Consider the following 72,089-nt stretch of genomic DNA (forward strand, 5'->3'; position numbering starts at 1 on the left):
TCAGAAAACAGAAAACACAAAACCGCCAATAACCATGGAGGTAGGTGGGTCTGGTTCCTACCAGCATATAGAGCGCTTTCTTGGACTATCTTGGCTTTCATATTAATTCAGTCCACGTAACTATAATGTGCCAAGAGACAACATAGTTGAATTGGCACAAACAAGCAACAAATTAATGGTCAAACTACCAACTACTCCACAAATAACAGAGCAATTGGGAAAAAATGGTACCATTTCTGTCTACATGATTCAGATGTTAGTATCAAAGACAACATATAGGTTGTCATTGAGCATCTCATGAAGTTACCCACTGAAGTAATATCAGAAAGACAGTGGTGGGGTTACCACTTATACTGGGCATTAATTATCTAAAAAATGTTCGGGTGAATTTTATGAGTTTTAAAGCACTTGCATGTATGGGTATAAATAGACTACACTATGGAGGTGGCCTATATTAACCATATGGCAGCATAAAGTCGGTACCATATGACAAGTTGGTCAAAACAATTTGGCAATGGTATATCCATAGGTGTATTTTGACTATCAACAACTTACCTGGCCGGTAAACAAAATACAGTGACAGACACCAGGTCACATAATATTAAGGACAACATCAATTAGATGTTTTCATATAAAGTTTTAACAAAACTATCAAGCTATATGATGCAACAGATATTAATGCATTTCATTGTCTCTGTACTGCACACTGACAATGACAATTAAAATGGAATGTGAATCTGATATCGATTATTTGCATCAACGCTATATCACCAGGTGTTCGGGGATGTCCTATGTATGTCGCGGGGGAAACCAGACCCTGGGGCAGTGGAATCCTCATTAAAAATTTCTCTGGGACAGATAGTTCCAGCAGAAAGCTCGTCAGCTATATATATTAACTTTTCTGACCTATAGGTCATGTTGTCATTCAAGAATGTATTTATAATATTGATAGACAAATGCGTTCACGCTGCATTGGTGAAATTAATTCTATGTATTTTTTTCCCTTCTGCCTCACCAATCGAGAACAACGCACAGTACAAAAGGATTCTGCTTCAGGTATTTGATAGTACCTGACGGACTTACGCAGCCATTGTTTCACTTTACGCCATGACATGGTTGTTGAAACTTGGATGGTATTTCCCAGTACCCAGAATTATTAACAATCGGAGCCGGGCACAAGTCAACTGTGCCATGGGAAAAAATAAGCTCCTGAGCTGCAGATTCTGCGCAAGCCTCTGGGACTGGGATTGTTATACTGAACAATCGACACCATGTCAGCATCCTTTTGAACATCCACTGGACTACAACACTTCTCCAGCATCAAGAGAAGTACTGCAAGGATATAGGGAGAACCTACTCATCCGATACAGTACTACGAACTGGAATTCCTGGAGAACCTTCATCACGATGAAGGATTCGGCTACAGTACCATCAACACAGCTAGAATTGCCCTGCCTGTTGTTTCAAAACAGCTACAGGACAACAGGCCATGGGGTCACTGGCTGGTGGTAAATTTGAAGGGTATTAAAACTCTAAACCCCTAGACCAGGTACACCCATATATGGGATGTCACAGTGGTTAACCACACTTCAGGGGATACCCACCAGCCAGAGCCCTAAACCTGAACCTTCTATGCACTAAACACATTGTTGAAGGCACACGGAGCAGCACAGAGGGTCCAGTCACTACTCCTATTTACTACTGGACACCATGCTCATAGCTTCAGACCAGATCTCTATCATTGTCCAGGGAATGGTCAAACCAAACCAGGAACACCTTATCCAGTCATAAAACCCGGGCTTACCCGCCAAGAAACACGGTAATGTGCCATGACCCTATTACCTTACATAGACACAACCTAATTATTCGAGGGAGATGAAAAGCCTTGTGGGTTGGTCACAAAAAACCTTGTGGTCGGGTAACAAGCCTTTTTTTGAGATGGCTCAAGCAGGTATTAAGCTCCTGGGATAAAACTAACATGTACAAAGTTTTCATTCCAGGACAAGCTTCCACGTCAACGGCAAAATAATGGACGTGCCTGTAAACCACATCCTGACTACAGCAGAATGGTGGGGGTAAACGTTCAGAGAAATAATTTATTATAAACTGTTGACAAAACCTGTTTTTATTTGCAGGGAAGATTCCGATCTGCAAATATTTTAAATTAGCCAAGGGGAGCATTTCAATTTCTTCAGTGTTATTGTAAAAATACCATTGTTTTTCTATAAACAGATTCATTGGTTCATTATGATAACACGCTTCCTCCCTCAAAGGCTTCGGCAGCGAGTGATATAAAGCTGTTACACGGTTTGAAATCACAGAAGCTTTGAAATCTTCACGTAGTCACTCACGTGACTCCGAAGTAAAATAGTAAGATTAAACGAGAACTTAACAGTTTGAAGTTTGATCTGTATTTTATGAGGAGTTACGATGAGGGATTACGTGCCCTCCGCTCCCACCCTTATTACATGGATCAAACTGATAAATTGATGTCTCTTTATTCTTCACTATGTTACTTCAAATCTTGTGTCTTTCTGTGATTCCACACCGCTGCTTTGAAGTATGCCGCAATGCGTGCTGGGGCGGGCTTCTTCACGTAATCCCTCATCGTAACTCCTCATAAAATACAGATCAAACTTCAAACTGGTAAGTTCTCGTTTAATCTTACTATTAAAATATAAGCAAATGCTTGCAAAGAGTGAACAATTAAACAAAGCAGATTAGTAATGTATCAACAAGATAGCATCTTATTCTCTTCTTATCACCTATAATTATAAAACTCTGATCTTGGACGTGTGTGTGTATATAATTACATCTGCTCGAAAAAAACAATGCTCTAACGGTAAAATTTCTACATATTCTTGTGGACTTTTATCCCGTGGATTCAGAAATCGCCTCATCAGAAAAATTCATGCTTTATTTCTTGAGTTATTTATGAAAATGTTCACTAATCTGAAATATCTTTGAAAATAAACGAGCTGATGACATCACAATGGGTCTGTTCCACACTTTTCTATGCGCGGCCTGCTCCGCACTGTTTTCCCCGTGTTGGGAGTGACGTCACCCCCCCCCCCCCGACTCGCAGTCCTTTTATCGCCTCCCCCACCTGCCATGGCCCCGCCCGCTCACCGTGGACCCTCCTGCTCAACCCCCCCCCCCCCCCCCCCCAGTTTTTCGCTGCGTTCCACGCGCTGTGAGTGACGTCACCCCCCCCCGACCACTCTCTTCCCCCTCCGGTTATTCAAAAGACGAGCAAGTCGGGCGAGCTCCCTGGCTCATCTTTCCAGAAAATGCGAATGGTCATTCTCACTTTGTGAACGAAGCTTCATGCTGACTTCCACATCTTTAAAGATAAAAATCCGATCGAATTTCATTTTATTGCTTTAACTTCAAAAGACTTCCAGCTTTAACATTTAACTTTTAACATTTAATTTCAAAGACAGCGGTTTTTTGTCATTACAGTTTCAATAATACTCCTAGAATTTTAATACATTAACATTTGCAATTAAAAATAAATTTCATTGAGATTGATTTTATTCAACAAGAAAGACTCCATTTTGAACACAGATTTTTGACAGCTTTCAAAAGACCGTGATTTTTGACATGTTTTGACAGCTTTCAAAACATAAATTTCATTGTGATTGATTTCATTCGACAAGAAAGACTCCATTTAGAACACTTATTTTTGACAGCTTTCAAATTAACGTGATTTTTGACAGGTTTCTGGCAGCTTTAAAAAAAAAAATTTCATTGTGATTGATTTCATTCGAGAAGAAAGACTCCATTTTGAACAAATTGATCTGTTTTCATTGACAACTGAGATTTTTTTTTTTTATTTCATTGTGATCGATTTCATTCAGCAGGAAAGACTTAAAATATTTTCTTAACTTACTATTCCCCATTTTTTACTTCCCGGTACTAATTTATTTACAATTTTAAAAGTTTGCGGTTATTTACTCAGCGATTTTTGACAAATTTTTTGACCGCTTTCAAAAAAATCCGCTGTTGATTTATTTTTGTCATTACCGTTTCAATAATACTTTGAAAATTTTAATCTATTAACATTGCTTTTAAAGATAACATTTTTTTTAGACTGCAAAATGTTGAAATGCTTGATGTAAACAACCCTTACATTGATTCTCTTGTGATGGCAATGGAGAGCATTAAGAGATTTACCAGAGGCATCAATCGTTATTGACCCAAATTATGGGCCAACTTTGGAACATGAACGGAGGTTTAACACACAAACTGCCAATGAAGTAGTCGTCCACATACCAAACAATAAAATCAGCCTGCGGCAACATCATGCCACATTGTCTTGAGAATAAGAGGAAGAAGAGGAGCAGAAGAAGGTCTGCAAATCATTTCATAGGTATCATACATGACATTTTCATATGATAGTTTTCAATACATCCTTTTCTTTCCTCTTAGAGATAGAAACATAGAAAATAAGCGCAGGAGGCCATTCGGCCCTTCGAGTCAGCACCGCCATTCATTGTGATCATGGCTAATCGTCCCCTATCAATAACCCGTGACTGCCTTCTCCCCATATCCCTGGACTCCACTAGCCCTGAGAGCTCTATCTAACTCTCTCTCTCTCTCTCTTAAATCCATCCAGTGACTTGGCCTCCACTGCCCTCTATGGCAGAGAATTCCATAAATTCACAACTCTCTGGGTGAAAATTTTTTCTCACCTCAGCCTTAAATGACCTCCCCTTTATTCTAAGACTGTGGCCCCTGGTTCTGGACTCGCTCAACATTAGGAACATTTTTCCTGCCTCTAGCTTGCCCAGTCCTTTTATATGTTTCTATAAGGTCCCCCCTCATCCTTCTAAACTCCAGTGAATACAAGCCTAGTCTTTTCAATCTTTCCTCATATGACAGTCCCGTCATCCCAGGGATCAATCTTGTGATCCTACGCTGCACTGCCTCAATCACAAGGATGTCCTTCCTCAAATAAGGAGACCAGAACTGTACACAATACTCCAGATGTGGTCTCACCAGAGCCCTATACAACTGCAGAAGAACCTCTTTACTCCTATACTGAAATCCTCTTGTTATGAAGGCCAACATTCCATTAGCTTTCTTCACTGCCTGCTGTACCTGCACGCCAACATTCAGTGACTGGTGTACAAGGACACCCAGGTCTCGCTGTATCCCCCCCTTACCTAAGCTAACCCCATTTGGATGGGGTTGGATGATGGATGGCATGAACTCCAAATGAGTAACAGCATGAAATTGACACTAATGTGATATTATGCCCATAGGATCATGAAACATGAGAATAAATTAAACCAGCTTTTGAGAGGACAACTCTTTCAACAATATGTGTTTGATATGTGTTTGATAAAATTGAAAGTGATAGGCTCAATTATATTCGCATGAATCAGGTATCGTTGAGATCAACAACTTAAAGGCTTGACGCATGCATTAAATGATAATGATGATTTGAAAAATATCGGATCATCCTCTCCTCAACATTTGTCGGTGGACTGAGATACATGATGGAACAATGCCAGGCCGCCATGATGTACATTCGGAAGTATGGCAATGCTGCATTCTTCATTACATGCTTGCTATCCGAATTGGAGCGATATCCGACAGTGCCTTTTTTCTGATACAGCAGCCATGTGATAGACCCGTCTTGATTGCAAAAGTATTCGATCTGAAAAGAAAAATATTCATCAAGACAGTCACTGGACCAGATGGCCTCTTTAGAAAATGTATAGCTTTCGTCTTGACTGTGGAATATCAGAAGAGAGGCCTGCCTAATTACCACTGTCTGCTTTGGCTTGACGAACCAAGTAAGCCAAGACCACAACATTATGACAGATTTGTGCAAACTGAAATACCAGGCGCGCTAGTACATCCGGAGCTGCATGAATTGGTACTCAAGCATATTATCCATGGACCGTTCTGCAAGCACACCTCTGCATGTTGGAAGATGCAGTAAGAGATTCCCAAAACCATTTATCGAGAGCACAAGGTGTGGAGCGAATTCATATCCTCTGTACAGAAGATCTCCAGCCATGAAAGGATTTCAGGGACATCAAGAAGGACGCCAGTTTCGGACTATTACTTCCAATTGGGTGGTGTCCTATAATGCTGAACTATTGAAGGCTTTCAAATATTTCAACGTTGAAATATACAGTCAATCAAATACGTCATCAAGTACACCTTGAAGGGGAGTGATCAGGCAGCTTTTGGAATTAATGTAAATGACGAGATTACACCGTATTTGACTGGCAGATACATTGGTCCTTCAGAGGCAGTGGCATCAATCCTCGCAGGAGGAGGAGCCATCTTAGGGAACGGCTGCTAACCAGCAGCCGTCCGTTTAATTCACTTATTTTTTGTAGTTCTAGTGAGTCCTGTGTTTAGTTTGTGGGAGAAATAGACTTTTTAATGCAGGGGGGGAAGGTGGTAACTATATTTCTAGGTCCCTACCTGGTCGGTGAGGCAGCTTTTTATCATGGCTTACACTGGCTCCCGGTGCACTTTCGGGTTCATTTTAAGTTACTGTTATTTGTTTTTAAATCTCTGAATGGGCTCGCCCCGCCTTACCTCTCTGAGCTGCTCCACCCATACACTCCTGCCCGGTCCCTCAGGTCAGCTGGTCAGCTGCTCCTGGAGGTACCGAGGTCTAGTCGGAGGCTCAGAGGGGATAGAGCCTTCTCTGTTGCTGCTCCGGCACTCTGGAACACCCTGCCGCTGCACATCAGACAGGCCCCCTCACTGTCCATCTTCAAATCCAGTGTTAAAACGCATTTGTACTCCCTGGCTTTTGACCATGCCTGAGGCTTTGCTTCTGTTTGTGGTGTTTTTGATGTTTCTTTATTTTACATGTCTTTTCCTACTATTTCTTTTGATTGTTATTTTTGGTGTGTATTAACTTTTTTGTCAATGATTAGTGATGTACAGCACTTTGTTGCAGCTATGTTTGTTTTTAAAGTGCTCTATAAATAAAATTATTATTATTATTATTATTATGGCTGCCCCGTAGACCCGTCCTCGTGGCCTACCGGGCGTGGAGCGCCGTTTCCTGGCGGGGACCGCCCAGCACCTCGGCTTCGGTGGCAGCACAGCGCTGGAGCAATATCGCGGAGCGGAGGATGCCTTGCCTGGGTCGCCGCGCTGGAGCTCCGGTGAGCTGTGACCGCCGAGTTCAACACCTCCGGGCTGCGGGTCTGTGGAGTGGAGTGGGCGGCGCTGACTTCAACATCGGGAGCTCCAAACCAGCGCGGCCTTGTCGACTTCGGAAGCCGCGGTCTCCGGTAAGGAAGCGGCCGTTCCAGGTGGCCCAGCCGCTGAGAGGACTCTCCCGACGCCGGGGTAATAGCACCCGGCGAGAACGGACAGGAACATCGGGCCTCCATAGAGGCAATAGCAGAGGCCTCAATAGGCCTGACTTTGGAGAACTGGGGATGGGGACGGGATATTGTGCCTTCCCCCACAGTGGTACCCATTGTGGGTGGAAGATTTTTGTGTGTAAGTGATTATTTTAGTTTGTGTCCAACATGGCTGTCGGAAGGGAGAGTGTACGCTGGCACGGTTTATCTGCCGCTGCTCTCTCTTCACATTGTGTTTTTGATTTTTTTTCTTTGGATCGAATTCTGTCTTTAATCTGTGTATTGGTGATGTCTTTATTATTTACTAGACCAAGTGCAGACACGTTGGGTCTGTTCCCCCAACGTGCAGTTGTGAGGGGGGGGGGGGGGGGGGGAGGCGACATGCAGGGTCACACACTAACTATCCCCGCCCCCGCCCCCCCCCGCACATGCTAATTACCCCCTTGATATTATATTCATATTATTAATTTGCTCCTTTTACCCCCATAAAGGGAGAGGGGAGGGAGGACGGGAGGGGGGGAGAGGGGAGGGAGGGGAGAGGGAGAGGGGGGGAGAGGGAGGGGGAGGGGGGGGGGGAGAGGGGGGGAGAGGGGTGGGGGGGGGGGGAGAGGGGGGGGGGGGGGAGGAGGGGGGGAGGGGGGGGGGGAGGTGGGGTGAAAAGATGGGGGGGGGAGGAGAGGAGTGGAGAGGGGAGCAGAGGGGAGGAGAGGAGAGGGGGGGAGGAGAGGGAGGAGAGGGAGGGGGGGAGGGAGAGGGGGGAGGAAGAGGGGAGGGGGGAGGAGGGGGAGGAGAGAGGAGGGGAGGGAAGAGGAGAGGGGAAGAGGAGGGGGAAAGAGAAGGGGGAAGAGGAGGAGGGGAAGAAGAGGAGGGGAAGAGAGAGAGGGGGGAGAGGAGGAGAGAAGAGAGGAGAGGAGGGGGGAAGGATGGGGGAGAGGGGAGGAGAGGCAGGGGGGGGAGAGAGGGGGGAGGGAGGGGAGAGGAGGGAGGGGGGAGAGGAGAAGAGGGGAGAGGAGAAGGGGAGAGAGGAGAAGGAATGGGGAGAGAGAAGAGGGGGGGAGAGGAGAGGGGGGGAGAGGAGAGGAGGGGAGAGGAGAGGGGGGAGAGGAGGAGGAGAGAAGGAGGGGGGGGAGGAGAGGGGGGGGGGAGAGGGGGGAGGAGGGGAGGGGAGGAGAGGAGAGGGGGGGGGAGGAGGGGGAGGGGGGGGGGGGGGGGGGGGGGGGGGGGGGGGGCGGGGGGGGGGGGGGGAGGGGAGGGGGGGGAGGGGGGGGGGGGGGGGGGGGGGGGAGGAGGGGGAGAGGAGAGGGGAGGAGAGGAGAGGGGGGAGGAGAGGAGAGACGAGAGGGGAGGTGAGGAGAGGAGAGGAGAGGAGAGGGGGAGGAGGGGAGGGTAGAGTTGACGAGAGGAGATAATACAGGGAATATATTCGACGGGAGCGTCGGGAAGGAAGCAGGAAGGGCAACATGTGCCCGGGTATTCAAGGCTGAGGGGAGGCGTGGTGAGGGGGGGGGGGGAGAGGAGAGGAGGGGGGAGAGATGAAGGGGGGAGGGTAAAAGGAGAGTGGAGAGGAAAGGAATGGAGGGGGGGGAGAGGAGAGGAGGGGGGAAGGAAAGAGGAGGGGAAAGAGGAGGGGGGGAAAAGAGGAGGGGGGGGAAAGAGGAGGGGGGCGAAGAGGAGAGGGGGGGAAAGGGAGGGGGGACAAGGGAAGGAGGAGGGGGGGGAAGATCAGGGGGGGAAGGGAGGAGGGGGGACAGAGGAGGGGGGGAAAGAGAGGGAAAGAAGAGGGGGGGAGAGAGGAGGGGGGGGAGAGAGGGAGGGGGAAGAGGAGGGGGGGAAGAGGTGGGGGGAGCAGGGGGGGAAGAGGAGTGGGGGAAGAGGCGGGGGGGAAGGGAGGAGGGGGGGGGAAGAGAGGGGGGGGGAGGAGGAGGAGGACAAGAGGAGGGGGGAAGAGACAGAGGAGGGGGGGGGGGGAGGGGAGGGGGGGAAAAGAGGAGACAAAGGGAGAGGAGGGGGGCAGAGGGGAGGGAGGGGGAGAGGAGGGGGGGGAGAGGGGAAGGGGGGGAGAGGAGGGGGGAGGAGGGGAGGAGAGGAGGGAGGGAGAGGGAGGGGAGGGAGGGGGAGAGAGAGGGGGGGGAAGAGGAGGGGGGGGAGAGGAAGGGTAGAGGGGGGGGGGGGGAAGAGGAGGGGAGAGGAGGAGGGGGGAGAGAGGAGGAGGGGGGGAGAGGAGAGGGGGGGAGGAAGAGAGGAAAGGGGAAGAGAGGAGAGGGGAGTCGAGGAGAGGAGGGGAGAGGGGTTCAGAGGGGAGGGGGGGGGAGGCGAGGGGAGGGGAGAGGAGAGGGGGGGAGAGGGGGAGGGGGGGGGAGGAGGAGGGGGAGGAGGGGAGGGGGGGGAGAGGAGGAGGGGAAGGAGGAGGAGGGGGAAGAAGAGGAGGGGGAAAGAGGAGGGGGGGAGGGGAGGGGGGGGGGAGGAGAGAGGAGGGGGAGGAAGAGGAGGGGAGGAGAGGAGGGGGGGAGGAGGAGGGGGGGAAGAGGAGGGGAGAGGAAAGGGAGGAGAGGAGAGGGGGGAGTGAGAGGGTGTGCTGAGAGGGGGATGAGGTGAGGGGAGGGGAAAGGGAGAGGAGGAGAGGAGAGGAGGGGGGAGAGGAGAGGAGGGGAGTGAAGGGAGGGGGGGGGAGGAGAAGGGGGGAGGAGAGGAGAGGGGGGGAGGAGTGAGGGGGATAGAGAGGAGGGGATGGGGAGAGGAGAGGGGGAGGGAGGAGAGGAGAGGGGGGGGAGGAGAAGGGGGGGGAGAGGAGAGGGGGGAGAGGGAGGGGGGAGAGGAGAGGGGGAAGAGGAGAGGGGGGGAGAGGAGAGGGGGGGGAGGGGAGGAGGGTCTAGAGGAGAGGGGGGAGAGGAGGGAGGGGGGAGAGGAGGGGGGGGAGGAGAGGGGGGGAGGGGAGAGGGGGGAAGAGAGGGGAAAGAGGAGAGGGGGGAGAGAGGAGGGGGGGGGAGAGGAGAGGTGGGGAGAGGAGAAGGGGGGAGAGGAGGGAGGAGGGAAGATGAGGGGAGAGGAGAGGGGGAGGGAGGAGAGGGGGGGAGGGAGAGGAGGGGGAGAGGAGGGGAGGGGGGAGAGGAGGGGGAGATTGAGGCGGGGGGGGAGAGGAAAGAGGGGGGGAGAGGAGAGGGGGGGGAGAGGAGAGGGGGGGAGAGGAGAGGGGGGAGAGGAGGGGGGAAGAGGAGTGGGGAGAGGGGGGGAGGAGATGAGGAGGGCGGGGGGAAGAGGAGGGGAAAGAGGAGGGAGGGGACAAGAGGAGGGGGGGGAAGAGAGGGGGGGATCAGAGAGAGGGGGGGGAAGAGGGAGGGGGGAAAGAGGAGGGGGGGAAAGAGGATGGGGGGGGAAAGAGGAGGGGGGGGAAGAGGAGGAGGGAAGAGGGGGGGAGGAGGAGGGGGAGAGGAGAGGAGGGGGAGGAGGGGAGAGGGGGGCCAAAGAGGAAGAGGAGAGGAGGAGGGGGGGAGGAGAGAGGGGGGGGGGAGAGGGGGGGGGGAACGAGGAGGGGGGGGAGGAGAGAGGGGGGGAGAGGGGAAAGGGCAAGAGGAGGGGGGGAGGAGGAGGGAGGGGGGAAGGGAGAGGAGAGGAGAGGAAGGAAGAGGGGAGGGGGAGAAAGGAGAGGGGGAGAGAAGAATGAAGGCGGGAGGAGAGGAGAGGGAGGGGAGGAGAGGAGAGGAGAAGAGGGAGAAGGGAGGGAGAGAGGGAGAGAGAGGGAGAGAGAGGGGGAGGGGAGGAAGAGGGGGAGGACAGGAAAAGGGGGGGGAGAGAAGGGGAGAGAGGGAGGGGGGGAGAGGAGGAGGGGAGATAGGAGGAGAGGGGAGGAGAGGAGGGAGGGGAGAGAGGAGGAGGGGGGAGAGGAGGAGGGGGGGGGTGAGAGGAGGGGGAGAGAAGGAGGAGTGGGGGAGAGGATGAGGGGAGAGGGAGAGGGAGGGGAGGAGGGGATGCGAGAGGACATGGGGGAGGGAAGGGGGAGGAGATGAAGGAAAGAGGAGAGGAAAAGAGAGAGGCGGAAAGGGGGAGGGGGGGGGAAGGAGGAGAGGGGCGAAAGAGGAGGGGAGAGGGGAAGGAGGGAGGGGGGATAGGAGAGGAGGGGGGATAGGGGAGGGGGGAGAGGAGGGGGGGGGGAGAGGAGGGGGGGGGAGAGGAGGGGGGGGGAAGAAGAGAGATGGGGGGGGGAAGAAGAGGGGGGGGAAGAAGAGAGGGGGGAAGGATGAGGGGGAGATAGAGGGGGGGAAGAAAGAGGAGGGGGGAGGAGAGGGGGGGAGGGAGGAGAGGGGAGTGGAGGGGGAGGAGGGGGGGGGAGAAGAGGGGGGGGGAAGAGGAGGGGGGGGAGGGGGGGGAGAGGAGGGGGGAAGAGCGAGGGGGAGAGAGGGGAGGGAGAGGAGGGGGGAGGAGGAGGGAGGGGGGGAGAGGAGAGAGGGGGGAGGAGGAGGGGGGAAAGGAGGAGGAGGGAGAGGAGGAGGGGGGAGAGGAGGAGGGGGAGGAGAGGGAGGAGGAGAGAGGAGGGGGGAGGGAGAGGGGGAAAGAGAGGAGAGAGGGGAGGAGAGAGGAGAGGGGAAGAGGGGAGAGGGGAGAGGAGAGGAGGAGGGAGAGGAGAGGGGGAGAGGAGGAGGAGAGAGGAGAGGGGAGGGGAGAGGGGAGAGGAGAGGAGAGGGGAGGGGAGGGGAGAGGAAGGGGAACAGAGGAGAGGGGAGGAGAGGGGAGAACGGGGACAGAAAGGGAGCGGGAGGGAGAGATCGATCAGCTATGATTGAATGACAGAATGGACTCGATAGGCCGAATGGCCTCATTCTGGTCCTAGAACCTTGGGAGAGAGAGGGGGGGAGAGGAGGAGAGGGGGGAGGGGAGGAGGAGGGGGGATGGGAGAGGACAGGGGAGGAGAGAGCGAGAGAATGCATTTTTAATTCAACCCAAACAACCATTTGCAGGCAGTGCTTTTTTACTTCAAACTAACTATATTTTCATTTTCAAACCAAGTTAAGGGAACTCAGTGCTGTAGACATTTGTTCAGTGTCGTTCAGAGCTCAGAGTGACAGAGACTAATTGACAGAGCTCCAGCTTGCAGAGACTAATTAAGGCACACCACTTCCTGGTTTTATAGACCCTTCCCCTGCCTCCAGCGGGGCAGCAGAGAGTGAGGAATTTTGTAAAAACATTAATATCCCTGTCATTTTTCATCAACAGCAAAAAAACTCGGCACACATATGGCGGAGGGGGGCTCTGAGCAAGGCAGCCAAAAATGACGGCCATAGGTGGCGGCGTTCTCTCGGAAATCGCAGCACAGATGGCAAAAACTTGTCAAGAACAGACTTTTAATAATATAACTAGACTAAGTGGGACCCGTTGGGTCCCAGCATCACACAGGAGGGCTGGTCATCCAACACAATATTCCACCTCTCCACCAATTGTGGGCAGAAGGGACTGGTTTCCAGAGGGCTAGTATGCAAATTGTGCGCCAGATGGATTCTTGGGCTGGCGTCTCAGTCAATCAAGCCTGTTGTGCTGGCAACTCACTCACTCACGGCTGGTGGGCTGGTAGTTGACACGGCTAATCCTTGAAATTCTATTTCAAGCAGGGTATAAGGCCACCAAATTCAAGTGCAATTTCTTACCACTTCTAGCAGGGTGCAAGGCCACCAAATTCAAGTGCAGTTTCATGCCATTTGAAGTAGGGTGCAAAGCCACTAAAGACGGCGAGTCGTGACCTCTCCCACCTCCATCTTGCAGAGACTGAGCCATACCCACATTTCCGGGTTTTATAACCCCCCCACCGGAAAAGGTGTGGCTTTCATGGAGTGATTGACAGGAGAGAGATTCTCAACATTTAAAAAAAACCTAATAACACTTTTATTTTTCATTGATGGGAAGAATTCTCTGCACCTGCTCAGCGGAGAGGGACTGAATAAGATTGCCAAAAATCACAGCCGTAAGTGGTAGGGTTTTATCTAAAATCATGATACAGTGCAAACAGGAAGTGCATTTACAGTAGTTCCTTTTAACTTCAAGCCAAAGCACCCAAGCCACCATTTGCAGTAAGTAGTGCCTTTCAACCTCAAGCCAAAGCAACCAAGCCACCATTCGCAGTAATAGTGCCTTTCAACTTCAAGCCAATGCTCCCAAGCCTCCACTTGCAGTAAGTAGTGCCTTTCAACTTCAAGCCACACCCAATCCACCATTTGCAGTAATAGTGCCTTTCAACGTCAAAGCTCCCAAGCCACCATTTGCAGTATGGTGTCTTTCAACTTCGTCAAAGCAACCAAGCCACCATTAGCAGTAATAGTGCCTTTTCAACTTCAAACCAAAGCTCCCAAGCCACCATTTGCAATGCCTTTCAACTTCATGCCACCATTTGCAGTATGTGGTGTCTTTCAACTTCAAGCCACACCCAAGCCATCATTTGCAGTAAGTGGTGTCTTTCAACTTCAAGCCACACCCAAGCCACCATTAGCAGTAAGAGGTGCCTTTCAACTTCAAGTCAAAGCTCCCAAGCTGTACAGTGGGTCGAGGATACCAGGCCTTTCAGGACAGTTATTTGTTCAGATTCAAGTTTAGCAATAAAGAGTTTACAGCACAGCCATTCAGACAGTAGTCCAGCCATTTTGATTGAAATACAACAAACACTATTCAGAATTCAAATGATGGGGCTTACAGTCATATTTTTATGGGTACCAGCTCACAATGGCATTAGAGGAAACAAAATGGCAGATAAGGTAGCAAGAGGTAACAAAAAGTAGTAAGATTGATTTAAGTATTAACATAGGTAAAACTGAAATTAAAGACATTATTAAGCAAAGACTGAAGGAAAGATGGCAAAAGCAATGGGAGGAAGAGCGGAAAGGACGGTGGTTCTACAGAGTCCAGAGGAAAGTGGGAGAAATGAGATGTGCAGGGAAAAAACAGAAAAGATGAGACAGTAATTTCAAGAATCAGATTTGGACACACTGGTCTGAACAGTACACTATAGGCAAGCATAATACAGGCAGATGTGAATTCTGTGGGCAAGAAGAGACAATAGAGCATGTCATTATACATTGTGAGATGTATGAGGAAGAAAGAAGACAAATGAGTGAACGATTCAGAAAAGAAAAAGTACAATTTGAATTAATAGATATTTTACAAAAGAATTCATATAAGTGCTATCAAATCCTATTGCTTTTTCTCAGGGTAACCAATTTGTTCGGAAAGATATAGGTTATTAGTATATAAGTTATAATGTTATTTGATCCACACTCCATACCAGTTGGTGGCGGTAATATACTAAATAATATATTAAACAACAAATTTACTCCTTTTCCTTCCCCTCCATACTCTAGAATGTTCTTTTCTGATATATCTGTCATTCCAATTTTCTTCATTTCATTGATCAAAACTCTTCTTTCTGTTGCATATCTTCTACATGCAACTAGAGCATGCTGAACTGTTTCCGGCTGATGACATTCCTCACACATCCCAGTAGGGTGTTTTCCCAACATTTTTAATGTGCTGTTCAGGTGGGTGCACGTCCCCATTTGCAGTAAGTAGTGCCTTTCAACTTCAAGCCACACCCATAGACACTTTTTTTGCAAGATTTAGAACCAATAGACACTTTTTTGCAAGCTTTAGAACGAATAGACATTTTTTGCAAGCTTTAGAACCAATAGAGACACATTTTTCAAGCTTTAGAACCAATAAAGATTTTTTTGCAAGCTTTAGAACCAATAGACATTTTTTGAAAGCTTTAGAACCAATATACGTTTTTTGCAAGCTTTAGAACCAATAGACATTTTTTTGCAAGCTTTAGAAACAATAGGCACATTCTGCAAGCATTTTAGAACCACTAAGGGCACTTACATTTGAGTAGACATGTGTTCAGTGTTATTCACATCTCAGACAAACGTGACCCTCAGCTTTCCTCCATCTTGAAGAGACTGTGGAACACCACTTCCTGGTTTTATAGTCTCTCCCTCCTGCCGCCAGCGGGGGCAGCAGAGAGAATGGGGAATTTTGTAAAAACCTTAATATCTCTGTCATTTTTAATCAACGGGAAAAATCCTCGGCACACATGTGGCGGAGGGGGGCTCTGAGCGAGGTGGCCAAAAATGATGGCCGTAGGTGGCGGCGTTCTCTCGGAAATCGCAGCATAGATGGCCAAAACCGGTCAAGAACAGACTTTTAGTAATATAGATTTTACTCCGATTATATCGGTTTCTACCGCTATATTAATAGCAAAAGGATAACGAGGGATAAAATTGGTCCATTAGACAGTCAGAGTGGACAACTATCTGCAGAGCCAAAAGAGATGGGGGAGATATTGAACAGTTTCCTTTCTTCGGTATTCACCAAGGAGAAGGATATTGAATTATGTGAGGTAAGGGAAACAAGTAGAGTAGCTATGGAAACTATGAGGATCAAAGAAGAGGAAGTACTGACACTTTTGAGAAATATAAAAGTGGATAAGTCTCCAGGTCCGGACAGGATATTCCCTAGGACATTGAGGGAAGTTAGTGTAGAAATAGCAGGGGCTATGGCAGAAATATTTCAAATGTCATTAGAAACCAGAATAGTGCCGGAGGATTGGCGTACTGCGCATGTTGTTCCATTGTTTAAAAAGGGGTCTAAGAGTAAACCTAGCAATTATAGACCTGTTAGTTTGACGTCAGTGGTGGGCAAATAAATGGAAAGAATACTTAGAAATAATATATATAAGCATCTGGATAAATAGGGTCTGATTAGGAACAGTCAACATGGATTTGTGCCTGGAAGGTCATGTTTAATTAATCTTCTTGAATTTTTTGAAGATGTTACTCGGGAAATTGATGAGGGTAAAGCAGTGGATGTTGTGTATATGGACTTCAGTAAGGCCTTTGACAAGGTTCCTCATGGAAGGTTGGTTAAGAAGGTTCAATGGTTGGGTATTAATGGTGGAGTAGCAAGATGGATTCAACAGTGGCTGAATGGGAGATGCTAGAGAGTAATGGTGGATGGTTGTTTGTCAGGTTGGAGGCCAGTGACGAGTGGGGTGCCACAGGGATCTGGGTTGGGTCCACTGTTGTTTGTCATGTACATCAATGATCTGGATGAAGGTGTGGTAAATTGGATTAGTAAGTATGCAGATGATACTAAGATAGGTGGGGTTGCAGGTAATGAAGTGGAGTTTCAAAGTCTACAGAGAGATTTATGCCAGTTGGAAGAGTGGGCTGAAAGATGGCAGATGGAGTTTAATGCTGATAAGTGTGAGGTGCTACATCTTGGCAGGACAAATCAAAATAGGACGTACATGGTAAATGGTAGGGAATTGAAGAATGTAGGTGAACAGAGGGATCTGGGAATAACTGTGCACAGTTCCCTGAAAGTGGAATCTCATGTAGATACGGTGGTAAAGAAAGCTTTTGGTGTGCTGCCCTTTATAAATCAGAGCATTGAGTATAGAAGTTGGGATGTAATGTTAAAATTGTACAAGGCATTGGTGAGGCCAATTCTGGACTATGGTGTACAATTTTGGGCGACTAATTATAGGAAGGATGTCAACAAAATAGAGAGAGTACAGAGGAGATTTACTAGAATGTTGCCTGGGTTTCAGCAACTAAGTTCCAGCGAAAGGTTGAACAAGTTAGGTCTTTATTCTTTGGAGCGCAGAAGGTTAAGGGGGGACGATAGAGGTTTTTAAAATGATGAGAGGGATAGACAGAGTTGATGTGGAAAAGCTTTTCCCACTGAGAGTAGGGAAGATTCAAACAAGGGGACATGACATGAGAATTAAGGGACTGAAGTTTAGGGGGTAACATGAGGGGGAACTTCTTTACTCAGAGAGTGGTAGCTGTGTGGAATGAGCTTCCAGTGAAGGTGGTGGAGGCAGGTTCGTTTTTATCATTTAAAAATAAATTGGATAGTTATATGGATGGGAAGGGAATGGAGGGTTATGGTCTGAGCGCAGGTATATGGGACTAGGGGAGATTATGTGTTCGGCACGGACTAGAAGGGTCGAGATGGCCTGTTTCCGTGCTGTAATTGTTATATGGTTATATGGTTATATGTTTTTTACTCTTGTTAAATTCTGTAATTCTGTCCTTGAGACTTTTGAAAGGTGCCCACAAATAAAAATTATTATTATTATTATTAATCCTTGGATTTCCAACTCATGAGAGAGACCCAGCTGTCATTCAACTCCAGGTACATCTACCACAAGAACAACAAAGCTGCTCAGTGAGGGAGGAATGATGATAATATCAACTTCAGATCTTAAGATGGAAAAAGGGTGAGTAGTTGAAAATATTTGTCACATCGCACAGGGCCGCCTGCTCACAGCAGGGCCACCTGCAAAAGACGGCATAACTCAGAAACCCCAGCTCCAAAAGGCAGCAGACACCCGGAAACCACAGCTCCAAAAGGCAGCTAGCTCCCCTCTCCTCGCCGTGGCCCCGCCCGCTCGCAGTCTTCCCCACTCGGCCGGCCGTCTGCCCTGCCCGTCTCAAAAAGATGCTGCAAATCGGAAACCCCAGCTCCAAAAGGAAGGAGACACCTGGAAACCCCAGCTCCAAAAGGCAGCAAGCTCCCCGCTCCTGGCTCTGCCCTCTCCCTGGAGCCTGCAGCCTGGAGCAATGGAGTATTGCATTCGGGAACCAGCCCTCCCCTTTGACGACCCCTGCCACCCCCCATCCCTTCCCAGCTATGGATTGATCACGCAGTCATTAGTTGACGCCCGCTCCGCTCCCCGACCCCTCCCCTCTCCTCCACTCCTCCCCTCCTCTGCCAATCCTAGTTTCACTCCTCCCTCTCACCTTTTTGAACTCAACAAGAACCTGGATTCAGTACAATTTGTCTGCAGTCACAGCAGGTCAATGGAGGATGTAATCTCACTGATTCTCCACTCTGCAATCGATAACTTGGACAGTAAAAACATATCCATCCGGCTATTGTTCATGGACTACAGCTCGGCATTCAACACCAACATCCCTTCCAAACTGGTTACAATGTTCAGGAAATTGGGTCTCTCTGAAACTGGGTCCTCGGCATCCTCATCAACAACAGTTACAACAACAACAGCAACACCTACTGCTTGATAGTCATCAGCACAGTAGCACCTCAAGGCTGTGAGTTCCATCCCCTGCTCGACTCGCACTGTATTCAGTCAAAGTTTCAATGCCATCTTCTAATTCAACTATGACACCACCATGTTACATTGAATTACGGATGATGTATAGTAGGGAGATTGATCGATTAACCAAATGGTGCCAGGACAACAACCTTGTTCTCAACATAAGGAAAAACAAGGAACTGATTGTTGACTTTAGAAGGGGAAGGCCAAGGTCAATGGGACAGTGGTGGGGAGAGTTAGAAACATCAAATTCCTGGGTGTGAATATCTCTGAACATCTGCGGTGGACCCAGCAAAATTATGTAATCATAAAGAAAGCCCATCAACACGTCTACTTGCTAAGAAGATTAAGGAGATTCAGCATGTTTATGAATATTCTCTTAGAACTTTAAAAATGTACAGTGGAGAGCATATTGACCAGTAGAATCAAGGCCTGGTTCAGTTACTCGAATACCCAGTGTTACGACTCCCGAATGCAGGTACTTCAGAGCCGTGTAACACAAGTCAAAAACCAGGTTCAAGTTCAAAAATAGTTTTAATTATTCAATGGAACACAAAACCCAAACCTGATTTAAATAACCCAGTTGGGGATATGGATGAACTGACAAACAATTTAAACAATGCTCCAGCCAGCCACGTAATGGACCGTCGAACCAGAGACTCTAAAACCTGCCTAAAGAGATATAACCCTGAAACAAAATACACGAAAACACTAAGGTCAGCCCTTATCCATCCCAAATTAATACTTGTTACCAAGGAATGGAGAAAGTACACAAAGTTCTATGCCATGTGGCCAGGCTTCCCTCGGCTCACACCAGCAGTCTGCTCATCAGTCAGGGTCGACGAATAAGAGAGAGAATCCTGGGAAGCTCTGGTATTTAAGTTTCAGATGAGTCACCCATCACCTGATGCAGCTTGGCCAATCGGGTACTTTAACCCCTTGATTCCAGACTCACAGCCACGAGGCCTGTACTCGGGAGAGAAACAGAGAAAGGTAAGTACATAGCATTCACCAGGAGGGGGAAGCGCCTAACACCCAGGAATGAAGAAGATTGCAAAAAGTGGTGAACACGGCCCAATCCATCATGGGTACTAACCTCAACACCATCAAAGGGATCAACAGGGAGCATCATCTGGGACGCCCACCACCCTGGTCAAACTCTCAGTTCACTCCTGCCATCGGGAAGAAAGTAGAGTCTGAAAAGTGCAATATGCAGATTCAGGAGCAGCTTCTTCCCACCAACCATCATGCTATGAAACACTACAACCTCCAACTAATCTCCAAACTATATAGACTTGGAGGGCATTGTTTTTGTTCCGTTTTGGGACATATGTCAATAAAACACTTCTGAGTCTAGGCCCTCTCTATTAAATCCTAATGCAAGACTTCAACCTAAAATCTCTGCCTCCACAATTGCTCCCTGTTCTGTTGAGTTCCTCCAATCGTTTTTATTTTGCTTTAGATTATGGCATCTGCAGTCTCATGTCCCTCTGGTTTCACAAATAATCCAACATATGATGAGGAAGTCATCGAAACCCACAAAATTATAATCTTAGTTCTATTAATAAGGTATCAAAGGATTCTTCATGCTCTGGATGCAAGCAAAGAAATGCTAATAGTCAACAGTGCAATTTTTGGACGGGTGGTAATTTGTCTGTTTTGAATCTAATGAATTGGTCAGGGTCACTTATTGAGTGCTTAATAGTATGGTACAACTCACTCCTTATAATCAATAAAAGACAACATTGTTACTTTCATCTACTGGTATTTGCCAATTCCAAATCAATTGGAACCATAAACTACTTTCACTGTCCAAATCTATGTAATAGCTTTTTGCCGAGAGTTCCAGTGGTTTCAGTAGCTTCCATTGTGTATTATACCAATTGAACTCACAGCTTGCTACCTCTGATCACAAGTGCATGTATTATCCAGACTGAAAGATCCTGGAGATCATTCTGGCCGCGCATAGAAATGATCCCCATGTTGTGGACACTGACAGCTGGGAGCACAGCACGATCATTCAATATAGCAGGTAATAAGTCTTGTTCTACTGGATTGCAGAGATTTGTCACTCCTGAATGGAAGCTTTTAGTGCCACTGCTGTTCCAATATAATCAGAAAATTGAATCTCCATTAGAACACATATGCGTGGGATACAGCCTACTGCAAACTGCTACCTTCTTAATATATCCACAGGTGGCTCAAAAGCAGGCAGCTGCTGATCCCAAGGCTCTGGTGATTCCCCAGCCCATCGTCTTATTGTATTACTGTATAAGCAGCACATACAGATTTTGAAGAAGACTTAATAATTGCAATTAGCAATGAGGAATGCTTGAACGTCCATTTACAGATCAACAATCTGGCACTAATCCTCTCCAGCCAAACTCCAAATGTTGTTATACAAAATAAACAACCCAGCCCCTTTGAAGAAAATCTTTCACAAAGTCACTCAGGAGAGCAGTTGTGATACCTTCACATTTGTAGTAAAATTACATTCTCAGATTGTCAGCCCTTGGCCAATGGCATTCTACACTTGTCAAGACTTTGTTTGCACATTTCAGGAAACATATTTGCCCTTTGTTAAGTACTGAAACGAAAGTGGTTCCAAATAAAGAATTAAGTTACTTAAACTGCTAACCTTCCATTCCATGGATGTTTCCAATGTAAGTATGGCATCCCTAGAGAAATGTATTTCATTAATTAAAATACTGGCAGGGGAAAGTAAACAGTTAATGGAAAGACCCTTAACAGCATTAATCTAATGATGGATCTTGGGGTCCAAGTCCATAGCTCTCTGAAAATAGAAACACAAGTAGATAGAATGGTAAAGGTGTATGGTATGCTTGCCTTCATGGGTCGGGAGATTGGGTATAAGTGTCAGGAAGTCATGATGCAACTTTATAGGACTTTGGTTATACCACATGTGGAGCATTGTGTGCAGTTCTGATCATTCCATTACAGGAAGGGCGAGGAAGACTTGGAGGGGGTGTAGAAGAGAGGATGCTGTTTAGATTAGAGAGTATTAACTGCAAGTAGAGGCATCGAAAAAGTAATTGAAAAAAGCACTGAATGGTAATATCTTGTGCTGATGGATGGTGGACATCACCACACTGGTAGATTGACACCCTCGAATTTGATGGCATTCCTTATTTTATTTATTTTTTTACATTAGTTTAGTTTATTGTCATGTGTACTGAGGTAATAAAAATCTTTTGTTGCGTGCTTATCAGTCACCAGAAAGACAATACTTGATTATAATCGATCCATTTAGTGTATAAATAAATGAATAACGTTTAGTGCAAGGTAAAGCCAGTAAAGTCTGATCAAGGATAGTCGAAGGTCATCGAAAAGGTAGATAGTAGTTCAGCACTGCTCTCTGGTTGTATTTGAGATTCAGTTGCCTGATAATAGCTGGGAAGAAAATGTCCCTGAATCTGGTGGTGTGCATTTTCACACTTCTATACCTTTTGCCTGATGGGAGAGGGAAGAAGAGGGAATGGCCAAATGAACTAATAATAAAGGCCTAGTAATAATAAAATCTAATTATCCCATATTGTGACCAATAACATTTTGGACTTTCGAAAAACTTGAAAATTCAATTGCCAACAACTTCCAGCAGGATTTCCATTGAAAGCTGATGTATGTAAATACCTTAGTAAACAACCATAAGTCACCTGCTTGATTCATCTGTACAATGCAAATAAGTTGACATAAATGGTTTCTTGGGAATTAATGTATAAGGAGAAAAACAGTTAGTAGGTTATCAGTGACACCAGCAATGATTACTTTGTGTTCAGCACTAATTTCACCTCAAGTTCCAAGGGAACCAATGTTCTAGTTATTGCCTTGTTAATTAAATGAATTTTGTAAGAACAACTATCATTGGGCATGAACAAGACTCCTCTTGGCCATGCATGAGACTAGTTAATTACAATTACACTAATCTTCTGCACACAGCTTGCTTTATCCTCTCAGTTTCTAATTTCTCCAACAGAACAATATTCAGAATTTTATCCGGTCACACTTACATTAAATCATGCAATTGAGCATTTTTTAGAATTAAGGCCGCTTGGAAATAATTCTGTATTTCAAGTTGCCCATCATAGACTAGAATGAAAATTAATAAATCAAAATCTATGCAAGTTTTGCTTTTTTGACAATTTTTTAAACATTTGTCATTTCAGCATAAGAAACCAATGTTTAATATAGCCATAACATTGTTAGCAAAGGTAAATTATTAAATTGTGGTCATTCTTTTATGTGTGGCAAAATATCATTCTGTCAGTCAAACCCTTTGGTTTTATTCAGCGTTTCACCAGGAAAAGAATAGAAACTACCCGTAGAAAATTATTGGATACAAGATATATTACTGTATAAGGTATATTAATATACAAGGTATTTGTTAGTCAAACCTCACATACACTGTAAGTCCTTTATCTGTGGCCAGATCATATTATTGTGTGTATATGTCTCCTTACACTCAATAATATATATTATGCAATTATTTTTTTAAGGATAATTTCTAATCTTTTTTCAATGATCATACTATCAATAAAACTGAAAATATTAAAATATGAACATACTTATGGATTTTAGCCATGCTAACAGATGTGGGTATTCCTTTATTTATTGCAATGTTCTAGCTGGTAAGATCTGCTACCAAAATAAATAATAAATACAGGAAAGAGTGGATGTAAACATCAAAGTATCCAATATCATACTATATTCCGCAGGCCTCGATTTGAAATGAAGTCATCTTTATGCTTTTCTAACAAATCTATTGCATATTTCATGAATATGCGAATTGAAATGACATCCATACATTAATCTGCAGCCATCTTTAGCACAATTAATTCTGTTGTTTTCTGCTGTTTGTTATGTTTTATTACAAAATCTGCCATAAACTGACCAGTAGGCTACCGTAAAACAGTATCCCAAAACACCTAATTGTTATTCATGTAAAAGTGATACATTGAAATAGCTTATTTAAATGATGATTGGAGATCCGCTTTAACAAGAACATTGTTAATGACTATAGTAACATCAAAGAACAACCTTTAATGATCAGCACTGCCATGTGCAGCATACATTATAGTGGAAGTAATAATTTACTGTTATTAACTGTCATGTAGAGCAGGAATAAATCATGCAAAGGCAATTTTTTTTTTGCCTTTGCCTAGAATTTAACTTTTTATACCATAAAGTGCATTTCAAATTCACATGGAAGGTTGAATTTCCAGGTTTTTCTGCACACATACTACAATTTTATAAGTTGAGCCGCAGAATATTTCAAAATAGTGTGAGGCAATCTTTCCAAATTTCTTCTACTGAAGTTCTTATGGATTAGCAAGATCCCCAAGGAAACTAAACTCCATAAACATTAAGCAGAGGGAGAACAAACAATAATTTCTACCTGGCAATACTAGGGACTGCATTTGCTGAACTTTCAACTTTTTATTTGACCTCCTCTCACTTTTTTCAAATCAAAGGTGTAGCCATGGGCTCACGCATGGGCCCAAGCAATGTCTATCTTTTATTGGTTACATTGAACACTCCTTATTCCAAACATATCGCTGCACTGTTTCTCAACTCTTTCTCACCTATATCAACGACTACATTGGGGCTCCCTGCTGCACCCATGCAGAACTCGACAATGTCATAAACTTCACCACTAATTTCCACCCTGCCCACAAATTCCATTGGATTATCGGACACCCCTCTCTCCTTACTTAATCACAGGGGACAGACTATCAGCTTATGTTTACGGCAAACCCACTGACTCCATGGCTATCGTGACTACATCTCCTCCCACCATCTCTTACCTTGAGTTTCTCTATCTCCATCTCATCTGCTTCTAATATGAAACTTTCCACTCTAGAATACACGAGATCTCCTTTCTTCAGTAAATGTGGAGTGGTACAATGCAAGCCTCAAAGACTCAGACCAGTGTGACCAACTGAGGGAAAAAACCATCAAAGGCCTTGTAGAAAATCATAGACAATCCTTGTAGCCATCATAGATAAGACCTCACTTCCTGGTAAGCTGAAACTGTGCTGCCTGCAGATTGGATTGCTCCCCCATCTGATGTGGCCTCTGACAGTCTACGAGGTCCCCATCACCAAAGTCGAGAAGCTGGAGAGGACAGTCAGTTCATACATCAAGAAGTGGCTTGGACTCCCACGTTGCCTCAGCAATATTGGCTTGTATGGACACAGCGCTCCGGAACTGCCTGTCTCTAGCCTCACAGCAGAATACAAATGCACCAAAGTGAGGCTGGACATGACCCTGACCGACTCTGAAGATGATGCAGTATGAGAGGCTGCTCCCAGACTGGCAACTGGGAGGAAGTGAACCCCATCGGAGGCTGTACAGCAAGCAAAATCTGCTCGCAGGCATGGAGACATTGTAGGACAGGTGGAGCAGGGAGGAGGTGGGATTGGACTCGGGACAAGCCGACCCACATGACTCAAGGCAACATCCACCCAGAGAAGAAAGTTAGTAGTTGCTCAGGTCCATCAGCAAAAGGAGGCAGAGAGATGCGCAAAGGCAGTCTCACAGTCCAAACAGGCCCAGTGGACTACCTGGGACAACCTGGAGCATCGTAAGCTCACCTGGAAGGATTTGTGGGAGATGGAAGGAAGCCGTCTTGACTTCATCATCAGAGCCACCCATGTTCTTCCCACATCCATGAAACCTAAACTAGTGGCTTGGAGAAGATCCATCATGTTCTCTCTGCCAAACCCCAGCAACATTAAGGCACATCCTCACTGGCTGCAAAACCAGTCTTTCACAAGGCCGCTACACCTGGAGGCACAATCAGGTCCTGCGACAATTGGCGATTAACTTAGAAGGAAGGAGAACTACCACCATGCCCTCCCTCCCGTGGTGGGCCTGATCTCAGACAACGACGAGAAGATCTACCGGGAGGAGGTGGCTGATCTAGCACTCTGGTGCCAGGATAACAGCCTCCTCTTGAACATCAAAAAAACAAAGAAGCTGATCATGGACTTTAGGAGGGCACATCATCCAAGGATTTACACTCCATTGAGGATAAATGGGGATCCTGTGGATAGGGTGAACTGTTTTAAATATCTGGGAGTCCACATTTCCAAGGATATGACATAGGCATCACACGCCTCAGCACTCGTGAGTAAGGCAAGGCAGCGCCTTTACCACCTCAGGCAATTGAGGAAATTCAGAGTGTCTCCGAGGATCCTCCAGTGCTTCTACGCAGCGGCGATGGAAAGCATCTTGTCCGGAAATATTACCATCTGGTTTGGGAATTGCTCTGCCAAGGACAAGACTCTGCAGAGAGTAGTGCGTTCAGCCGAACGCACTATGGGAACTTCACTCGCCCCCCTGCAGGAACTATACAACAGGAGGTGCAACTCCAGAGCAAATAAAATCATTGGAGACTCCTTCCACCCCTGCAACGGACTGTTCCAGCTGCTACGGTCAGGCAAACGCCTCCATTGCCATGCGGTGAGAACGGAGAGTTTGAGAAGGAGTTTCTTCCCAGAGGCTATTCGGACTGTAAATGCCTATCTCACCAGGGACTAACTCTACTGAACGTTTTTCCTTCCATTATTTATTATGTAAAAGAATATGTGTGTTATGATTGTGTTTATAATTTGTCTGGTTGTTTGGTTGTTTGTCTTTTGCACAAAAGTCCGCGAGCATTGCCACTTTCATTTCACTGCACATCTCTTATGTGTATGTGACAAATAAACTTGACTTGACTTGACTTGACTCCCCAACGCCTGGTTTCTCGAACACCAACCCTTTTCTAAAGGCAGGACAACTTCCAGAGAAGCCATTTGCAAGAAAGGAACTGACCCTCCTGGACAATGCCCGGGACTGGAAAATGCAGGCTAATCTAGACCAGACGCTCATCTTTCCACCAGAGATCATCACAACTAATCTCAGGCCCCCTCTGTTTAAAATTCCAGGCACTGTTCAGGCAAACCTCTTCTGCACCCTTTCTAAAGCCTCCCCAACTTTCCTGTAATTTGGCAATCAGAATTGTATGTAATACTCTAAAAGCAGCCTAATCAAAGTTCTATACAGGTTCATCATAAATGAACAAGGTATTTCTGACAGTTCCAGATATCAGCTCGTATACTCAAATATGGTTAGAGTGAGCAATTGGTGAGTCACTGGGTACAAGCAGCCCACAGTCAAGGTAAAATCAAGTCTAAAGGGTATCATCCTGAAACGCCACCCATTCCTTCTCCCAGGAGATGCTACCTGTCACGCTTAGTTCTTAGTTACTCCAGCTTTTTGTGTCTATCTTCAGTTTAAACCAGCATTTGCAATTCCTTCCTACACAAGATTATTCTAAATGCAGGCTTAATGAAAGCTGATGTTGCACAACCGATTTAGCTGAGCAGACATATGGGACAATGTACAGCTGGAAGGCTGATATGTGAACACATCAAAGTATTTGGGACATAGACTGCCCTCTCTGAAAGCTTGAATGACATGTCCAGGTGCAAAGGGGTGTTCAACACTTAACTAACGTAAGGTTTTGGGCTGAAATCTAGGTCCCAATCTTACCATCATGTTGACCAGCTCCATTTCAAAAAGCGGCAAGCTCAAACATAAAGTTGCAGTAGATGATGTCTTATGCTTTACAGCATAAACACATTATCTGATTACTGAAAACAGTTTAAATCAGCTCCTCTTCTCTCAGAATAACAGCTTTTGTAATTCCAGCATTGCTATTCTGCCTGTAGCTTAGACTGCATAGAGAGAGGGCACCATTCAAATCCAAAATAACATACTTCTGTAAGATCTCCCTGAATATTCTAGCTGGATAGGCATTCAGGCTGTAACCCTTCTTCCTACTCACCTCATTATATCACATCTGGCAAGTTGACTGCTATGTGGGTCTTCTTTTCCGCCTTTCTATTATACTGATTATAAATCATTACCCATATGTGCTAACCAAAGGAAATGACTAAAGGGATAAATGGAGGTATCAAACACATCCCAGCCATAGCACATTCCATACCAAAAAACAATTTTGCCTCCACACTCCACTGCATGCATATAATGTCCTCATACAAATTGAACTTTAACTCAATCATCAGCAATAAAAACAAAAACATTTTTTTAAACCACCAGCAGGTCATGCAGCATCAGCAAAAATTGAAATAGCTAACATTCCAGGTCCAAGACGCTTCGTCAGAACTATTTTCAACAAATTACCATTCCACAGATGCTGCCTGGCCTGCTGAGTTCCATAGAGGTCGGTGCTGGGGCCAATAGGCTTCACGTTCATTTAATGATTTGGATGAGGGGATGAAGGCTTTGTGACCAGGTTTGCGGATGATACGAAAATCGGTCAGGTATTGCAGAGGAAGCAGGGACTCTGCAGAAGGACCTGGACAGGTTGGGAGAGTGGCCAGAGAAGTGGCAGATCGAATATAATGTTGCAAAGTTATGCATTTTGGCAATAGGAATAAAGGCGTGGACCTTTCGAAATGTGGAAAAATCCAGAAATTGGAGGTGCAAAGAGACTTGGGAGTGCTGGTGCAGGATTCCCAAAATGTTAGTCTGCAAGGCAAACACAATGCCAGCATTTATTTTCAAGAGGGCTCGAATACAAAAACAGGGATGTAATGCTGAGGCTATATAATCCCTGAGGCGCTGGTCAGGCTGCATTTGGAGTATTGAAAGCAATTTTGGGCACCATATCTGAGGAAGGATGTGCTGGCCCTGGAGAGGGTACAGAGGAGGTTTACAAGAATTATCCCAAGAATGAGTGGGTTAATTTATGATGAACGTTTGATGGCACTTGGCCTGTACTCGCTGGAATTTAGAAGAATGAGGGGGGACCTCATTGAAACGTACCAAATTGCGAAAGGCTTGAATAGAATGTTATGTGGAGAGGATGTTTTCCCTATTGAGAGAGTCTAGGACTAGGCCCTGACATTCCTTCAGGAAGGAGATGAGAAAAATTCCCTTCACCTGATCGTGATGAAACCATGGAATTCTTTGCCACAGAAAGCTGTGGAAGCCAGTCAGTGGATATATTTAAGGCACAGAAAGATAGATTATTGATAGACAAGAGGGCCTGTGCATCTGGCCACCCGCAGCGACAACTGCGGAGATTACGGCCCCGACCACGGGGGAAAAATGAAGGAGGACTGACTGTATTTTGTGCCTTCCACCATAGTGAAGAATGCTGTGGTGGATGTTTTTTTGTGTTGCATTTTTATTGTGTGATTTTTTTTAATTGTACCGCTGCTGGCAAGTTCTGTTCACTGCATTGTATTGTGTACGTGATGAATAACTCTGATTGATTGATTGGTATGGGTTTCAGAGGTTATGGGGAGAAGCCAGGAGAATGGGGTTAGGAGGGAGAGATAGATCAGCCTTGATTGAATGGCAGGGTACACTTGATGTGCCAAATGACCTAATTGTGATCCTATTACATATGACCTTATGACTTGTGTGTTTCCAGCAGTTTCTGTTTCCTTTCAGACCTGCAGCATTAGCATTTAGCAGCAAACCTAAGGTAACTGAGAATCCCTGTTAGTACTACCGATGTGGAAATCATTCCTGCAGCTAGATAACTGTTCTCCATATATGATTAATACATGGTCAGCTAGATCATGTAATTCGGCAGTCAATCCAGTAGTGTGTCAGGATTGACATTACCAAATAACTAGTTATCTCAAGCTTGCAGGTCTGATACACATGCAATTTCTCACTTCAAGTTTTTCACTTTACAGAGCAGAATGTGTTGAACTAAAAATTGATTTTGTCATTTGTTTATTAAAAAAGTCCTTTTTAAAAATCAACCATTGTGCTACAAAAGGCATTTTTCAGTCTAGGTGTAGAGCACTAAAATAGCTCACAGCACAATAGTGCGGTGATAGAGTTGTTGCCTCATAGCACCAGAGATCCGGGTTGAATCCTGACTACAGGTGCTGTGTGTATGGAGTTTGTACGTTCTCCCTGTGACCATGTGGGTTTTCTCTGGATGCTCCGGTTTCTTCCCACACTCCAAAGTGCAGAATAATAGGTTAATTGGCGTCTGTAAATTGTCCCAAGTGTGTACGATGCAAAGCTGGGATAACTTAGATCTGGTGTACGGCTGATCGCTGGTCGGCACGGACTCGGTGGGTCAAAGGGCCTATTTCCAAACTGTATCTCTAAACTAAACTAAAACTACCATTTGTTCCGTGAAAAGTCCACTGCACTTACTTAGCAAAGAGTGCCATCTAATGTTCATTTACAATATGTCTGACATGGGCACAGAAAGAAACAAAGGAAGCTTGTAATAGGAATTGGTAAATTGGCTCCTCAATCTCGTTCTTCCTTTTTCACATCTATTGGCCTATCAATAAACCAATTCTATGTATCTTCATTTATGCTATATCCATTAATATTTCAGATAACTATAAATCCATCTATCTCTGACATTGTATCAATTGCATTTAACATGAGAAATCGGCATCAGAGATTTACTTTATTTTAATAAGGTTACATCATGTTCTTCTAAAATAGAGCACGCAGTCCCTGAAACAATTCCACAATCCTCACTACACTCTCTCTACACCAAGTACACTTCAAGGTAAGAATGTAAAAGGGCATAATATTTCGTGAAACTTTACATTTCTACGACCTTTTGCTTCAGGAAGTGTTTCTTAACATCACTCAAAGGTCTGGGGTGGGAGATTGCAACCTTCACATGGTCCACCCTGTTTTGACTAAAGCAATCAACCCGACGTGCACAAACAATTAGATCAAATGGAACAAGTTGACCTACAACTTTAGGCTGTGCATGCCCTACGCAAGATGAAGACTCAAAGGTCTAGTTCCAATTTGAAGACAATGACCCCCATGTAGATGACACAAAAATTGGTGGCATAGTAGACCGCGAGGATGTCAGTCTCTGACCAGAGACCACGTGCTCCGTGATGTTAAGTCCGCAAGCACCCACGGTTGGAGCTGAGCTCAAGCCCTGGCAAAGGGGTCGTGGGCTCCGTGAAGTTAAAGTTCCGTAGGCACCCGCGGTAGAGCTCTCAAAAATCGGTCTCCAGCAAAGGCAGCCAACTCCTCTATGTTAGGCCGCAATGTGGACGGAGATACCATGCGGAAACAAATTGCATCTCCTTCGAGGTAAGTTTTAGAAAAAGTTTCCCCCAACCCTTCCCACATAAAACAAGCTAAAGAACACTAAAAACATACATTTAACACATTCTATTAAAACACAAAGAAGGAAGGGTTGACAGACTATTGGCGAGGCAGCCATTGCTGACGCCACCCCGGGCAGGACTTACAAAGTGGAGAGTGTTGCGGAACAGAGTCCTAGATGTACACGTGCACATCTTCCTAAAAGGGACAAGCAGCAACAATAAAGTTAATGCTCGGTCTTTTTTTCCAAGGTAGAGGATTCTAAAACTACAAGGCATAGGCTTAAGCTGAGCAGGGAAAGAAGACCTCAGGGGCAATTTTTAAAAACTCAGATGGTAATTCAAATCTGGAGTGAGCTGTCAGAGGAAGCTATAGAAATGGATACAATTGTAACTTTTGAAAGACATCTAGATATAAATGAATAGCATGGTTTTAGAAGGTAACTAGACAAAGTGGGAACCGTTGGGTCCGTCACACCGGAGGCCTGGTCCCCCAACGCAACCCATTCCCCAACGCAATATTCCACCACTCACCCAATGCCCAACGCAATATTCCACCATTCACCCGTTCCCCCAACGCAATATTCCACCACTCACCCATAGCCCCTAACTGCGCAGGCGCGGCTCATTTCCCCGAGCACTCACTCCCCTCCTCTTCATGTCCGGGAGGGGGAGGGAAGTGGGTGTGTGTGGCGGGGGGGGGGGAGGGGGGGGGAGAGAGAAGAGGGGTGTGTGTGGACAGAGAAGTATAGGGGGGGGGGGGGGGGGGGGGGGTGGGGTGGTGTGGGGGAGGAGGGATGTGGCTGGGGTGGGGTGCAGTGCGCTATGGGGGAGAGGTGTGTATGTGGGCGGGAGGGGTTGTCACAGTGCTGTATTCAATCAGTGATAAGGGCTAATTTGATTCACTGGTCATATAAGTCATATGAATTATAAAATATTAATTACCATACATGATATACCTATTTGTGAATAGAACAGTAGTTATTCTGAGCCCATGGTTGGGTAGAACTGTGGATACTGAGATGCTGGGGATTGTTGGTCGGTGCGAACTCGATGGGCTGAAAGGCCTATTTACATGCTGTATATCTAACCTAAACTAAATGCTAAATAAACCTGCAAATTCTATTTTGAATTGAATTCACTTGAAATCGTATATGGCATATACATTGGAAATGGGGAATTAAATAAGTTTGTTTCTGATCAGTCTGATTTAAGTATTTTTCAGCTTGATGTTGGCAATTCTAAGTATGTTTAACGGGATATATAAAGTACATTGCAGCGCATCATGGAATAAGAAAAGCATGCATATATTTGTAATAAATAAGGGAGGGGCGTCAGAGCGAGCAGGGCCTTCGGAGAGCGAGGAGGGCCATCAGGAGCGAGATGGGGTACCTGGCATAGGGCTGCCAAGAATGATGGGGGACCACTGTCCTGGAGACACCATTGATCTACACCTCATTTCTTCCTTTTCCACATCTACCTGCTGCCCTTTGGTAGCATCATGAAGACTGCATATAGAAATTACCAATCCTGATACATTGTGATGAGTATTTGTAACCAATAGAAACTACATACTATTGCATTTAATCTGATTGAAGGGGGCCAACTATACCTTAATTTTAGAAAAGAGAAGCTCCCAAGTTTGTTATTCTGTGCAGTTGCAGCTAGTTGCACACTATCTTAACCCTTGCAATGCTGCAGGCTCCACAATTCCCCCCTTCTGTCCTTGAAAGAACAACATAAATTATTGCCAAAGTTTGATAGCTCAGAGTTTCTACAATTCTGTAGTGATTATGTCAGAGGTGGTTGGTTGTTGGATCACGAAGTGCCTGTTCCTTCATCTATTACTCCACAGAGTGATTTTAAGCATGAGATTAAAACGAATACTACAACCAGCAGAAATAAAGCCCCCAATATCCACTGTGCAATAGAGCGATCCAACCCCAATTAGGCCAACTAAAGGCTCCCCATTGTAAAGAAGGGCTACTGTGCAGTTCCTACCTAATCTTTCTGATCCTTGTCAGCCTCCATTTGAATACGTGTATCCATGTCACTGATGTTTTCGAATGAATCGGGAATGTACACACAGCATTCCAGACCAATAATGGCATAAATACCACCTTCTTTGGCCAACAGGAAGTATAATGCTAACTGGTTCTTAAAGTGCCACTATGCAAATCGCCACCATCTCAGCCATAATGCCCTTATTTACCTGCCTGGCATCCTGTAATTCCTGGCCCATCTCATCAACCAACTTTTCCATTGCTGAGGCTTTATTGATGTTCTCGCGAGCTAGCCTCCCAGGTCCCCAGAAGGGTCTCCAATTATCCAGAAGCATTCAACCTCTGTGACTATGCCTTAATGTCGCACACCTAGTACGTTCCATTGAGGGTTAGGGGCGATACAGTAAACTGTGTGATTAAATCTACACTCATTGCTTCCTCCCCAGGGTTGTGCTTTTCCTCTGGCAGTTACCTTCTTTGTCCTTCCTCTTAGCATTCGATGCATGGACTCATGTTGCCTTTCCTTGGACCTTCACAGCAATATGCACGGTCAGCAACACATGATTTGGGCCTTCCCACCAGTGCTCGAGGCAATTTTTCTATGTTGGATTTCATGAGTTTGTCGTCCTGACCTTCTGAACTTCAATTACATGCTGATGGATGGAAACTTTTAAAAGTTTGATTTAGTGCAACATGCTTTCACTGTTTGACAGAGAGGGGAGGAGTGGCCGATAAGTGCATGGGAAGTCCCAATAGTATCTCATGTGGAGATAGACCCATTATTACACAGTTCAATGTGCAGCGCATTGTCATAAGGGCTAGAGCAGTGGTTCCCAACCTTTTTTTGGCCATGCCCCACCTAATCACCTCTAAAGTCCTGATGCCCCCCCTTAATAGAGAACTGAAATGTTATACAACACAAACTAATTTGAATGGAAGCTTTTTCTGTAATACTTTGATCATTTTAATTACTGTACAATAAAGTAAAGGTACCTATCAAATGCAAAATACCATTTGAGCTCACCTCAAGATAATTAGAATAAAGTTAGTGAGACCCTTGTGCTTCATGCCTGCTGCAAAGAGATTTTATATTAGGCACTAATTTAGTCAGCTTCAGTCTCAAATCTCCTCGTTTAGTGATATCCATTCGATTTCTTTTCTTCAGTAGCAAATCATTTACAGCACTAAAGCCACATTCAGCTAAATATGAAGATGGGAACGGTAACAACAGTTTTCTTGCAAAGCTGGTTGAATTTGGGTATTTAGTTTCTGTCTCATCACAAAGCCATGCCATCGCTCCTTTTATGTTGAATAAAGTTTTAACTGACTCATCATTTTGTATTTCCGAGAGTTCTTCTTGGTACTGCATTGAAACATCAGATAGATCCACTAGCACTGGCTGCATCACCCATGTTGGAAAATCAATCTGTTTTAAATCAGAAAATCTTTCTTTCAAATCAGAGGCCAATATTTTCAGATGATCCACAATGACAAGTACAGCAGCATCAGTCGGCTCACATTTCTTTAGCCAATGAAACTGGTCAAAATTTTTGTCAGAAATATGTTTTTGGCATAACTCGATAAATGAAATAAAGCCAAATATCTTCGCCTTTGCATCAACAAGAGTTTTATTTGTTCCTTGAAGTTGTTTATTCAACACATTCAGTTTTTCAAAAATATCTGCTAAATAACTCACAAACGCTTTTCCATCAACGGTTAGCAGGTGCTTCATTTCAGGCTTGTCACTTAAAAAGTCACTAAGCTCATCAAATAGTTCCATGAATCTTTTCAAACAATTCCCCTTCGAAAGCCACCGTACCTCAGTGTGAAGTAAAAGTCTCACATGGTCTGCATTGTTATCTTCACAAAATTGCTTGAAAAGACGCCCACATTTGGCATTAGCTTTGATAGCATTGATAGATTTTATAACTGATTTCAGTACCTCATTAAGTACAGGAGAAATATTTTTCGACACTAAGTTCTCTCTATGAATAACACAGTGCACAAGAAGCATTTCCGGATTCTCATCTTTCATCAATTTTAAGCAGCCATTTTTCTTGCCCATCATAACAGGAGCACCATCAGCTGCACAAGATGTTATGTTTTCCATTGGTATATTATTGACATCTAAGTAGTGTTTTAGTTTATTATATATATCAGTGGCGGTAGTGGTGGTCTCTAACGATTTGCAGAATAACATTTCTTCAGCAAATTCACCTTTATCAATATATCTTACATAGGTTAGCAATAAGGCCTCACTGTCTCTCACAGTTGATTCATCCATTTGTACTGAGAATTTTCTTGATTTCAGCTTTTCAACAAGTTGTGTTTCAATATCTTCACTCATTTCATCTATTCTTCTCCTAACAGTGTTGTTACTGAGTGGCATGGCTTTAACGTCTTTGTCATCTTTTTCCAGAACTGTTTTAAGAAATGCTGATATTGATGGTTTAATTAAATCCTCCCCTATAGTATGATTTTTTCCAGATTTAGCAATGAGTAAAGAAATTTCATAACTAGCCTCAAGAGTACGACTGACAGTAACAGTTTGTGCAGTGAACAGAGACTTTATTGTTGATCTTTTTTCAAACTTATCCTTTAAAGATTTGAAGTAATTCAAATCTGAATTTACATACGCACTATGTTTCGCCTTCAAATGTGCCTCAAGACGACCTGGTTTCATTGATTCGTTGGTCAAGCATTGTTGGCATAAGAGGCAGAAAGGTGACCGTTCATCATGGACAGCGGGTATGAAACCAAGTTTTAAATATTCCTCTGAATACTGACAAACTTTCTTCTTGCTTGCACTACTCATTTTAGCACGAGCAGACAAAGAAATAATTCTCAGAAAATGGATTGCTTTCCCTTGAGAGAAAACGGAGGAAATAGATATTATAAGGGTAACTTAGCAAAAGCTCTTTGAATCGCATTTCTAAATCCAATTCAATAAATAAGGTTCTCCCATGACCTCGCGCGCTTCGTGCGACGTGCATGAAGAGCGATGGCGCGGTGATTATGTAATAACTACACAATAAAGACCTTTTTTACCCCAAAAAAATTATTTACACAAAATAACATCTGAAACATAAACTACATATGTTTACCTGATGGAAAATCCCAAAAAATAAAAATCGAAAATTTGGACCCAGACCTCCTCAGTCGCGCTCAATTGCCCCCCATAAAAATCAAATTGCCCCCCTGTGGGGCGTACGCCCCACGTTGGGAACCCACCATAGAGGACAGTGAGCAGAGTTGTCTCTTAATTGTGCACTATCCTTGCAGGCTTGAGCATAAATTCACTAGCATACTTTCTTGCACAAAGAGCTTTCCCTTTGAGGAGAATTTGAGTAAGATTAAATTTAAATTAACGGCGATCTCATGCAATGTTTAAAATCCTGAGACTGTTGACAGGGCAGATGCTGAGTGGCTGCTTCCTCAGGCTGAAGAATCAAAACCAGGCCAGTCTCAGTACCCCTCTCCCTCCCTCCCCCCCCGCCCCCCACTCTCCTCCCCCCCTCTCTCCCCCCTCTCTCTTGCCCCTCCTCCCCCCCCCCCCCCCCCCCCCCTCCCCCCCCCTCTCTCTCTCTCCCCCCCCCCTCCCTCCCCACTTCTTCTCTCTGCCCCTCTCTCTCTCCACCCCCCCCCCCCTTTCCACCTTCCCCTTCCTTCCCCCTCCCTCTTCCTTGCCCCCCCCCCCCCCCCCTCTCACCATGCCAACCAAGATATCCCATTTACCCATGTATGGCCCAAATTCATCTAAATGTTTCCCATCCATGTGCATGTCAGCCTCCTGTGCTCCAAGGAATAAAGTCATAGCCTTCCCAATCCCTTGCTATAGCTCAGGCCCTCAAATTCTGCCAACATTGTAAATAGACAGTAAAAAGAGGAAAAAAATTAGTAGACGAAAGTTGGACCCTTTAAGACCGAAAAAAAAGTGGATTTATTATGGAGAACAAGGAAATGGCAGATGAGTTGAACAGGTACTTTGGATCTGTCTTCACTAAGGAGGACACAAACAATCATCCTGATATAGTAGTGGCCAGAGGATCTGGGGTGACCGAGGAACTGAAGGAAATCCACATTAGGCAGGAAATGGTGTTTGATAGACTGATGGGACTGAAGGCTGATAAATCTCCAGGGCCTGATGGTCTGCATCCCAGGTTACTTAAGGAAGTGGCTCTAGAAATCGTGGATGCATTGGTGATAATTTTCAATAGACTCCAGATCAGTTCCTGTGGATTGGAGTGTAGCTAATGTTATCCCACTTTTTAAGAAAGGCGGGAGAGAGAAAACAGGGAATTATAGACCAGTTAGCCTGACATCGGTGGTGGGGAAGATGCTCGAGTCAATTATAAAAGATGAGATAGCCAAACATCTGGATAGCAGTAACAGAATCGGTCCGAGTCAGCATGGATTTACGAAGGGGAAATCAAGCTTGACTAATCTGGAATTTTTTGAAGTTGTAACCAGGAAAATGGACAGGGGAAAATCAGTGGATGTAGTGTACCTGAACTTTCAGAAAACACTTGATAAGGTCCCACATAGGTGGTTAGTGGGCAAAATTAGGGCACATGGTATTGGGGGTAGAGTGCTGACATGGATAGAGAAGTGGTTGGCAGACCGGAAACAAAGAGTAGGGATTAACTGGTCCCTTTCAGAATGGTAGGCAGTGACTAGTGGGGTACCGCAAAGCTCGATGCTGGGAACACAGCTATTTACAATATACATCAATGATTTGGATGAAGGGATTCAAAGCAACATTAGCAAATTTGCAGATGACACAAAGTTGGGTGGCAGTGTGAACTGTGAGGATGCTATGAGAATGCAGGGTGACTTGGACAGGTTGGGGGAGTGGGCAGATGCATGGCAGATGAAGTTTAATGTGGATAAATGTGAGGTTATCCACTTTGGTAACAAAGACAGGAAGGCAGATTACTATCTAAACGGCGTCAATTTGGGAAAAGGGGAAGTACAACGGGATCTGGGGGTCCTTGTACATCAGTCTATGAAAGTAAGCATGCAGGTACAGCAGGCAGTGAAGAAAGTGAATGGCATGTTGACAAGAGGAATCGAATATAGGAGCAAAGAGGTCCTTCTGCAGTGGTACAGAGCCCTAGTGAGACCACACATGGAGTATTGTGTGCAGTTTTGGTCCCCTGATTTGAGGAATTCTTGCTATTGAGGGAGTGCAGCGTAGGTTTACATGGTTAATTCTCGGGATGGCGGGACTGTCATATGCTGAGAGAATGGAGCAGCTGGGCTTGTACACTCTGGATTTTAGAAGGATGAGAGGATATCTCATTGAAACATATAAGATTGTTAAGGGTTTGGACACGCTAGAGGCAGGAAATCATGTTCCCGATGTTGGGGGAGTCCAGAACCAGGGGCCACAGTTTAAGAATACGGAGCAAGCCATTTAGAACGGAGACGAAGAAACTCTTTTTCTCACAGAGAGTGGCAAGTCTGTGGAATTCTCTGCCTCAGAGGGCAGTGGAGGCAGTTCTCTGGATACTTTCAAGAGAGAGCTAGATGGGGCGTTTAAAAATAACGGAGTCAGGGGATATGGGGAGAAGGCAGGAACGGGGTACTGATTGGGGATGATCAGCCATGATCACATTGAATGGCGGTGCTGGCTCGAAGGGCCGAAGGGCTTACTCCTGCTCGCATTGTCTATATTCGGAGCACTCTTTCCAGCTTAATAGCATCTTTCTATTGCACGGTAACCAAAACTGAACACACTACTCTTCAACATTACCCGTCTACCCGTGACTCCAGTTTCAGGGAACTATGTATATCTACTCATTGATCCCTCTGCTCTACAACACTCCCCAGGGCACTACCGTTCAGTGAATGCCCTGGCGTACTTTGATTTCCCAAAATGCAACATTTCACACACCTGAATTAAACTGCATTCCTCAGCCCACTTGCCCAGCTAGATCCCACTATAACAGTTGACAACAATCGTCACTGATTACAATACCACTTACCTTAGTGTTATCTGCAAACTTACTAATCATGCCCTTGTATTCCCATTCAGATCGTTCATAGATGACAAACAGCAATGGAACCAGCACCAATCTGCTTCCTTTCAATAAACCACCGGGTGGCACCATCAATGGTTGCCTCGCCAAGTCTGTCTGTCCCCCTCCTTCTTTGCTGTTTTAGTAGTATGTGTTAAATGTATGTTTTAGAGTTCTTTAGCTTGTTTTATGTAAGGGGTGTGGGGAAACTTTTAAAATCTCTTCACCTCGACAGAGATGCAACTTTTTTTCTGTATCGTATCTCTGTCCGCACTGCGGCCTAACATCGAGGAGTTGATGGCCTCTTGCTGAACTTTGATGTGGGAGCTCCAACCGGGGAAGCCTGCAGGACATAACATCGTGGAGCAGGTGATCCCTTTGCCAGGGTTCGACCACGGAGCTCCAACCTTGGGAGCCTGCGGACTTTAACATTGAGGAGCTCATGGTCCCTGGTTAGAGACCGAGATCGGGAGCTCCAAGCCGCAGGAGCTTCGACCGCTCCGACGCAGGGGCTTCAATCGCTGGCTGCGAGAGCTTCGATTACCCTGACTAACGATGTTTCAACTGCCCCGACCGCGGGAGAAAAATGAGGGAAGATTAGACTTCATTGTCTTCCATCATTGAGGAATGTGGGGAATCTGCTGTGGTGGATGTTTATGTTAACTTGTGATTTGTGGCCTTTTTTTTAGTATGGCTGAACAGTAATTCGAATATCACTGTACCTTATTTGGTACACGTGACAATAAAATAACTTTGAAACCTTTAAACCAATTATATATCCAGTTAGCTAGCTCTTCCTGGATCTTATGTAATCTTATACACCTCGGTAAGATTACCCCTCTTTCTCCTGCACTCCAGGGAATAGTTTCAGCCTACTCAACCTCTCTTAGCTCAGACCCTCTAACCCTGGGAACATCCTCATCAATCTTCTCTGTACCCATTCCAGCTTGACATCTTTCCTACAGCATGGTTCCCAGAACTGAATACAATACTCTAAATGCAGGCTCACCAATGCTGTGTACAACTGCGATATGACAAAAGACAATAGGTGCAGGAGTAGGCCATTCGGCCCTTCGAGCCAGCACCGCCATTCAATGACGATCATGGCTGATCATCCCCAATCAGTACTCCCTTCCTGCCTTCTCCCCATATCCCTCCCGACACCGCTATTTTTAAAGAGCCCTATCTATCTCTTGAAAGCATCCAGATAACCTGCCTCCACTGCCCTTTGAGGCAGAGAATTCCAGACTCACCACTCTGAGAAAAAGTGTTTCCGTTCTAAACGGCTAACCCCTTATTCTTAGCATCCAGCTTCTATGCTGACTGATGATGGCCAATGTGGTCAAAACCTATTTGACCACCTGATCTATCTGCTACTCCACATTAAAGGAAGTCTTCTGGCATCTCATCCATGTCCGCCCAAATATCAACGTCTTAGCCAGGATTCCTGCAATTTGTTCTCTCGCTCCCAGAATGTCGGATATATCTGATCTGGCCTGGGAGATTTATCTAGCTTCATAAGCCTTAAGGGCTGTCCCACTTGGGCAACCTAATTGGCGAGTTTAGAAGAGTTTAGGAGAGTTTTTAAAAAAAAAGTCATATTGAAGACCTCCTTCGATTATGTTGAAGACTAGCTACGATGAACTTCGGGAACATTGGACACCGAATAGTGGAGTGTGAAGACGACCTCCTTCGACTATGATGAAGACAATCTACGACCACCTTCGAATACCTACGACTAACATGCCGACCTACTACGACTAAACCTGCGAGTAAAAAAGTATTGATTTTTTTCATGGCAACCTTTTTTTAAAAAAACTCTCGGGCATATTTCAACATGTTGAGAAATACGCCGCGACCTAGCTGAGGCCTCGAGTACACGGGGACTACTCTCGAGCATGAAGGAGTTACAAAGACCTCCTATGACCTCATGTCGACCATGCTGTGAGTATGAGTCGAGGGCAAACTCGCCAGAACATGCAGATCAGGTCGCCCAAGTGGGACAGCCCCACCTGCAATGTAATATGGACTGTCCTCTTGACATCTCCATTAACTGTTTTAAGTCTTCATGTCATTTTCCACATTAAAAACAGAGCAGTAATATTCATTGAGGACTTTGCAAATTTCCTGCAGCTCTATAGATTACCACTTTGACAATGGACAATAGGTGCAGGAGTAGGTTATTCGGCCCTTCAAGCCACCACCGCCATTCAATGTGATGATGGCTGATCATCACCAATCAGTACCCCGTTCCTGCCTTCTCCCCATATCCCGACTCCGCTATCTTTAAGAGCCCTATCTAGCTCTCTTGAAACTATCCAGATAACCGGCTTCCTCTGCCTCCGAGGCAGAGAATTCCAGATTCACAACTCTGTGTGGAAAAAGTGTTTCCTCGTCTCTGTTCTAATTGGTTTTATTCTTAAAACGTGGCCCCTGGTTCTGGACTCCCCCAACATCGGGAACATGTTAACAAGCCCTTAATAATCATCTATGTTTCAATAAGAATCCCTCTCATCCTTCTAAACTTCAAAGTGTACGAGCCCAGCCGCTCCATTCTCTCAGCATGACAGTACCGCCATCCCGGGAATTAACCTTGTAAACCTACGCTGCACTCCCTCGATAGCAAGAATTTTCTTCCTCAAATTAGGGGACCAAAACTGCACACAATACTCCAGGTGTGGTCTCACTAGGGCCCTATACAACTGCAGAAGTATCTCTTTGCTCCTATACTGCTTAAAATCACTCTGTGGACCTCGACTTTTGAAGGCCAACATGCCATTTGCTTTCTTCACTGCCTGTTGAAGCTGCATGCTTACTTTCATTGACTGATGAACAAGGACCCCCAGATCCCATTGTACTTTCCCTTTTCCCAACTTGACACAATTTAGATAATAATCTCCCTTCCTGGTTTTGCTACCAAAGTGGATAACCTCACATTTATCCACATTAAACAGCATCTGCCCACTTGCCTAACCTGTCCAGGTCACCCTGCATTTTCATAGCACCCTCCTCATAGTTCACATTGCCACCCAGCTTTGTGTCACCTGCAAATTTGCTAATGTTACTTTGAATCCCTTAATCCACATCATTGATGTACCCTACCTCCAATACTATGTGCCCGAATTTTGCCAACAGATTTTGCCTAAAATTTCAAAAGATTAGTCACGCATGATTTTCCCTTTGTAAATCCATGCTGACTCGGACAGATCCTGTTACAGCTATCCAAATGTGCAGCTATTTCATCGTTTATAATTAACTCCAGCATCTTCCCCACCACCGATGTCAGGCTAACTGGTCTATAATTCTGTTTTCTCTCTCCCGCCTTTCTTAAAAAGTGGGATAACATTAGCTATCCTCCAATCCACATGAACTGATCCTGAATCTATAGAACATTGGAAAATTATCACCAATGCGGGCACAATTTCTAGAGCCACTTCCTTAAGTACCCTGTGATGCAGACCATCTGGCCCTGGGTATTTATCTGCCTTCTGTCCCGTCAGTCTACCAACATTTCCGGCCTAATGAGGATTTCCTTCAGTTCCTCCGTCACCCCCAGATCCTCTGGCCACTAATATATCAGGAAGATTGTTTGTGTCCTCCTTAGTGAAGACAGGTCCAAAGTACCTGTTCAACTCATCTGCCATTTCCTAGTTCCCCATAATAAATTCACCTTTTTCAGTCTTCAAGGGTCCAACTTTGTGGTCTTAACTATTTTTTTCCCTCTTCACATACCTAAAGCTTTTACTATCCTCCATTATATTCTTGGCTAGCTTAACTTCGTGCCTCATCTTTTCTCCCCACATTGCCTTTTTAGTTATCTTGGCCAGCTCCTCCCTCATGGCTCCATAGTCCCCTTTATTCAACTGTAACACTGACACCTTTGATTTACCCTTCTCCCTCTCCAATTATAGATTAAACGACCATATTACAGTCACTACATCCAATTGGCTCCTTAACCACAAGTTCATTTATCAAATCCAGTTCATTACATAACACTAAATCCAGAATTGCCTTCTCCCTGGTAGGCTCCAATACAAGTTGCTCGAAGAATCCATCACGGAGGCACTCCTCAAACTCCCTTTCATGGGGTCCAGTACCAACCTGATTTTCCCAGTACACTTGCATGCTGAAATCTCCCATAACAACCGCAGCATTACCTTTACGACATGTCAATTTTAACCCAATTCAACTTGTACCCTATATCCAGACTACTATTTGGGGGCCTGTAGATGTCCCATTGGGGTCTTTTTACCCTTGCAATTCCTTAGTTCTATCCATTTCCTGTTTCAATGTCACCCCTTGCAAGGGACTGAATTTCATTCCTCACCAACAGAGCTACCCCACCACCTCTGCCCACCTGTCTGTCTTTTCGATAGGAGGTATACCCTTGAATATTTAGTTCCCAGTCCTGGCCCTCTTGCAGCCATCTCTGTAATTCCCACATTATGCTTGCCAATTTCTAACTGAGCCACAAGCACGTCCACTTTATTGCTTATACTTCGCGCATTCAAATACAATACTTTGTATTCACCTCCGCTCTCGCACCGCTCGCAATTGGACCTGACCTTACTCTCATCCCTTTTCGAATTTTCCTTCCTATTAATTTGTGAGTCTTTCGTAACTTCCCCATCAACTACATCTTTATACTCCCAATTTGTCAATCCCCCCCCCCCCCCCACCACCACTATTTAGTTTAAACCCACACGTGTAGCCCTAGCAAACCTGCCTGCCAGAACTTGTCCCCCTCCAGTTAAGGTGTAACCCATCCATTTTGTACAGGTCACCCCTACCTTGGTCACTTTGGTTTCTGAAGGGCCCTGCTCTCTTCCTGGTCTTTTTCTTCAAAATCCTCCTCAATCTCCTGTGCACTTCCAAGGATACATTTGATCCCAGCTGCCTATACATGACCCATCTCACCCTTTTCGTCATTCTCTCTCAAGATTTCCTTACTCTCACTCTCATAAGAACCTTGAAGTTTTTAAAAACATCCCACTTTCAGGACCCTTTTCCCAAAACAATCTACTCCAATCAACTTTTGCAAATTTCTGACTCATGATCAAGCTTGTTATTGCCTCAGTTTAGAATTTGAACTCTTGGACCAGCCCTGTCCTAGCTTAAACTAGGACTGTAGTCACTGGTCCCAAAAGGTTCACCTTACAACTTAGTCACCTGCCCTTAAAATGCTGTCCGCTCCTTTGTAGAGCACATTTACATCTTACCCGAGGAAACTTGTGTACATGTGATACATTTCATCCCAGCTACGGCTTTGATACCATGGCAGTACCAGTCTATATTGGGAAAGATAAAATATCTTACTATTACAACTCTACCTCTTCCATTTCCTCATGGTCTCCCATCCAGTTTCTGCCTATATCATAGGTGTGATCCTATATATCTTTCATTTTCCAGTACGATCCTAAGCCACTTATGTTGTCAGTCGGGAGCTGCAACTGGACACACCTCCCACAGCGGTAGAATTAGGTCATTTGGCCCATCGTTTATTCCACCATTCAATTATGGCTGGTCTATCTTTCCCTCCTAACCCCATTCTCCTGCCTTCTCCCCATCACCCGTACTAATCAAGAATCTATCTATCTCTGCCTTAAAAATATCCACTGACTTGGCCTTCACAGCCTTCTGTGGCAAAGAATTCCAGATTCACCACCCTCTGACTAAAGAAATGTCTCATCGCCTTCCTAAAAAAACCCATTATTTTATTGAGGTGATGACCTCAAGTCCTACTCTCCCACTAGTGGAAACATTCACTCCACCCAAGCCTTTCACAATTTTGTGTTTCAATGGTGTCTCACATTCTTCTAAACGCAGAGTCGAGGCCCAGTGCCGACAAATGCTCATCATAGGTTAACCCTTGCTCATTCCTGAATGCTGAACTATGTTTTTTCATCATTTACCATTGCTTTAATTCAAATATCTAATTTCATAATTAATCAACCTAATAATGTTTGTATCTAGTTATTAAATAGTCATTTTAGAATAATCCTTAAAATTAATTTCATCTTCACTTGGAACCTCAATGGTGTGATGTACATTGCATTATGTCCATAGATCCATGCCAAATCTTGCAATTAGACAAAAGATGCATTATAAGAAATGCAATGTTTGCTGCATAGAAACCACAGGTCGTTAAGATCTTATCCAGAATTATACAAGGTGCTTATTTTCTTCTTGCGTATGGCATGCACAGCCCAAAGTTGTAGGACAACTTGTTCTATTTGATCTTATTTGATTGTGCATGCCGGGTTGATTGCATTCGTTGAAACAGGGCGGACCACGTAAAGGATACAATCTTCCACCCCACAAGGTGCTTGCAATTCCGTAACATTGCACTGCTTATCATTGGCAAGTGCCTCAGGCCAGAAATGTGAGGTGTTGCATTTCGGGAATTTTAACATGGGCAGGACCAAAGATCCTATAGCAGAGCAAGATGGGTTACTCTCACGCAAAAGTGAAGTACGTTCATGGGTGGATTCATGGACGATTTTATGACTCATTTTAGCAACCAGCTTGTTCCGCCATCTTGCTTCCGGCCAAAGATTGGATCCACAGCGAGGAGAAGGAGTGCGGGGCCCGGGGCAGCGGGGAGAAGGAGTGCGGGGCCCGGGGCAGCGAGAGTGTGGAATCCGGGGCAGCGAGGAGAAGGAGTGCGGGGCCCGGGGCAGCAGGGAGAAGGAGTGGGGGGCAGCGGGGAGAAGGAATGTGGGGTCCGGGGGCAGCGAGGAGAGAGAGTGCGGGGCCCGGAGCAGCGAGGAGAGAGAGTGTGGGGTCCAGGGCGGCGAGGAGAGGGGCATGGGGGGGGGGGACATTGTAGTAAGGGGGCAGGCGAGGGTGGGGGGGGGGGGGGGGGGGGGGGGGGGGGGGGGAAATAAGGCCTAATGTGCGTGAAGTTGCAGGGAGGTTTACAATGTTTCTTATTTACAATGTTTCTTATTTAATGTCCCTTGTCTAGTCTGAAATAAAGTTCATTATTTGATTAGAAGAAATATAATTGTGTGTGTTATATACATTTATATAATTTTCATGCATGTGTGTTTATAAACATTTTATTCTTTAACAAGAATCAACAGAATTATGAATCTAACCCTATAATCACGCACAAAAAGTTCACCCACAATGTCAATCACCCTGCGAGTCGGGTCGGTTCCGGTTACTACAAAATCAATTCAAAAACTGCTTGTGAGCCATTTAAAAAGAAATGATTTAAAAAACATTAAAAAAGACAATCACCAGAATCAAATTTTATTCTTGACAAGAAGTTTGAACGGACAGATTTATGAATCTAACCCACACAAACTGTTGCCCCGACACATTGATTACACTGCGAGTCAGGTTGGGTTAGGTAGGCTCACGTTGCTAAAATGGGCGTGGAAAAATGCCCATGATCCCCTCCATAGCGTACTACACGTCAGTCCATTGCATTTAGCAGGAGTAGCCTATCATGCTCTGCTATAGGATCTTTGGGCAGGACCCAGTGAATGGTAGGGCACTGGGAAAACCAAGTAATTAACATCTCCCATATGGTCTTGCGGTTAGGATTCCTGGATTTCACCCAGGTTCGACTCCCGTTATGGGAAGTGAAGTTTTCCAAGAGTTAAGATTTAGCTCTCAAGGCTAAGGGAACCAAGGGACATGGGAGGAGGGGGAGCCAGAACAGGATGACGACCAAAGATCATATTAAATGGCGGTGCTGGCTCAAAGGGTCGAATGGTCTACTCCAGCACCTATTTCCTATGAATGTTATCGAGCAGAGGGATCTTGGAGTGCAAGTATAGTTCCTTGCGAGGAGTATAGAAGTTGGGAGGTCATGTTCTAGTTATACAAGATGTTGCGGAGAATGCATTGAGAGGATTGTGTTCAGTTCTGAGCATGTTATAGGAAAGATGTTGTCAAGCTGGAAACGGTAGAGAAGATTTGAGGATTTTGCCAGGACTCGAGGGCATGAGCTCTAGGGAGAAGGCGAGTAGGCCAGGTCTATTCCCTGGAGTGCAAAAGGATGCGGGGTGTTTTATAGCTGTACAAAATCACGAGGAATAGAATCAGGTTGCAGTCTCTTGCCCAGAGTAGGGGAGGTGAAAAAAAAAGGACATAGGTTTATGGAGAAAGGAAACATTTAACTGGAACCAGGGGTAACTTTTTCCACACAGTATGATGGGTGTATGCGATAGCTATAACAAGTACTCTCAAGTGAAGCTGTCAAGTAACATTGTCTCATCAACATACTGCCAGCCTGGATATCTGTAGAGCATAATACTTATTACAGTGTATCGGAAAGAGCTGCAGATACTGGTTTTAATCGAAGGTAAACAAAATGCTGGAGTAACTCAGCGGGACAGGCAGCATCTCTGGAGACGAATGGGCGACGTTTCAGGTCAAGACCCTTCTCCAGCATTTTGTGCCTACCATACTCATTAAATTAATTGCGAGTTCACATCTCCCGTTGCGGTCTGTCCTATGCTCTCAACTCCCCCTTTCTATAATATCTGCGGGGGCAGGCCCAATTGCGTCCCTCTCGCTCAAGATATGGAGTCAACTTCGGAAAAACTTTGGTTTACAAGGCCCTTTCATCTTGACCCCACTGCTTAAAAATCACATCTTTAAACCTTCAAGTACAGACTCCGCATTCAAAACCTGGCATAGTAATGGCATCAGTAATATCAAAAACCTATACAAGGATGGCATTTTTTTTTGTCTTTTGCAGAGCTTTCGTCCAACTATAGCCTCCCAAACTCCCACCTTTATCGTTTTTTGCAGATTAGGAATTTTGTGGATGATATTCCCCCATTTCCCAAGTCGTCCCCCTGAAACCCTGACCGATTCCATCCTAGCTCTAGATCCCAACCGGAAGAAATGCATCTCTTTTTTGTACAACTTGTTAGGGTCGGTTATATTGAAACCTCGTACCTCATTAAAAGCTGTATGGGAGGGCGAGCTGAATACGAAACTAACAGACCAGCAATGGGACTCTGCCTTGGATTTGATCCATTCTTCCTCCATATGTGCCCGTCATGGCCTAATCCAATGCAAAGTCCTTCACAAAGTCCACTACACAAACGCAAGATTATCTAGAATATACCCTGCTGTTAAAGACACCTGCAACAGATGCAATCAATCCCCTGCCAACCATAGTCATATGTTTTGGTCTTGCCCTAAGCTAGCAACCTTTTGGAGGAGTGCTTTCGACGTGCTAAGCAGAGCCTATGGCCAGACTATTCCTCCAAACCCACTGTCAGCTATTTTTGGTATTCTTCCCAACACTAACCTCTCTGTTGCGTTGAAGCGGGTCCTGACTTTTACAACCTTGTTAGCCCGGAGACTGATCTTGCTGAACTGGAGGCTTACCTGTCCCACGACACACACCCGCTGGACCAAGGAGGTGATCTACAACGTAAAGCTTGAAAAACTTAGGTTCTCTCTCAAAGGCTCTACCAAGACATTCCTAGATACATGGAACCCTTTCCTGGAACTTGTTAACTCTCTCAACTTGTTTCCGGACTCGTAAGAGGACCGAGTGCCCTCTATCACTGCTCTGTCTTATTGCAGCTGCTATCCCCTCAACCCCACACCTTTTTTTTTTGTTTTTCATTTTGTTTATCTTATCGTATCTGTGTTGATGTGTACGTATGTGAGTGTTGTTTGTCCCCGGGTGGTGAGGGTGGGTAAGGGTAAGGGTTTTGAGGGTTGTTTACATACTGTTGTACAATTATGTCCTGACTATCAATCTGTTATCATTGTATGTATGCAAATTGCTGTCAAATTCAAATGTCAAATAAAAAGATTCAAATTAAATTAATTGCAATAGCAAAAAACCTGTCTATCAGAGATAAAATCCTTGCTCGAGGCTTACCATGGCCCTGTCCCCGAACTCTACCTCTGCTACATTGACAACCGCATTGGTGCCACCTCCTGCATCCATGCAGAACTCACCGACTTCATCCATTTCACCATTAATTCCCATCCGGCACTCAAATTTACCTGGACCATTTCCTACATTTCCTTCCCTTTCTAGACATCACTATCTCCATCACAGGAAACGGACTACTGACCAACATCTACCATACACCCACTGACTCCCATGGCTATCTGGACTACACTTCTTACCACCCCTCCCAATTCCTCCATCTAAGCTGCATCGGGGATGTCCTCAATCTTTAGGGACTGGGGGTTCCCCTCTTCGACTATAGATAAGGCTCTCACCAGGGTCTCTTCTATATCCCACAGCTCTGCTCTCACGCCCCACTCGTAACAAGGCCAGAGACCCTTGTCCTCACCTTCCTACCAACCGTCACATACAACAGATAAACCTCACAACATTTTTGCCACCTCCAACGGGATCCCACCAATGGCCGCATCTTCCCATCTTCTTTTCGGCTTTCTGCAGAGACCGCTCCCTCCGTAACTCCTTGATCAATGCGTCCCTTCCCACCCAAATCACCCTCCCCGGTACTTCCCCTTGCAACCGCAGGAAATGCTACACTTGTCACTTTACTTCCCCCCTCGACTCCATCCAAGCAGTCTTTCCAGGTGAGGCAGAAGTTCACCTGCACCTCCTCCAACCTCATCTATTGCATCCGCTGCTCAAGGTGTCAACATCGGTGAACCAGGCTCAGGTTTGGCGATCGCCTCACCAACACCTCCAGTCAGTTTGGAATAGCCATCCTGAGCTCGCGGTGGCTCAGCACTTCAACCCCCCCTCCCATTCCAAATCCGACCTTTCGTTCCTGGGCCTTCTCCATGGCCAGAGTGAGTCCCACTGCAAATTGGAGGAGCGGTCCCTCATATTTTGCTTGGGTAATTTACACCCCAGCGGTATGAACATTGGCCTCCAATTTCAGATAGTCCTTGCTTTCTCCCTCCTTCCCCTCCCCAGCTCTCCCACAGCCTGTCTCCGCCTCTTCCTTTCCCCTTCCCACCCCCATATCAGTCTCGACCCGAAACGTCACCAATTCCTCCGCTCTATAGATGCAGCCTCACCCACCGATTTTCTCCAGCATTTGTCTACCTTTGATTTTTCCAGCATCTGCAGTTCTTTCTCAAACACTATCTATCTGAGACAATCTCTTAGAAGAATACTTTCAAGATTTACCATAGCTCCATGCTTTGCATAAACATTTGTTTGGAATGAAGTATAGCCAGCATTTGAAGAGGCAAGAAAACAAGCTTTGTGGGACAATTTTGGTCGCCAAATTATAAGATGTCAACAAAATAGAGCGCAGAGGAGATTTACTAGAATGTTGCCTGGGTTTCAGCAACTAAGTTACAGAGAAAGGTTGAACAAGTTAGGGCTTTATTCTTTGGAGCGCAGAAGGTTTACGGGGGGGGGGGGGGGGGGGGGGGGGGGAAGACTTGATAGAGGTCTATAAAATGTCGAGAGGTATAGACAGAGTTGACTTGGATATGCTTTTTCCATTGAGAGTAGGGAAGATTCAAACAAGAAGACACGATTTGAGAATTAAGGGACAGAAGTTTAGGGATAACATGACGAGGAACTTATTTACTCAGGGAGTGATAGCTGTGTGGAATGAGCTTCCAGTGGAAGTGGTAAAGGCAGGTTCGATTTTATAATTAAAAATTAAATTGGATAGGTATATGGACGGGAAAGGAATGGAAGGTTACGGTCTGAGTGCAGGTAGATGGGACTAGGGGAGAATAAGTGTTCGGCACAGAGTAGAAGGGCCGAGATGGCCTGTTCCCGTGCTGTAATTGTTATATAAGGTAAGAGTGCAGCTAACTCTCTAAATCTTGCCATCTGTGCCAACAGTAAATAGACCAAATATTTAAGAATACAACAGCCACGGTATCATTTGCATGCTTCAACCCTTGCACATTACCCACAAGGCAATTTTAAAAGTTAACATATTGCCTCATTGCCCAAATGCATTCAGAATGTGAGGAAATAACTAAATTTGCAAAAATCTTAACATCACAGGCAAATATACAGAAAATCCTGAAATGAAAGATTATTGTTCATCTGCACTACAGAATATAGGCCTAATGTTCCATATCAACCCATTCATCGCATAATTCAATCTAGTGCAATCATTGCACTGCTTCCAATGAAAACACATCTTAAAACAGAACTCTTGATGTGGCTGTTTTGTCCATTTCCATGCCCCCCACCAAAAACCTTTATGCTAGCACACATAATTTCTTGCATGCATGTTACTTTTAAAGATCTAACACTCCTCTTGTATTACACTTTAAGTGAAAGACATTAATTTCCTATTTTTTGTACTAACATCAATTTTTTTTGATCCACTTTGCTCCACCCATACAGGATTATGCTCCACTGAACATGCAAACCCATCTATTCTCATGAATTAAAACAAGTTTGTAGGTTAATATGACGTAAATTGCCCCCATGGACTAAGGGATGGGAAAGTGGGATACAGTACTACCATGGAATGGATGGACCTAAAAGGGCCATTTTCATGCTGTTGCGCTGCGGTAAGAGTTGCTGCCTTACAGTGCCAGAGACCCAGGTTTGATCCCAACTACAGGTGCTTATCTGTGCGCAGTTTGTAGGTTCTCCCTGTGTTTCCTCAGAGACATTCCATTTCCTCCCACACTCCAAAGACGTACAGGGTTTCAGGCCAATTGGCTGGGTATAAATATAAATTGTCCCTAATGTGGTATAATGTGCAGGGATCACTGCATACTCGGTGGGCCGGTGCCCGTTTCCTCGCTGCATCACTAAACAGCAATGCAGTAGCTATGAAAAGCAAATAGATGCCTTTTCATCTGCCTCTCATATTTGTCATCCCATTCTCTGCAACTCAAGAGTGGTCTTCCTACTTTTTTTTTAACTAAAAAGAGGTAAACAAAAAACAATGAAACTGCCACAGCCAAACACAAACATGAATATTAGAAGGCAAGGAATGACAATTGCTGGATTCTTGAGCAAAATAAAGTGCTGGGGCATCTGTAGGACAAGGGGCATCTATGGAGGTAAGACAGATAACGTTTCAAGAACATACACTAAGGATTTAAGATTCAAGTAGTTTACTGATAAGTAACTGTATGCTTTCAAGAGTTTTATTGCTTGGAATACATAATAGAATTCCAGGACCAGTCATGCAAGCTTTGCCATGATTGCCATTTCCATTTAAACACAAATCACTTTTCCCATTTAGTTTTGAACCAATTGTAGCAATCAACTGCAAGTGTCAATGCGGTTAAGAGTCAGAAATTTCAGAAGACAGCAGGGACAAGATTCAAGCAACTAGTTTTATTGCATCTAGTGTTTAAAAACATCCAAGTTTTGAGAGAAACTTACAATTGAACAGCTTGTTACATGTCCACTGCATGTTTAGATGATTTTACAGCATTGAAGGTTCAGGTTTGATTGGAGCCATACCCCAATCATCTCCAATTCGGTCCTTTGTTAACATCTCACTTCACAAAATATCAAATGACAGCAGTAGTTCAGGACATGCCAGGGACAGGTATTAGTGCTAGCCTTTAAGCAAACAAATGTCAAAATTTCTTATTGTTTTACATGCTTATTGGTTTTGTTCGTCTAAATAATTAAGACCAACTGGCCGAATACCAAATGTTGAGAAACTGTACCTCAACATTAAAATGCAATGGAGAAATAAGTAACTATGCTACAAATGTTATAATTCACCAAGTGGAACCTTACCTTTAATGACTCATCCCTGCACTGAAACATTCAGCCAAGGGACTACTGTCAAATATTTAACATTGGAAGTAAATGTCACAGCAGTAAACAACTGTATTCAAAAAACAATTGGCATGATAGCAATAAAATATACAGTCCAGTACATTTCTACAAAATGAAGACAAACAGACCAAAATGCAGCCAATTTCATTGCACAAAACCTTATCCAAATTGTACAGCAGTTCCCTACATAGGACAAAGAGTCCCTTTGGGGAAAAAAGTGCAGCGTTAATATTTGAGATAATTTAAGTGAAAGTGTGAAATAAATATTATATCCTGCTTGACCTAGCCACAGAAATTCCAAGAACCCAGGCCTTGAACCAGAGATTAGGCAATTGCAGTGATTTGGCAAAATTAACTGCAAAAAAAAGTCGGGAAGCATTGCTCCAGCTCAAACAGCTTTATATAAATGGTGTACGTTATTGCACCAAATATAGCTATCCAAACCATACACAAAAAATTTACTGCCAATCCAAATTTTTCCTCACTAAAACTTTCCAGCTTTGTCCTCCATCTTTAACAGGCCGGGACAAGTGCAATACTATGCATACGTATCAGCATTGCAACAAATCCCAACCAGTGCCGGATAGGGTTACTTGTTGAAAAGCAAATACCCAATATTGGTTGTATTTTACCACTATAGTCAGTTTTGCATGGATTTGCACAGCAATAATTAATGACAGCTGGATGCAAACCTGCAAAACTAACTAGAGAAGCTTTAAATGGAAAAGTTCATATAACCGTTTGTTAGCTAGCAGTACTCAAGTGCTGATATTGCAGTAGATTATAATAACACTACCTGCACTATAAGCACTTTAATACTGCTCAAGCTAGTGAGCACATCTTCACACCATTAGCAGTCAACCCAGTCCACCAGCAGTTTTGCATAGATTTGCACAACTAATTTCTTCTTGTGGTGCAACCATGCAAAACTGGTAGGGAACTGCAGTACTATTACAGGAACCTCTATGGATACTCAAACCTGAAAACAAGAACTCAAGCTGATCAGTTACTTATGCCAGAAGGAGCACTTAGGGCAGTAGATTCTACTCTACTTCACTATCTGCACTAGATGCACCTTAACACAAGAGACTTTACCAATGATTCAGATGAATTAAGTACTGTTTTCCAGAACTCTCAGCTTCAGCAAGGAGGAGCTACTGTCACTATAATGCTTGAAGTGCCTCCACTGCAGTAGATTTTAGACACTACCTGCACTGTAAGCACTTTGACATTACTTCTGACAAAGGAAACTTCCTGCTTGTTCCAGCAAATCGACCTGCAAAAAATAAAATAAAAAAATTGTATTGTTTATTTTATAACAGGCACAAAACAATCTAACTTTTAAACAAAAAAAGGCTCATGCTTCTGGGTATACTTTTATTGCATCTTTCTGACTAGGTTATGGGCTAGTCCCACTTAGGCAACTAGTTTGTCAGCGCATGTTCGCCGGGAGAAGTCTCCTCAGTCGCACAAAGTCGTAGCGTCTTTCTGTCAACATGTTTAAAAACATTTTGGCGACAGTGGATTTGACGCCAATGAGCGTAGCTCGACTTCCCCCGACAAATGTGCTGTCGTAGGCTGTCGCCAGTTTTTCGACGACCTGCTACGACTGAGTCGCCGGCAGTTGCCTAAAAAAAATCACCAAGTGGGACAGGCTCATTAGACTTTTGCAGGGATTCAAGGTAATGATTCAGCAAACATGGATGGCGAGAGCATTCCTTCCTAATATTTTAATGCACTTGGTGGAATAGCAAAAAGATGAATTTGGGACTACATCTCATCATTTTGCATTTCATCACGCAACTTTATGTGTTCAACATGCAGGTCAGAGCTCAGATAACAGTAGGCATGGCATAAATCACCTGAAGATGATTAAACACCACTCAAGACTTTGTATGTGGATGACCAAAAAGGCATCATAAGTACAAACCCATGATTTGAAGTGCCTTACTGGGACATGCAAATGTATTGCAAAACGATTTCAGCACATAGCTGGTTTGTACATCTAAAGGCCACACACTTTTAATATATCATTGGAAACCCATTCTGGCAGTATTTTAAATCTGGCATGTAGTCTGGAGATAAAAATGTAAAACATGGAAAGAAATACCAAGTGCCCATTAATGCTCGTACAAGGCTTTGCAGCTAAATAAACCAAATGCAAATCTGGATAAATGGCAAACAGCAAATTTAAATTTTGCTGATATTTATTGTATAAAGTATCATACCTCCAAAAGTGCAGGTAACAGAAAACTTAATTTTGCCATAAAAACACCGCAGTTGTTAATGCACCTGCCGGTTTAGTTTTCACATCCTACTGAATGTGGGGGGGGGGGTCAAGAAACTGGAAGTGAATATCAGCTCTGCTAATTGTTTAAAAGTGCACATTGAAGTTAAAAACGATCATTCACAACATTAAAATCAATGTCACAAGCTAGTTGTTTCCGTACCCCGTCATGTACAGGTTTGGCTACAAGTTACTACTTTATCTTGAATAAAAGGCACATTTTACCTCAAGTAAAATAAAATGCAGTAGATGCAAACAAACGAGGGAAGCCATGATACAAAGAATGTCGTTTACTGCTTTTGTGTGATGTGGGCAAGTGAGCAGATCGACATTAATATGTGTTATTTCACCGTACAAAAAAACGACTAAGATGCTTGTAAAAAAATAATTCCACCTCAAAAAAAGTCATCTTACAAAGAAGGGCCGCTAGCTACGAAATAAAGTAATGCTTAAAGAGCCCGCGCCACTCCTGCACGTTCCTTAGGTGTAAATAGCGCCTAAATGAGACCGATCGCACGCTGTGCTGATCTGCTCACACCACGCGTGGTTGCAACATAGGTACTCGAGATGGGGAGGCGGCCATCACAGGGAGGGGGCCGCTGCACCGTGGCTGGCCCGGCCGGGGCAGGCGGGCAGACAGGCCCGCCATGTGGGCTCGCTCTCCGGCCCGCGCCACATGTTTGCACGAGCCGCCACTCGACGTCGCGGGTCAACGGTCGGTCAGAAGTGACGCATCTGCCAAACTCTCCCCCCTCCCTCCCTCTATGCACCAAACACGGCGGGCTAGGCGAAAACGAATCAACCGCCGGTATGGCCATAACGAACGGAGGGGGAGGGGGGAGGAGAAGAGAGAGAGAGAGAGCGGGCCCAGTTTTAATGCTTCACTCTCAGAAGAAAATCGCATGAAAGCGCAGGCCCGCGGCCTATACGCGTGACACACTGCGCATGCGTAAACGACCATCCACCCCCTCCCCTCCCCAATATGGCGCCGCCGAGGCCAGAACCCTAAAAAATAATGAAATCCCCCCTGAAAAAAATAACAGGCAGCCGAGATACACGCTAGCAACCCGCGCTCGCCTGGCCGACCCCGACCCTATAGTAAAGACCATGGAGGGAAGAGGCCGATCCTTTAACGTTCGCGGCACCATGCGCTGCGGCCGTTTATTTTACGAAACGGACAGCACGCGGCCGCCAGCCCCGGGGAGAGGGGGAGGGGAGTGCGGGGGAGAAGCTGTACCGCGGGAGGCGGCGGCCAGGCCAGGCCCGGCCCGGCAGGAAACTTGTACCGCGCCGCCCGGCCACCATGTGGCTTTGTTCGGACCAACTTCTTACGGGGCGGAGGTTGCGAGGGATGACCCAAGGACCGCCACTAGGCGCCCGCTCTCCGAAGGAGATTGGACCCAGCAAAACTGGTGGAGCGAACAGAGCGAATAAAGCAATCCTGCCCTTCCTCCCTCCTTCCCCGCTCTATCCCCGCACTCGGGCGAGCGGCAGTTGCCGCGCCAAATCAGTGGAGGAGGTAGTGCCGGCCACAACAAGGATCTACTTCCAACGCCCGCGCAGATAACCCGGGTAGCAGGCCGCAACCCAGCGCCAGGACCTGAAGCTGCAAACCGGGGGCCCCAGAGATGCTACAGCCCGCAATAGTAAGCGGCAGAGGGCAAGAGGAAGCGGGCGCCTGCCGCCATCCGGCCCAGAGTCACTCACACACGGTGCCGATCGGAGCGGCGGCCTCCGGCTTCACCCCCGACCGACCAGCGGCTCCCTCTCGGCCGGGAAAGTGCGTCCACCGACGAGCGCATCGGTGAGTCCCCGCTCACACTCAACTCGGATACGTTCTCCCCTTTCTTGAGAGGGGGAGAAAAAAAAACCCTCTTCTCCTCGAGGGAGCGAGAACGCAGACAGTTGAACTGCTGCAATTTCTCGAAAGTGGCGCGAATGCAGCACCATGTGGGTGAATGAAGGGCGGTTCCCGGCCCAACGTAAATATACTACACACGGACTAATTAGCATGCGTCGGGGTGTCGATCAGAGCCGTTGCCACAGCAACCCTGCAAAAAAAACTGTGCGTGCATGCAAGCAAGCAGCAACCCACATTGCAGCGCAAACAGCTGCAAATTAAGTGATTTAAATCAGATTGTACATGTACTTGCTTTCTTTGAATCAGTCCTTAAACGTTCCTTAATAAATAAAGATTAGCTATTTACAGTTATCAAAGGAGGTGCTGGGGCTCGATTGACTCGGAACAATTCACTTGTGCTCACTTTCTGCTTGTTTTTTTTGTTTTCATTTAAATCACAGAAGTACGAACCACGTGTAAGAGCGAAGGCGCTCCTCTATAATCTTTGGGCATAATTTACGATTTCACTTGCTTTTTTAAAAACCGTCCATACAAACGAACATACATTTGCAAGTTACTCCAGCATTTTTGTGTACCTTATACATTTGCAAGTCTCCGTTCTTTAAAAAGGACACAACTCAGTTAGAAGACAATTTCAATAAAACGAATGTAGGCATAAATGTAATACACGGAGAATATAATGATCGTATTAGCGCAGAATTAGCATTTGGATTAATTCATAGATATCCAAAGGTTTATTGAAATTTGCAAATTATTATGATTTACACGTAGGCAGCATGTATCCTACACATTTTAGATATATTATTGACCAAAATGAAGTTTCAAGATATGAAAAAAATCATTTAAAGCAGATGTAAGTCAATCAGTTGCCCACATTATTAATTATTTATATTTTGAGTTTAATTATAATTACACTGAGAAACAATTCAGCAGTTTGGAATGGATTTCAATTTGTGGAATTTGAATTCCCATGCATAACATATTTACCCTTTTTGATCCCAATGGTTAATAACTGCATATCTAAAAAAATGAAGTCCTAATATGAGAACAGTGACAAAAAAAAGGAATATTTACTTAAATATTCAATTGAAAAAGTGTCTGTAAAATTAAAGTATTAATATTAGTCAGCATATCTATCAAAAGAAAAATTTATGCTTGGACTCTGAAAAAATATAGAATTGGCGAAAGTAAGGCAGTAGATATAAAGTATTTGGACCTTCAAGGAGTCACCGCAAAGAAACTCATGACTAAACACATCGAATCAGGGAATATGAAGCAAAAGAGAATGCAATCTTAAACAAAACGGGAAACAAAATTGGTCTTAAGGCTAGTTAGCTAGGTTTACAAAGATTGTTCAATGATGTTCCACAAGAAAACAATAACAAAATAAAAGAAAATATACATTTACAAAATTAATTTATAATTGCTTTTGAATTTCTGTTTAGATGATGCGAAGGTCGGAAATTAAAACAAACCACCAAGCCTTCAAAACTATCAAAGTGGTGGAATAAAAATTAACAAATCGTGTATTAACACAGACAATAAAATGACATGTAAGTAAGCAAAGCACTGGGGTAAATTTTCAGAAAAGGCCTCTTTTCATGCTTAAGGCCAATACTCCATATAATTCTTTGTGAATAATGAAATCATAGTGTAATCTATCACATTATGTTCATTGAGAATTAACACTAAGATTAGGCAGATTGTCTGCCAGTCCACAATGACCCATATTAAAATCTTCATTGTTTTTTTTAATGGTTTGCACAATTCCCAATTTCTGCGACCTCATCGTACTTCACGAGATTTCTGAATTGTTATGAATTCAAGATTTTTAATCACACTATTTTTAATCAATCCCTCTATACATTTAGTTGTTTAAGAAGGAACTGCAGATGCTGGAGAATCGAAGGTTACACAAAAAAGCTGGAGAAACTCAGCGGGTGCAGCAGCATCTATGGAGCGAAGGAAATAGGCAATGTTTTGGGCCGAAACGTCTGAAACGTCTGAAGAAGGGTTTCGGCCCGAAACGTTGCCTATTTCCTTCGCTCCATAGATGCTGCTGCACCCTATACATTTAGTTGTACTGGTCCCAAACGTTCCCTAAATCTTAATGCCTTTTTGCATGCACGATGATTCTCAAAATGTGTGAGCACCATTTCCAATCTATTCTGATATAATTTTCTGCAGCACAATCTCAAATTGTATCTGATCTTTGTTTCATCGTACTCCTGTGAGCCTTTTATAATGTTGGTATAACAATATAAATAGACATTGGTATTGTCTGTGACATTTTTTTATTAGAAATCTTATTTGGATCACAGTATATTCCACTATATATATATTTTCAGTAAGCTATCAGTACTTGGCATTACTGCTTCTTTTATTCATGAATTTATACCCAAATATCTCCAAAATTAAATAGGACTATTGATCCTTTTAGTAATTAGTAATAATAACTAAATTATGATTTGAGTTTAGTTCATTGTCATGTGTACCGAAGTACAGTTAAAAGATTTTGTTGCATGCTAACCATTCAGCGGAAAGACAATACATGATTACAATCGAGCCATCCACAGTGTACAGATACATGATAAAGGGAATAACGTGATTAATGTTTAGTGCAAGATAAAGTCCAGTAAAGTACAAACCAATAACCCGATGGTCTCCAATTATGTAGGCAGTAGCTCAATATTGCTCTCTAGTTATTGGTAGGATGGTTCACTTGCCTGAAGACAGCTGGGAAGAAACTGTCCCTGAATCTGGAGGTGTGTGATTTCACACTTCTATAACTTTTGTCTGAATGGAGAGGGGAGTAGAGGGGAGCTGGCTGTGATTCATCCATGATTATGCTGGGGCTTGCCGAGGCAGCATGAGGTGTAAAAAGATTCAATGGAAGGGAAGTTGGTCTGTGTGATGGTCTGATCTTCATCCACAAATCTCTGCAATTTCTTTCGGTCTTGGATGGAGCTGTTCCCAAACCATGCTGTGATGCATCCCAATAAATCTTTCTCCGGCATATCTGTAGAGGTTTGTGAGAGTTATTGGGAATACCAAACTTTCTAAGCCTTCTTAGGAAGTAGAGGCGTAGTGTGCTTTCTTGGCCATTGCTTCAATATGGGTGGTCCAGGAGAAGTTGTTGGTGGTATTTACTCCTAGGAATTTGAAGCTTTCAACCATCTGTACTTCAGAGTCTTCAATGCAAACCGCTTTGCTTCCTGAAGTCAATCACTATCTCCCTTTTCTTGCTGACTTTGAGAGAAAGGTTGTTGTCTCGACACCAGGTCATGAGGTTCTCAATCTCCTTCCTGTACCCGGTCTCATCATTATTGATATCCAGCCCACAATGGTGGTGTCATCTGCGAATTTGTGAATTGAAGTGGATATTTACTTGGCTGCACAGTCATGGGTGTGGTGTACAAGCAGTAAAGAAGAGGGCTGAGAATGCATCCTTGTGAAGCATCAGTGTTGAGGAATGTCCCCTATCCTCACTGATTGGGATCTCATGCAGAAACTGATTTCTAGCAGTAATGGAAAACAAGATATGTTATTGACATTTGTATATGGACATTTGAAAAGCTTTATCATTGTGTAACTAAGCCGTTAATGTAAACTAAACTCAGTAAAATTCATCTGAAATGCAGTTAATCTATCTATCTATCTATCTATCTATCTATCTATCTATCTATCTATCTATCTATCTATCTATCTATATCTATCTATCTATATATATATCTATATATATATAAAACTCAAATCAGTCCGCCTGCCGCCGTCCGGCGTCTATCTTTGACGCTCTATCTATCTATCTATTTATTCATTTCGGTATCAGTATCCATATATATTTATCCATGTCAGCTTCCAACACAAAACTCACTGAAAATCAGGAGGGCTGCCATTTGGGCCTGCCGCCGTACAAGGTGGAATTTTTGGGTTCCGCGACCAAACGGGCGTTAAAACTCTTCAGTCCGCCTTGCCGTACGGCTCGCCGCGCGTTGTTTCTTCCTTTGAACTCCGAAACTCCGAAACGCGCACAATCTCCGAGATATTTTCCATTTCGGTAGAGATTTCGCTTTTCTTTCTAAGTATCCGCTCCTCATTTCATTTCGTCGTGTTGAAGTACATGTTTTTAATCAAATCCTTCTCCCCCCCCCCCCCCAAGTATTTCAAAAATAAACAGGCTTCTCCATTTACATCAGCTTCCAACACACTTCCAAACAAAGTTGCAAGAGAGGAACACTGAACTTTTCACTGCTGCAGCAGGCAGGGGAGGGCTGCAATTGAGGGAGGCAGGGGAGTGCTGGAAACTTACATTTGGCAACGGGCTCAGTTCCAATGGAGGAGACGGGTGCATGGTGGAATATTGGGTTGGGGGATCACACCATTGGGGGAGCAGACCCAACGGGTCTGCACTTGGTCTAGTTAATATATAAAACTCAAATCCGTCCGCCGTCCGTCCGCCTGCAGTACGGATCCCTTCCTGCCTTTTGATTCGTTGACGGCTGCTCCTTCCTATCAGCTTCCAACACACTTCGAAACAAAGTTGCAAGACAGGAACACTGAACTTTTCACTGCTGCAGCAGGCATGGGAGGTGCAATTGAGGGAGGCAGGGGAGTGCTGGAGACTTACATTTGGCAACGGCTTCAATTCCATTGGAGGAGACGGGTGCATGGTGGAATATTGGGTTGGGGGAATCACACCATTGGGGGAGCAGACCCAACAGGTCTGCACTTGGTCTAGTCTATTATATAAAAGTCAAATCCGTCCGTCCGCCTGCAGTACGGATCCCTTCCTGCCTTTCGATTCGTTCCCGCCGTGCGATGTCACAATGCCCGATGCTCGCGGACGTCCAATCGGAATGGATCCATTTGCATGTACGGCTTTCCGGCCGCGTTTCTTCCTTTGATTCTCCGCAACTCCGAAACCGGACGCAGAATCGCCGACGTCTTTTCCATTTCGGTAGAGATTTCGCTTTTCTTTCTAAGTATCCGCTCCTCATTACATTTCGTCGTGTTTAGGTACACTTTTTTTAATCAAATCCTTCACCCCCCCCCACCACCTCAATAATTCAAAAATAAACTGGATTCTCACCCACACAAGCAGAACCAGCCCATGGTGAATGTTCCATCGTGTGATGTCACAATGCCCAATGTTCACATATGTCCAATCGGAATGAATTCATTTACATATGCCTTTGCAGGAGCCCAGCCCATGGTGAACGTTCCATCGTGTGATGTCACAATGCCCAATGCTCAAATACATTGTTGCCATAGAGAACGCTCAGTGATTATTCAAATTCTTCACTAACTGTCATTCTGGTTTTGCTTGTGAAGTGAAAAGCCCTGAATTTCATTTGTCTGATGCAGGAAGATTGTTCCATATGTTGGGGAAGTCCAGGACACGCGGGACACAGTTTAAGGATAAAGGGGAAATCCTTTAGTACTGAGATGAGGGAAACATTTTTCACACAGATAGTGGTGAGTCTCTGGAACTCTCTGCCACAGAAGGTAGTGGAGGCCAGTTCATTGGCTATATTTAAGAGGGAGTTAGATGTGGCCCTTGTAGCTAAAGGGATCAGGGGGTATGGAGAGGGGGGGAGCTGTGAGGAGGATGCTAGGAGACTGCAAGGTGACTTGGATAGGCTGGGTGAGTGGGCAAATGTTTGGCAGATGGAGTATAATGTGGATAAATGTGAGGTTATCCATTTTGGTGACAAAAACGGGAAAGCAGACTATTATCTAAATGGTGGCCGATTGGGAAAGGGGGAGATGCAGTGAGACCTGGGTGTCATGGTACACCAGTCATTGAGGGTAGGCATGCAGGTGCAGCAGGCAGTAAAGAAAGCCAATGGTATGTTAGCTTTCATTGCAAAAGGATTTGAGTATAGGAGCAGGGAGGTTCTACTGCAGTTGTACAGGGTCTTGGTGAGACCACACCTGGAGTATTGCGTACAGTTTTGGTCTCCAAATCTGAGGAAGGACATTATTGCCATAGAAGGAGTGCAGAAACGGTTCACCAGACTGATTCCTGGGATGTCAGGACTGACCAATGAAGAAAGACTGGATAGTCTTGGTTTATACTCTCTAGAATTTAAGAGACTGAGAGGGGATCTTATAGAAACTTACAAAATTCTTAAGGGGTTGGACAGGCTAGATGCAGGAAGATTGTTCCCGATGTTAGGGAAGTCCAGGACAAGGGGTCACAGCTTAAGGATAAGGGGGAAATCCTTTAAAACCGAGATGAGAAGAACTTTTTTCAAACAGAGAGTGGTGAATCTCTGGAACTCTCTGCCACAGAGAGTAATTGAGGCCAGTTCATTGGCTATATTTAAGAGGGAGTTAGATGTGGCCCTTGTGGCTAAGGGGATCAGGGGGTATGGAGAGAAGGCAGGTACGGGATACTGAGTTGGATGATCAGCCATGATCATATTGAATGGCGGTGCAGGCTCGAAGGGCCGAATGGCCTACTACTGCACCTAATTTCTATGTTTCCCTCTCCTCACCCCTCTCCCTCTCCTCACCCCTCTCCCTCACCCCTCTCCCTCTCTCCCTCACCCCCCTTCCCTCTCTACCCACCCCTTCCCTCTCTCCACCGCCCCCTTCCCCTACCCTTCTCCTCCTCCCTTTCACTCCCCACTCTTTCCCGTCTCTCCCTCCACCCCTCTCCCCCTCCTCCCCTCCCTCCCCATCCCCCCCTCCCCCACATCTCTCTCCCCCATCCCCATCCCCCTCTCTCACCTCCTACCCCGCTCTCCTTTCCCTCCCAAATCTGTCATGTTTCCTCCTCCTCCTCTCCCCTCCCTCCCCTCTTCTCACCCCCCCCCCCCCCCCCCCCACCTGTGAGTTTGGGGGTGGTTAATTTGAGTGTGTGATGCTGGATAGCAGCCCCTACTTATAGAAACCCCCTCCCGATGTTAGGGAAGTCCAGGACCCCCCCCCCCCCCCCCCGCAAACGCTGTTGGGGGGAAACAGACCCAACGGGTCTGCACTTGGTCTAGTACTTAACTAAAACTCTGATCTTGTTATCTTCCGGCTTGGCGGTCTTTCTATTTGCGCAAAAACGGTTTGCGATAGCGCTACGATTTATCACCAGTTCACTCGCCGTTCTCCTGTGCTGCGAGTCCAGCAAGATTTGTTCCGATCGGTTGAATGTCGTAAAAGTGACCGAGGTTTAAAAATCCTAAAAAACGCTCGTGCGCAGATTGATCTCTTCTCCTGCCAGTCAGCACCGCGCGGATTAGCCTCTACCCTTGTCACTCCCCGGGACGGTCCACCCCTTCCTGCGCCATCGCGTCTCTTTACTGGAGCTGAGGATGGTAGGCGGAGGTTTCCATCCAGACTTTCGGAGACACCCAAAGCAGCCCAGCCCAGCCCCAAGCATCCCCGTCCCAAACAACAACCCCACCCCAAGCTGCCGCCCCACCCCAAGCTGCCGCCCCACCCCAAGCAGCCGCCCCACCCCAAGCAGCCGCCCCACCACAAGCAGCAGCCCAGCCCCAAGCAGCAGCCCGGCCCCAAGCAGCAGCCCAGCCCCAAGCAGCAGCCCAGCATCGAGGACCCGACCCAGCATAGCCCAGAGTCAGAGACCCAGCCCAGCCCAGAGTCGGCGAATTCGCCAATATGGCCAAATGGAAAGTGGAGACTGATACCGGCTGAGGAGAACGACCAGCGGCCGCTGTGAGTCTCCATCGCACCGCCAATGCCAGCCCTACCCCTTTGGTCCCCCTCAATGGCTCCTCCCCCCTCCCCCGTGATGCCCCCCTCTCCCCCATGGCTCTTCCCCATGTTTTCTCCGAGCTCACTCCCCCCCGCCCACACACCCCCCTCTCCCCCCACAACTCCCCCACCCACACACCCGTCTTCCCCCCACACACCCCTTCCCTCACAAGCCCCCTTGCCCACACCCCCCCCCCCCGCCCACACACACCCACCCCAGGCTACCTACCCACACACACCTACGCCCTCCCACACACCCCACCGCCCACACACACCCCCACCTCCACAACTCCACCCACACCTCCCCATGCACACCCCCACCCACACACCCCACACACCCTGTTTCCCCCCACAAAACCCTCCCCTGTCTCACAACAACCCCCCCGCCCCCACAAATACCCTTGCTCCCACACACCCTTCCCCCCGCTCACACACCCCTCCCCCCCACAACCCCTCCGCCCGCACACCCCTACCCCACACCCACACACACACACACACACACATCCATCTCCCCCACACATAAACCCTCCCATGTCCCTCCTCCCCCCCCTCCCACACCCCTCCCGCCCACATACACACCTCCCCCCCATCCCACAACCCCCCCCCCTGCCACAGCCCCCCTCTCCCACATCCCCCCTCCCCCCACACCACCCTCTGCCCCGCCCTCCTGCACCTCCCTGTCCACATACGCCCCCCCACCCCCCCGCCACACACCCCACTCCCCTCCCCTCCTCCCCTCCCACACATGAAGAGGAGAGGGAGGGAGTGCTCGGGGATGAGGGGAAATGAGCCCCGCCTGCGCAGTTAGCGGCTATGAGTGAGTGGTGGCATATTGCATTGGGTGAACGAGTTGCGTTGGGGGAACGGATGAGTGGTGGAATATTGCTCTGGGGAATGGGTTGCATTGGGGGACCAGGCCTCCCGTGTGACTGGGACCCAACGGGTCCCACTTAGTCTAGTTCAATCGAAAGTAAAAAACAAAATTCAAGTCATCTCAACAAGGTGTTTTCAAATTACATTTATTTAACAACCACAAATTTAATATTCTTATCCAAGTATATGCACAAGAAAATAATCTTAAAAATACTTATAACTGTCTTTTTTTTGCAATTTGTTAAACTAGGATGCTACGTCAAAATTTGATGTTCTCTCATGACACAATTCCAATAAACACTTAATATCATATTTAGCTTTGTGCTTATTTTAACGTATCTGATCAGGTCCTGAGACTCTTTGCGAGTGCAACAATAATGGGTTCGAATTTTGTTCAAACAAAACCGTAAAGTCATACTGTATTCAGCCCACCAAGTCCACACCAATCATCAAGCAGCTATGTTTACACAAATCCTTTCCTAACCCATTTAATTCTCCTCACATTCCCATAATTGCCACAATTCGTTGACTCTTCTTCATGCAAGGGGCAATTTACAATGGCATGACCAAGTGCATCCTCTGAACCTTTGGACAGTGAGGGAAGAAATTAAGGAGGCCCTTCTTACAAAGATATTTTCATCATCTTTAACCACAGCCGAAGTTCTGGAAGACAATAGTGTGATTGATGTTGTACCGTTATTTAAGGAGGACTGTAAGGAGAAACCATTGAACTACAGGTGAGCCTGATATTGGTGGTGGGTGAATTACTGGTGGGACAGGATCTCCCACCATTTGGATGGACAAGAACTGATTAAAGAAAGTCAGCACAGATTGCTATGATCATGATCATCTAGGCAAGTGAGCTGAGGAATTGGAAATGGTGTTCAATTCAGATAAGTATGACATATAGCATTTACTGAAGTCAAACAAGGGTAAGACTTTCACAGTCAGCGGTAGGGCCTAGGGTGTGTTATAAAACAGAGAGACGTTGGAGTACAAATATATATTTCCCTGAAAGGGGTATCACAGGTGGACAGGGTAATGACATTTGGCACGTTGGCCTTACTCAATCAAGGCACTGAGTATAGTTGAGACGCTATGTTGCAGTTGTACAAACATTTGTTATGTCGCATGGAGTATTATGTATACCTTTGGTTTTCCTGCTATAGGAAAAACATTATTAAGCTGAAAAAAATGTAAAGAAGATTTATGAGGGTGTTGCCAGGACTCGATAGGCCGAATCATAGGGAGTGGTTAAGCATGCTCGGACTTTATTTCTCGAAGTGTAAGAGACTGAGGGGTGACCTTATAGAAGTATATAAAATCTGAGGGCTAATTGTACCTGCCTCAACCACCTTCTCTGGCAGCTCGTTACCTCTCTATGGAACGAGCTGCTGGAGAAAGTGGTTGAGGCAGGTACAATAACATAATTTAAAAGGCAAAAACTCAATGGGTCAGACAGCATCTCTGGAGAACATAGATAGATAATGTTTCGGTTTGGACCCTTCTTCAGACTGATTATAGTTGGGGGGGGGGGGGAGAAAGCTGTCTCCCCCCTACTACAATCAGTCTGAAGAAGGATCCTGACCCAAGATGTCTCCTGTCCTTGTCCCCCAAAAATGCTGCCTAACCCGCTGAATTCATTTTTAGTTTTAGTTTTAGAGAAACAACAGGCCTTTGGACCCATCAAGTTCATGCTGATCATCAATCACCCATCCGCACTAGTCCTATGTTAGTCCATTTTCACATCCACTCACTGGAGCAATCGTCCAGAGGCTAATTAATCTAAAAAACCCACACCTCTTTGGGATGTGGGAGGAAACTGGAGCACCTGGAGAAAAGTTTCTGCTCAGTGGTAACACCTAGAATATTGCTACTCCGGTATCCCGTTGCCGTTGAATCTCGGAGTGATCACTGGGTTCTCGCCAAATACTATCATTGTGAGGAAATATTATACAATAGAATTGCTTAAATGGTAACTTCTGTGTGAGGAACTTATGTTAAGTTGCAAGAGAAGGGCTTGGAGCTGAGGTTTTCAAAAATACATCGCCCACAAAGGCATAAAGAACACACACACATAGGAGAACAGATGGCTTATTATAACATGGAGATGTTGATGTAAAGAGGCATAGCTTTTACTTTGCTTTGCTTTGAAGCGGCTATAACTCTGTCAATTTTATGCCACTATTAAATAAACTGATATGATTAAATTTTGGAAAACGCTCCCGCTCTCATTGATAGGTAGAATTAACGCTATAAAATGACTTTCTCACCACAATTAATATATTTGTTTCAAGCGATCCCAATATATATTCCAAAATATTTTTTCAAAAAACTAATTCAAATATCACTAATTTTATATGGGATTATAGAGCACACAGAACTCAACGAAAGCATATGTGCAAACCTAAAGAAGTTGGAGGTTTATCATTACCTAACTTTACGTATTACTACTGGGCAGTGCATATTAAGAACATAATGTACTGGTTGGATAGTTCCACTCACCAGTCGGAGTGGATAATAATGGAGCAAGAGGAGTGTTTCCCGTACGATATAGGAATTATCTTGTTCTCACCGATAAAATTGAATAATATAATGTGTAAGAAGAACCCAATTATTCACAATACAATAAGAATTTGGAAACAAATAAAATTATTCTTGAAATTAAATAATCTATCAGTACAAACCCCACTATTGAACAACCCTGCATTCAAACCATCTCTTATCGACGAAACCTATAAACAATGGGATAGACTGGGGATTAGGAAAGTAGGAGATATGTATGAATTGGGCAAATTGTCATCATTTCAACAATTAAAATCAAAATGTAAACTGAATGATAATCAATATTTTAAATATATACAGATATGTGACTATATGAAGAAATATACACATAGATTTCAAACTATATTTTTAGACCCTTTAGAAGAAGCAATGAATATTAAGGCTGATTCACAAAAACTAATATCATACTTTTATAATAATACTAGACTAAGTGGGACCAGTTGGGTCCCAGCATCACACAGGAGGGCTGGTCATCCAACGCAATATTCCACCTCTCCACCAATTCTAATATTGGTGGCCAGTTGGGGGGGGCTTTCTGGACGCTAGTATGGGTGTTGTGGGCTGAAGGGACTGGTTTCCAGAGGGCTAGTATGCAAATTGTGCGCCAGATGGATTCTTGGGCTGGCGTTTCAGTCAATCAAGCCTGTTGTGCTGGCAACTCACTCACTCACGGCTGGTGGGCTGGTAGTTGACTCACGGCTAATCCTTGAAATTCTATTTCAAGCAGGGTATAAGGCCACCAAATTCAAGTGCAGTTTCTTTCCACTTCTAGCAGGGTGCAAGCCCACCAAATTCAAGTGCAGTTTCATACCATTTGAAGTAGGGTGCAAAGCCGCTAAGGACAGCGAATCGTGACCTCTCCCACCTCCATCTTGCAGAGACTGAGCCACACCCACATTTCCGGGTTTTATAACCCCCCCACCGGAAAAGGTGTGGCTTTCATGGAGTGATTGACAGGAGAGAGATTCTCAACATTTTTTTTAAAACTAATAACACTTTTATTTTTTAGTGATGGGAAGAATTCTCTGCACCTGCTCAGCGGAGGGGGACTGAATAAGATTGCCAAAAATCACAGCCGTAAGTGGTAGGGTTTTATCTAAAATCAATATACAGTGCAAACAGGAAGTGCATTTACAGTAGTGCCTTTTAACTTCAAGCCAAAGCACCCACACCACCATTTGCAGTAAGTAGTGGCTTTCAACTTCATGCCACCATTTGCAGTAAGCGGTGTCTTTCAACTTCAAACCAAAGCACCCAAGCCACAATTTGCAGTAAGTAGTGCCTTTCAACTTCAAGCCAAATCAACCAAGCCACCATTCGCAGTAATAGTGCCTTTCAACTTCAAGCCAAAGCTCTCGCCTCCATTTGCAGTAAGTAATGCCTTTCAACTGCAAGCCACACCCAATCCACCATTTGCAGTAATAGTGCCTGTCAACTTCATGCCACCATTTGCAATAAGTGATGTCTTTCAACTTCAAGCCACACCCAAGCCACCATTTGCAGTAAGTAGTGCCTTTCAACTTCAAGCCAAAGCAACCAAGCCACCATTTGCAATAATAGTGCCTTTCAACTTCAAGCCAATGCACCCACGCCCCCATTTGCAGTAAGTAGTGCATTTTAACTTCAAGCCATTCCACCCAAGCCACCATCTGCAATAAGTAGTGCCTTTCAACTTAAAGTCAAAGCTCCCAAGCCACCATTTGCAGTAAGTAGTGCCTTTCAACTCCATGCCACCATTTGCAGTAAGTAGTGGCTTTCAACTTCAAGCCACACCCAAGCCATCTTTTGAAGGAAGTAGTGCCTTTCAACTTCAAGTCAAAGCTCCCAAGCCACCATTTGCAGTAAGTGTATTTCAACTTCATGCCTTCATTTGCAGTAAGTGGTGTCTTTCAACTTCAAGCCATGCCCAAGCCACACCCAAGCCATCATTTGCAGTAAGTAGTGCCTTTCAACTTCAAGCCAAAGCAACCAAGCCACCATTTGTAGTAAGTAGTGCCTTTCAACTTCAAGCCAAAGCAACCAAGCCACCATTTGTAGTAAGTAGTGCCTTTCAACTTGAAGCCAAAGCAACCAAGCCACCATTTGCAGTAATAGTGCCTTTCAACTTCAAGCCAAAGCTCCCAAGCCACCATTTGCAGTAAGTCGTGCCTTTCAACTTCAAGCCAATGCTGCCACGCCCCCATTTGCAGTAAGTAATGCATTTTAACTTCAAGCCATTGCACCCAAGCCACCATTTGCAATAAGTAGTGCCTTTCAACTTCAAGTCAAAGCTCCCAAGCCACCATTTGCAGTAAGTAGTGCCTTTCAACTTCATGCCACCATTTGCAGTAAGTGGTGTCTTTCAACTTCAAGCCACACCCAAGCCATCATTTGCAGTAAGTGGTGTCTTTCAACTTCAAGCCATTGCACCCAAGCCACCATTTGCAGTAAGAGGTGCCTTTCAACTTCAAGTCAAAGCTCCCAAGCCACCATTTGCAGTAAGTAGTGCCTTTCAACTTCATGCCACCATTTGCAGTTAGTAGTGCCTTTCAACTTCAAGCCAATGCACCCACGCCCCCCATTTGCAGTAAGTAGTGCCTTTCAACTTCAAGCCAATGCACCCACACCCCCCATTTGCAGTAAGTAGTGCATTTCAACTTCAAGCTACACCCAAGCCATCATTTGCAGGAAGTAGTGCCTTTCAACTTCACATTTGCAGTAAGTAGTGCATTTCAACTTCAAGCTACAGCCAAGCCATCATTTGCAGGAAGTAGTGCCTTTCAACTTCACGTCAAATCTCCCAAGCCATCATTTGCAGTAAGTAAGTGCCTTTCAACTTCAAGCCACACCCAAGCCACCATTTGCAGTAAGAAGTGCCTTTCAACTTCATGCCACCATTTGCAGTAAGTAGTGCCACCCAAGTCAAGCCAACCGGGGGGGGGGGGGGCTTTCTGGAGCGCTAGTATGAACCATTTTAGAACCAATAGACATTTTCTTTGCAAGCTTTAGAACCAATAGACATAATTTTGCAAGCTTTAGAACCAATAGACATTTTTTGCAAGCGTTACCATATAACCATATAACAAGTACAGCACGGAAACAGGCCATCTCGACCCTTCTAGTCCGTGCCTTGTTTGAATCTTCCCTACTCTCAGTGGGAAAAGCTTTTCCATGTCAACTCTGTCTATCCCTCTCATCATTTTAAAAACCTCTATCAAGTCCCCCCTTAACCTTCTGCGCTCCAAAGAATAAAGCCCTAACTTGTTCAACCTTTCTCTGTAACTTAGTTGCTGAAACCCAGGCAACATTCTAGTAAACCTCCTCTGTACTCTCTCTATTTTGTTGACATCCTTCCTATAATTAGGTGACCAAAATTGTACACCATACTCCAGAATTGGCCTCACCAATGCCTTGTACAATTTTAACATTACATCCCAACTTCTATACTCAATGCTCTGATTTATAAAGGCCAGCACACCAAAAGCTTTATTTACCACCCTATCTACATGAGATTCCACTTTCAGGGAACTGTGCACAGTTATTCCCAGATCCCTCTGTTCACCTACATTCTTCAATTCCCTACCATTTACCATGTACGTCCTATTTTGATTTGTCCTGCCAAGATGTAGCACCTCACACTTATCAGCATTAAACTCCATCTGCCATCTTTCAGCCCACTCTTCCAACTGGCATAAATCTCTCTGTAGACTTTGAAACTCTACTTCATTACCCGCAACCCCACCTATCTTAGTATCATCTGCATACTTACTAATCCAATTTACCACACCATCATCCATATCATTGATGTACATGACAAACAACAGTGGACCCAACACAGATCCCTGTGGCACCCCACTCGTCACTGGCCTCCAACCTGACAAACAACCATCCACCATTACTCTCTGGCATCTCCCATTCAGCCACTGTTGAATCCATCTTGCTACTCCACCATTAATACCCAACCATTGAACCTTCTTAACCAACCTTCCATGAGGAACCTTGTCAAAGGCCTTACTGAAGTCCATATACACAACATCCACTGCTTTACCCTCATCAATTTCCCGAGTAACATCTTCAAAAAATTCAAGAAGATTAGTTAAACATGACCTTCCAGGCACAAATCCATGTTGACTGTTCCTAATCAGACCCTGTTTATCCAGATGCTTATATATATTATCTCTAAGTATTCTTTCCATTAATTTGCCCACCACTGACGTCAAACTAACAGGTCTATAATTGCTAGGTTTACTCTTAGACCCCTTTTTAAACAATGGAACAACATGCGCAGTACGTCAATCCTCCCGCACTATTCCCGTTTCTAATGACATTTGAAATATTTCTGCCATAGCCCCTGCTATTTCTACACTAACTTCCCTCAATGTCCTAGGGAATAGGGAATATCAATATCGTTAGAACCAATAGAGACACTGTTTGCAAGCTTTAGAACCAATAGACATTTTTTGAAAGCTTTGGAACCAATAGACATTTTTTGCAAG

General features: G+C 45.1%; 1 protein-coding gene across 1 annotated transcript; it reads right to left on the reverse strand.

The window, feature by feature from the left end:
- Positions 1–33,641: 33,641 nt before the first annotated feature.
- Positions 33,642–35,411, reverse strand: LOC129698413 (SCAN domain-containing protein 3-like). Its single transcript, XM_055637560.1, has one exon. It carries the CDS (start codon positions 35,409–35,411, stop codon positions 33,642–33,644), a length of 1,770 nt encoding a protein of 589 aa, XP_055493535.1.
- Between the last annotated feature and the right edge of the window lie 36,678 nt (positions 35,412–72,089).

The sequence above is a fragment of the Leucoraja erinacea genome, chromosome 6 (assembly GCF_028641065.1).
Source record: "Leucoraja erinacea ecotype New England chromosome 6, Leri_hhj_1, whole genome shotgun sequence".
NCBI lineage: Eukaryota > Metazoa > Chordata > Chondrichthyes > Rajiformes > Rajidae > Leucoraja > Leucoraja erinaceus.

Bases quoted from the DNA above. Each gene is read 5' to 3' on its own strand.
- LOC129698413 (XM_055637560.1), bottom strand. From the start codon at position 35,411: ATGAGTAGTGCAAGCAAGAAGAAAGTTTGTCAGTATTCAGAGGAATAT.